General features: G+C 35.2%; 1 protein-coding gene across 1 annotated transcript; it reads left to right on the forward strand.

Annotated features, from left to right (window-relative positions):
- The first annotated feature begins 4,771 nt into the window (after positions 1-4,771).
- Positions 4,772-46,125, forward strand: AHR (aryl hydrocarbon receptor). Its single transcript, XM_036894489.2, has 11 exons — positions 4,772-5,487; positions 16,224-16,411; positions 30,946-31,049; positions 35,187-35,276; positions 36,504-36,627; positions 37,305-37,435; positions 38,628-38,830; positions 39,484-39,593; positions 39,970-40,111; positions 40,786-41,986; positions 43,840-46,125. The coding sequence occupies exons 1-11, from the start codon at positions 5,423-5,425 to the stop codon at positions 43,984-43,986; spliced, it is 2,505 nt and encodes an 834-aa protein (XP_036750384.2). The 5' UTR covers positions 4,772-5,422; the 3' UTR covers positions 43,987-46,125.
- Positions 46,126-72,089: the final 25,964 nt, after the last annotated feature.

Raw genomic sequence — 72,089 nt, forward strand, 5'->3', positions numbered from 1 at the left:
CCTTGAAAATTTCAAGTATCCCATGATGGCACCCCTTTGAGCTTGTTGTGGTGCCCTTGGGGCACCTCACACAGTTTGTGAAGCATGGATTCTGCCCTCTGAAGTGTTTGATATAACTACAATGTGTCTTCTAAAATGCAGAAGCTCAGTTTGAGTGAAATGGATTTATTCTTCAGGCCTGGGGTAAGAGGCTGCAGGATGGAGGAAGTGGCAAAAGTTGTGATAAATGTTCTGTGTGGATTTCACTTTCCTCCAGACCTCATCTACAAAATGCCTACCTATGCCTTAAAATTCAGCTCAGGCTTCTTCAGGGCAACACCCCCTAACCAAGTCAAATTCACCTTGTATTATACGTTCTCAGAGTATTCCTTTCATAGCACTTTTCACAGATGTAATTATACATTTATTTGTATACCTACTTGATTCATTCTTGTCTCTCATTAGAATGTGAGCTCTAAGAGGGTAGGAATATATTTGCTATCACCACTGCATCCAGCAGTTCTGGTATATTATAGTAGCTAAAACCTTGCTAAATAAAATGAATGAATGCATGTACTGTGACAGAATAGGGTCAGCATTCATTTTAATTATTTTCCTTTATTCTAAAACTGTTACTATTTACCATAGAATTCCTAGAACTTATTTTTTTTCTCATAATAAGTAGCTAGAAAAAGGAATCCCTATACATATAGCTTCTTCTGAAACCTCAGAAAGTAATGTCACCTAAACTAAATAAAAGGATAATGTTGTTTTGGACAAGACAGTCAAGTGTTTTTGAACTCTTATAGGCAAATTGTTATAAGAAAAAATAATGTTATTACAGAGAAATTGTTCATAGAAAATTTCAAAATCTTAGCAACAGCCACAAACTACATTTTAAGAACCATGTTCTACAGTGGTGATATTAGATATAGAATGATAGTTTCTAGTTTCTAGAAAGTGGTGACTTTTTTTTAATGCCATTATACTAAAAAGAGTGATTTTATTGACATACTAAGCAAAAATTTTAAGGGAAGTGCATGGTGTCACCACTGAAATGAATTCTACAAATCTTACTGATATTATATTTTAATGTTGGTATACAAAGATCAATTACTAAATTATGACTGTAACATAGTATAGTATGTAATGTAACATAGCACGGTATGATTTCTGGATAATGAAAATAGTTTTGAAGTCCAACAGAAAATAAAGGTTGGACAAAGTAAAACAGAAAATGATTCTACTAAATAACTAACAATCTTAAAGAGAATGGACAATTTTTAAAAACACTAAATTAAGAGTGATTAATGGGATTTAATACATTTAGTATATCCCTTTTCTGAAAAGGAGCTTTAAATTACAGAATCAATAAATTATGTTTTGATATGCATTTTTCACCCTTAAAGTTCCCTTGCTAGAAGGAAATTATTTGTTTACACTTTTTTACACATTTTAGAAAGAATGGCTATGGATAAGAATACAGAGATGAAGACGTTAAAGAGAAGGCAAGATAAAGATGGTGGATTCTGTGTCTTTAGGATTGCTAATCTGCAAACAGCAAATTCCCCTATATGCAGTCTTCTTTGGGAGTTTGCTTCATCTTTTTGCCGTAAACTGAAAGCTGGCCCTCTCTGAAGCTGTCATCTCCCCAGAAGTGCCAACTTATTTTCTCTCACAGGTTTGATATGTCTCTAGTTCCCTGTTCTACTTCCCAGATCACTTTTACTTTATAAGCCTATAAAATAAAAATAAAACAAAAACCATCAATCACAAAAGATACCTGTTCTTTGGTAGGTGATGTTAGAATACCTTCTTCATCACATCTCTTTCATCTTTCTGATCCAAAATCACCAGCCTACTGCATCTTACCTACCATCCTCCTTTCCTCCAGTTTCTGTACTACTCCTCAAACTTCGTATGTTTGAGTCACCTGGGAGAGCTTATTAAATTCAGATTCTGACTCAGTAAGGACATCCAGAGGTTTTGCATTGCTTGTAACTCCCATGAGAAGGTGTATGAGAAGGATATTTTTGAAACACTTTTGAAGAGCAAAGCGCTACAGAAGCAGTTTCTGCTATTATCTTTTATAATAACCCTAATTCCCTCTTTCTGCTTTAGCACCCAGTCCCCCGTCTACTTTTTGTATCTATTTTGATATCTATTATTCCTTTACTGCTCTTTGTCTTTCTTACACAATCTCAATCTTTCATCTCTCTCTCAACTGCTTAACTATCACCCACTAAAAAAAACAAAAAACAAAAAAAACCCAAATCTTAATTTAACCCTTTATTCCCCTAGCTACCAGTCGAGGTCTCTCCCTTTCAGAGGCAAACTTTTTTAAAAAAGAATTGTGTGTGTTTGCCAATGTCATTTCTTCATCTCCAGTTCAGTTCTGTACCCACTTCAATATGACTTGTAGGTCCAGTAGCCCACTAACACAGTGTTCACTAAAGTCACCAACAATCCATGTTGAGAAGCCAAAAGACATTTTCAGTTCTCATTTTATTTGAACCTTTCAACAGTATTCAATACCGTGAACCACTCCTGACATCTTCCCACTTTCTCCTCCATGACATGATAGTTCTTTATTTTCCTGTTACTGTTTCTAGCAACTCTTTTTCAATTGGTTTTACAGGACCATCATCTTCTATCCAGCTATTAGGTTTACATACTGAATTCTTTTGAGCCCACTCCTTTTCTACACACATCCACACCCTATAACCTCCATGCTCTCCTTTTTCACCTAAATGCAAATGACTTCTGAATTTATGTCTCCAGCTTACCCATCTTCTTTCAGTTATAAACCTGAATATCTTATGGTCTACATTGGACATCTTTTCTTAGAATTCTCAAAGGTACCTCAAACAGAAGATCCAATAGAACACATAGCCAGCCAGATACATAGTCCAGAAAACTAGTATTATGTTTTTGACACATACTCTCCCTCACTGTCATATATCCCTTCCATCTTCTAAGACCTCCCAAATATCTATGGAATCTATTAATTTTTATCCATCTCCACTATCACCTCCACCCTAGTATCAGTAATTGTCATCTCTTGATTGAGCTACCACAAATGGTTTCGTAAGGAGTATTACTTCCATGCATTCTGCTCTGCTCCTCTCTTTTTAACCTCTTTTACGCATTCCAGATATGGTGATATTTTGAAGCACAAATTTGATCATTTGTGCCCTTCTCCACTGCTCATAGTGAACTTGTTTTAGTCCCTTATAATTGCCATGCTCTAAAGGAATTTTGCTTGTACTGTATCATTAGCTTGAAGTGCTCTTCTTTATTCTAGGTAACCCTGCCTTTTCCTTCAGACTTCAGCTCAATCATCATTTTTATTGGAAAGCCTGTCTTTGCCTCAATTACTTGGTCAAATAATATACTAGAGGATCATACTGAGCCAGGTACTTCTCCATACTCTGAGAGCATGGTGAATTTCTGGTTTTGCCCACCATTGTTTACCCAGTACTAGCATGATTCTTGGCACATAGGTGTTACCCCCAAAATATCTCTTGATTGAATTAATGTGTGGAAAGGATAATATCAGTTTTGGAATTCTGAATGGTATAGAATTGGGACTGGGCATTCTCATTTTGTTATTGTTAAAGAATAAAGTGAAGGGAGATGAATTAAATTTGTCTTTCAAAGAAGACAATTTTTGTTTTGCTGGAATAATTAGATATAAGTGATAGGGGAGTTGAAAATATTTCATAGGTTGATCTGGAGAATGGTAAAGCCAATGATAGCAAAATTTCTGCTAAAAAAAAAAGATGAGTTCAGTTTATTGATGCAATGAATTTAAGGTAACAAACTCACAGGGTAGAAATTGCTAGAGAACATCTTAGTCTGGAAGGCCTTCTGTTCCTGAGAAGCAAATATAGTCCTTTGTGTTCACAGTCCTCTGTAACAGTACAGAAATACTCAGAAATCTTGGAGTCATCTGAGATTGCTGCCTCTCTTCCCCTATTTCCTTATCCTTTTCTATCATTTCTTTAATTTCTCCATTTCACTGCCACTTCCCTGGACTTTGACCTGGACTATTTCAACAACTCCCTAACTACTACTCTCCCTGCATTCAGTTTTGTTCTCCTGTAATCCTGTTTGCATTTTTCTCCCCGCCTGACTTTTCCAAGACACTAGTATGCTAATTTCCTGCTAAGCATCTTTAAAAGGCTTCCACTGACTATAGAATAATATCTAGACTCTTCTCACTTCCAGCTCCTTTCTAATCATACCAGACTATTATCCCCAAATGCCTTGTCCTTCCCTTCTTAGTTCCATTCCATCCTATTGAAATCTGACTATAGGTTAACAGAGTTATTCTGGATGGGGAAAATATATTGTCTAGTATGGAGACAATTAAAGAGAAAAAAAAAAAAAGGCAAGGAAACTCCGAGCCTTCAAGTTCAATTCAGATGTGACCTCCCGAAGCTCGCCTCCTCTAGGAAGCTTCAGAGCCCCACTGGTTATCTGCCAGCTCACTGTAAATCTTAGTCCAAGTTAGCTGAGTCACTGTTTCTCATACAGGTGAAGTTAAACTCACTATTTGGCATGTCTGTCCTTGAGATAATCTAGTTACAAAGAGTTTGGCTACATGTAATTTGGGGTCACACCTCTCATGGTTTGGAAATGTGTCCACATAATCCTCCTCTTGACCTCAAGAAGATGGCTACTGAGGGGCGCCGTTACGCCTTACGTCACCACGTGCCAGGAGGTGGCGCCCCCAGGGGAGATGGTGCGTGGGCGTGGCTAAGCAGGACCGGGCGGGGCTACAAGGAGATGGGCGGGGCCGGAGTGGGTCCGGGGCGCTTCTGCTATTCAGCTGGTCCTCGCCTCGGTGGGAGGTAACGCCGGGGGAGTCCACTCGACGCTCGGTCCCGCGAGCTTGACCAGGACCACCGGCTCAGACCAGAGACATCCGCGTTGCTGAGCGGAAGCTGGTGGCACCGGAGAGGCAGCTGGAGCCCAAGCTCCGCAGACGGGAAGCACCCAGGACCGGGGAAGCCCAGGGAGCTGCGCGGCGGTGCCTCTCTTACCCAACGGGCTGCTGCGACGGTCACGGGGCGCGGCGCCAAAGCGCGCGACCCAGGCCAGGATTCCAAACAGGCGGTGCAGGCTCCTCCTCCGCCCGGGCCGCCTCACCTGCGGGTACGCTGCACCGCCTCCCCGGGTGTAGACGGCACCTGCGCCGCCTGGTTCGCCGGTCCCCGCCCCTCGTTCTCGGGAGCCAGGCCCGGGCGGCGCACCTGAACGCTCGGGGCTGCGGGAGCCGAGGCTCGGGGGGCGAGCGTCTTCGCCACCGCCCGGGGAGAACGCAGGTGGAGCGGCGCGGCTTCGTGGAGTCCGGCGTCGGCTACTGCCGTCGCCCAGTTGCTGCCTGGTCCCGGGGACCGCGCCCGCACCCGGTGAGGAGCCGCCGCCAGCCGTCACCATGAATAGCAGCGGCGCCAACGTAGCCTATGCCAGTCGCAAGCGGCGAAAGCCGGTGCAGAAAACGTGAGTGCCCGGAGCGCGTCCTCGGCGCTGGGGTGGACGCCCACCCCGCACCCAGGTCCCCGCAGGCTGGGTTAGGTCGTTTCCTCACACGATCCATGGACTCGAGATTTGGAGGCCGGTCGGGAGACCCAGGCCTTGGATTTTTCTGTTTTTGATGATTGTATTTTAAAAATTGCCTTCCCGTCCCCAGCGCACATTCACCCTCTAATGCCCCCAGCCATTTGCAGCTCTGTTCTAATATGGTCTAATTTGTTGACAGCCAGGTCAGCCCTGTGGGCTGGTGGATGAGTTAACATAAACCTATCTTGAAATCCCATTCCACTTTTAATATCCTCATAGGTTAAAGGAGTGTTATAATTCCCAATTCTGGCAGGACGAGATGTTTTTAAAGAGCTCAACACTTGCCGTCTGCTAGAAAGGGGCTGAGTGCCCCTGAAGGTATTTCTTAGGTCCGGTGCAACTGGCTTTCTGTTGCGTTCTTTCTTACTACTTCGGCAGTAATTTTGTATCCTTCAATGTGACTATGTCGGTAAAATGTACAGAGATGAGCAGACACGAGTGAGTGTAGGGGTATTTGTATTTTCAGCTTCCTTTTTGGGAAGCTTTCTTGTCACTTTTGGGGTGATTTTGTGTCTATAAAGCAAAGGATTTAGACCTGGAATTACTAAACAGGCAGGCGCTTTCATTCTTAGCATCTTTCTCTAATTTCCTTTTTCCCCTTCTTCAAAGTTTTGTCAATTCTAATAGATTGATTATAAACTTAGACTTGTTTGTTTTGGTGGGGTGTTTGTGTGAGCTAGCAAATACTTAAATTTTTTTTTATGAAAAAAAATCTGTGCCTGAGACTGATTTACTTTTGTTAGTTGGCTGTTTTCATTGTCTATTCCTAATTATTATCTCTGAGTTACCTTACTTCAAATCTTTCAAATTTTCATAGACACTTTTAAGAGCACATCAGACTTTTACTCGGAGCAAATAAGTGTGTGTTTTTCTTAAAACCTAACTTTGGTCATTGATCTCAACAGAAAAATAACAGTTTAAGATTTATACTTAAAACCAGTAACTGGTTTAAAAGTTTTATTATATGATCATAATTCTTTTAGAATTTAAGTGATCATAATTCTTCAGGTCTAGACTTGGCATTAATAGGATATTCATCTATAAATAGACTAATTAAAACTGAAATCTTTTCCTTGCTGTATGGCTGACATTAGGAATACTGCCAAGTCAGCGGTTTTCTGTCTTTGATGTTATGTGACATTGACTTAAAACACTTTTATTTTGTAGAGTGGTTTCTTATTTAAAAATGTATTTGTCTAATTTGACTTTGTCCTTGATGGTTATTTAATATCGAGAAGCATCCAAATGACTGTTCTATGTATTGATTAAAACATAGCATAATAAGTAAAAGAGGTATCGTAGGTTTTATGCATATGGTCAGAAAACTTGAAGATCCCCCTGATGGATTTTTAAGTTACATACTTTCAGTTAGTATGTTACAAGTGGACCTAGATGCCTTTAGAGGAAAAAAACAAAATGCCTTAATTTTGTATTCATTGTAAAGTTTATCATCTTTGGCTTCTAGTTAACATTAAAGATCTTCCCTTTAAACATATTACATTTTCTCTTATTTTTGTAAGATGTACCTTTTTTTTAATCTTAGATTTTAATATACTTTCTAAGGCTTTAATGTATTTATATTTAATAGTTTCTTTTAATACAGTATAACCAAAACAGTTTCCATATTCACCCTTACTTTACTTAGTTAGTAATAGATGTTTATCAGATCTTTGAGCATTATGCATTACTTCTAATCATATAAATGACTTAACATGTCACTACATAGCTCCATAAGAAAAGCCTAATACTGGCATTTGCAGAATCATGTGAAATTGTTAATAAATTGTTTTTACCTGAGTGAAAAATGGTTAACTTCATAATGCAGTTAGTTGAAGTTTTAGGAATGTGGCCATTAAACTTAATATTAAGTTTAATATGAATTTTTTAGTTAAATTAGTCTGTGGCTAATGGGGTCTAAACTACACCAATATTGTCAGAAAAATATATCTTGTTTGAGCTGAAAATGCTATTGAAATCAATTTTACTTTGACCCCCTTAAGTGAAAGCCATTTTATTTTAAAGAAAAAATATATTGTAGCATAATTATAGGACTTTTAGAATGATCATTTAAATAATGCAATTCCATAAAATTTAGGGACCAAGTAGGTGACATCATTTAACCTGAAGCTCTTCCACACAGTCTTCGATTGAATTTACTAAACAAGATAAACTCCCCCTAGTGGAAAGTCCGGCATTGAAAATTATCTAGTTAGGAAATCATTTTAAATGTGTTAAATTAATGCCACTAAAGTATCTTGCACATAGTAGACATTCAGTAAATGTTTCTGTTTTGAGTAATGAAAGTTAGGAAATTAAAGGAGCAGAAGGAAACTTGCATCTGATCCACGTTCTTAAAGAAATTTTCAGGTACTTAAAAAATAGATTCTACTGTAACTTTCCTTAAAATGTTCTATACTTAATAAATTGTAAAAAAAAAGAAAAGAACAACCCAATTTTTAATTAAATCCTGTTCTTGTTTTATTTTCTTGGGAGGTGAAAGCATTTTGTTCATTTGTTTACTCATGAAAAATAGGTGAAAGGCGCAGTTGAATTAAATAGAATTTTTTTCTAGTGATAATAACTTTTGATGTATTAAAAATTTTTTTATTAACACAGAAGAAGTTTTAGTGGTACTTCAGTGTGCCATATTTCTAGAAAGTTAGCACGGAATGTTGGCAAATAAGTGTTGAGTAAATGACATCTACACTTAAAAATGATATATCAGTGGTAGTTGTAGTTTAGCCAGTCATCTTGAAGTGTATAAACTGGAAATAATTTCTCAGCTTTAGCTTTGTTAACATAGCAATAATGTTATAATAGAAAAGCACTGTCTTCCTTGATATATTCGCTAAATTGCCATTCATTCTATTTAAACCTCATTGACCTCACTTATATAATACCTACTTAGTAAAATAAAATTATATAGTATTTTACTGAAAATGTTTCCTGTAAATGTACTATGATACCATTTTCTAAACAGTTTCTAAAATAAAGGATAGGTCGTTTTAGTTACATAATTATGTGTCCATCATCATATTTCTCTCAAAAAGCTTTATTTAGATAGTTCATACACAGAGGCTATAGAGGCTCTTACATATTGGAACTATGAAATGAGTAAGTGAAAGTTTTTAGTATCCAGTAACATTTATAAAACAATAAATGGCAAAATGAGGAAACAGTGATAAATAAATTGAAAGAGCTCTAGGTCTAAACTAAAAGATGAGGTTTAATTTCCGTGGTTTTGTAGATCTGGGAAGTGATTGACTTCCTAATAAAGCAAAACAGTTAACACCTACACTGCCACTTTCACAACTAAAATTAGCAGAACAAAAACATTCTATAAGCTGTAAAGTCTGCTAATGATGTAAATGAAACAAACATAAATTCTGTTCTTTAATTTTAGCTTACATTATTATAGAATAGTCAATTCTCCTATGAAACAGTAAGAGGCAGTATATGATTATGTTCTTGATTGTGGGTATGGCTGAAATGTGCCACTCCACTGACAAACTTACACAGCACATGCTTATCAAATTATAAGTATATAATTAAGACAGTTACATAGAAATGAGTACCATGCAAATCTTTCACAATAGTACATTTGTACTTCCACACGTCTTTTAAAAATGATTTTTTTTCATAGTTATATAATGTAACAAATATCTACCACTTATTAGTACTTAACTGTGATACAATGTGCACAGTGCTTTGCATACACCATTTTATTTCATCTTTATAACAGAAGGATGAGGAGATATTATGTTAGTTTTATAGCTAGGCCACCTGAGGTTCAGATTCAAAACTGTCAGGAAGTAAATGAAAAAGCTGTTTGAATATTGGATTCCATATCTTTTGTCTCCAAAACTTAGGTTCTTATAAACTTGACAGCTGCCCAGGTAAATAAATTTAGCAGTGCATTTGGTATACCTTTTAATAAAGTAGGGATTTCCTTAATGTTTCTTCTCAAATAGTGTCTGAAATGGCTTACCATTTCCCATACATGATTTATTCTTGTCTCCATAATGGCCTTCGTGCTCTTTCCTTTCAGTCTTTTCCTCCTGTCATACTGGTTGCTGCCCACCTCCCCTCTAAAGCCCTCTAAAGGAAACAGTTCCAGGAGCTGTGTAGTACTCCATCCTGTGGATGTTCTGTAATTTATTTGACTATTTTTCTTTTGGGGGGAAATTCTCTTCTCTCCAGCCTTTAAATATTTTAACTAGTATTTCAGAGAATAAATAACCTTGAGGTATGTGAACTTCTATGCAAATTTTTAGTGACTTCCTAAGGAAAAATTATTGTTATGTTGAACTGTGGAGAACAAAGGTATGTGTACCTTGAAGGTTGAGCCAAGTATTGTGCTTCCATACAGTGTCCAATTACTCTACCTAAAATTTACATTCCTTTCAGTAGGCTGTAGGAGTGCCCATGTCCTTGCACTTTCGCTTTAAAAATGTCAATTTCATATGCAAAGAAGGTGGGCTAGGTAAATTAACTTGTGTGTTGGGATTGTGTATGTGTGTAGTAGTAATAGTGTATGATAGTAACAGTGGTTGGAGATTCTTCCACTTGAGGTGTCTTTTACATATTTGTCTATATTTTTCAGTCATTTTTTTGGTTTGCTTTTTTCCCTTTTTTGAGTGAAATACTGTTTTGAAAAGTATTCCTATTAAATAACACCTGTACATTAAAGAAGTCAATCATATGTGTATAGTGCTATCTTAAGTTTAGCATATTAGGCATTATCTGTTGATGCTTTATTGTAATAGTTAAGGTTCTTAGTGCTGTTGCATCTCTGTTTTACCTTTCTTCATCCTCATAATTTTAGCACAATTTTGGATTAAATGCACTTTCAGAGTTTCATTATTTTTTAACTGTAAATATTGTTTACTGCTGAACTAAGTAATACACTGTGATCATATTTTTCTTCCTGTTCTATGTTGCCATTGATTTCTTTTCTGCCTATTTTTCATCTTCATATCTGGGTTTAGCTGTCAGGTTATTGCAGACAGTCTTTGTGTTTCTGTCTCTTGCTTTCCATGTTTGGCATGATTTTCTGGAAGAAGAAGGTGGTAGCAGAGAGCTATGTACTCTGCCATCATGTAACTGGCAGTGACTTACTGTTTTTAAGTCCTCATTGAGATGCCACAGGTCCGTGAAACCTTCCCCCATCACACTACCTGTACACAAGCTCTTACTTTCCTGAACTCTTGAGCATCACTTTAATGGCACCTATATTATTGAGCAATACATGATGCTTGATTTTGCCTTGTTATAAAATGTGTCTCCTCCAAGTAAGAAAGATAAGCTCTTTAAAGATAAGTCTGTCTTTTATTTGTCTTTGTAGCAACCAAAGCTGCTTGGTATATATAGTAAGTATTTGAGAATTATTTACTAATTAAACAATTGGCCACCACTTAACATTTTAATGTTTTTGTGATTTTGGTATAGTAGACACATTTTATGTGGGTTCCAAGGAGAATTCCCTTCAAAAAAGTATATATTCATAGAAGAAAAAAAAGGAAACATTCTTAATGATTTTTTTTTTCAGGATTTTGAAAGTAGCAGTGAATTCTAGGGCATATTTCATGTTCCAGGGTTTCATTGTTAAAGTGTGTGCTGGAGACTATCTGCTACTTATTCTTCATTGCGTCTGAAATGTACATTTGCTAAAATCTACTTTTGCTACTGAAATGTAGCAGAAAGAGGAAAAGGGAAAGACCCTTTACAGCTGTAGAGTGGCAGCAGGAAGAGTGATCAAAGAATTCTGACTCATTAAAAGTGACTTCCAGCCAGAATTCTCTGTTTTTGTAAATGTGGTTTTTTTTTGCCTCATTCAGAGAAGTAAAATATCCAGCTATATTCAGCCTAACAGTGAATTTTTACAGATCAGTATTACATTAAGTGTATAACTTACAATTATAAACATTCAGCATTTGTATTCAGAGATAAATAAATGATGCATTGAAGCCATGGGAACAAAATGAGAATGAATGGGTTTATAAGTTGGGAATATTTGGGTGCATTCGGTATGATAGAGATTTATTGAGAAATACTTCAGTTTCCTAGCTGTTGTATGTAGAGTAACACCATTGTAGATGCAGAGAAGGGGGTGCCCAAATTCTGGAAAATATGAATGAGAGGACATCCAGGTACAGGGGCTGGAAATAAAGATAAACAATTTACTGGTAAGTAGACTGAAGCAGTGGGGAGTCGATTAAATCACTAAGAGGAAAAAGCTGATAGAGCAAACTCAGTACTGTGGTAGGTAATCTCTATTAGAAAATGTCACATTAATCTCAGAGGAGTCCCGAAACTGTATCTTTGCATGCCATTTTGAGGTTTTGTGATAAATGTCATAGAAACATATAAACATTTTTAATTATAGTAATTTGTAATTAAACTGGGTAGTTAAATGTTTCAACTTTTTTAAACACTGGGCAGAAGTGATGAGCCTAGCAGCCATTTTAGCCTGGATAATAAAAAAGCTTTTCAGGTAGCCTTCAGACTGGCATTGGACATGTTGTCGGGCCTGTTACCACCAGTACTTACAGCATGCAAGGCTTCTAAAACAGAAGCATGGCATGCAGTCAGCTAGAGTCTTGATTTCACAACAATTTTGATTTACAGGTTGGGACAAGATTTTTGAGGTTAAGGTTTAAAAAAATTAGAAATGGCTCCTTTGCCTGATTAACATCTACAGTCTCCTACTCCAGACCTCCGAAATCCAGTCTTACAGGGATATTTATCAGTATTTCAAATGTAGACTTTTATTTAAATGGATGATTGGCAGTATATTTTGGCATAGCTTTAAAGACGGTAGAAAAGTAAAAGTACTAGGCCACCCCAAGTCAAGTGTAGCTAATGTAGGATTACTGTTTTGAATCTGTGCATTTTCAATATGGGTAGATAAGCATGGGATATTTTCACAAAATGATTCTAAATATTTCTCACAAAATCAGTGGAAAAAGTATGTTTAGCTTTAATAACAATGGATTTCAAATGCCAAGTCCAGTGGGTATTTCTCAGCCTGACCTTTCTTAATTTCTCTGCGCTTTTGACTTTGTTCTATGTCCTCCAAAGTGTTCTACCCTGGGTTGTTCTCTGTCTCTTCATTCCTCCTCTGTCATCTTTTCCTGCACTTCTTCCTCAAACTTAGACCTAAACGTTGGTATCCTTAAGGTCTGTTCATCAAGTCTCTTTTCTCTTTGTTTGTTATGTCTTCCACTGGGAAATACGGTTTTACCCTAAGCTGCAAACCCATCATTTGCAACCTCTCCTCACCCAAAGTTTTCCTGTCCCTTACTTTCTATACCTAGTCAGTCAGCAAGTCAGTTTGGTTTGGTGAACATTTGAGTCTGGCTGTATACCAAGCTTTGTGATAGGCTCAAGTGTGTTTAAATATCTCTCAAGCCAGACTTACTAACCCTACTATCACTGCCTTTGGTAAGGCTCCAGTCATTTCTTTTTCTGGACACTTCTGATCACAAACATTAATGGAGAGTCCACTCTGTGTCAAGTACTATGCTGAGCACTGGGGATACCAAAATGATTAAGTTTACATAATAAGATCAAACAAGTATATACAATAGTGATTACCTAACACTTAGAAAATTAGGTCTCATGCTAAATATTCCATAATGTGTATAATAATACATTAAAGCTGTGGACAATTTTGCATTGTGTAAAGGAATAGTAGCCTCCTTTAGTGCACAGTCAAATACTGCAAAGAGCCCGCATGAGAGAGGCAGCAATACCATATGGAGGAATACCTGAAGCCTCTTTCTTGTGCTATTGTTATTTCTTTCTGTTATATCAGCTTGTCTTGCTTCAAAATTTGTGTTACTCTCTTCTCCACACTGTTGTATAATTATTACTGGATAGCTACCAAGAGTGAGAGACTGGATATCATTTTCAAGTTATGGGAAATGCTGTCTGCACAGAATATTCCTTAATGGAATGGTTGTGTAAGACATTTACATCAGACACGTAAGGTACAGAAGTAGTGCAGGAGTGATCTGTTTTGAGTAGGCCAGGGAAGACTTTATAAAACTGATCTAATTGAGCAGGGCTTTGAAACTGGTGAGACAGAAGAGGGAGATTCTGAGGAGTAACATGTATGAAAGTACCAAAGTACATATAGGTAACTGTAAGTAATTTCTTTGCTCTGGAGTATAATGGACAAGGAAGGCTGGGGCTGGAAGAAATGAGCCCAGAGGAATAGTTAGGGGCTATAGAAGGATCAAGAAGGGTTGTGTTTGCTAGGCTAAGGAATGTGGACTCTGCTACTGAAAAGTTCAAATCAGAGTGGACATAGATTTACAGTTTAGAAAGAAGTGCTAGCTTGGGTGAGATCCACCCTGTATTCTATCTCTCCATCTCCAGAGTTAGCTGAGTAAAACACAAGACTGAGTAAAAAACAAGCAAATCCCAACTGAGAGCTTAAGATGACTCCCAGATATCAAAGTCTAATTTTATACCATTTCTGTGAGGAAACTTGCTGTTTCCTGTCCATCTTGAACATTTTTTCATGAGCCGTCCTTATGGCTCACTCCATTGCATTCATGTCTGTGCAGAAAATGATATCAAAGAGACTGTCCCTGGCTGTCAAAAGCAGCACCCCCATCACTTCTTAGTTTCTTATCTTGATTTGTTTTTCTTCTTAACACTTACCAGCCCCAAAAGTTATAAATTTGTTTATTCATTTATTTTTTATGTATCTTTCCACTGGAATGTAAGCTTCATGAGAACAGGAGTTTTAGTAAGTTTTGTTCACTGCTGAGTGTTCATATACTTGGCACACAGTAGGTGGTCAATAATTGTTGAGGGAATGTGGCCCCAACCAGCTTCCACCTTCTCCTCTTCCCTGTGCTTCATACTTCAGACAGGGGACTTGTCACAGTTCACCATGCCTCAGTCATGCCTCCTCCTAAAGTCCCTTTTGTCTTTAAAGATCCATCTCAGATACCACCTTTGCTATGAAAAATCTTTTTCAAGCAGTTCTCACTGCACTTAGCTCTCATGACACTTTTTGAATATCTAGAAGAAGAGTGTTTTTCTGGACTGCCCAGGACACGATAGGTGCAAATAAATATTTGTGGTAACCAGTGGTTCATCAGTAGGAAGTTATTCAATGAGGAATACATGCATTATAGGTAAAAGTTGAAGTTCGGTTGATTAATTGGCGAAACACAGTAATTTGGGTGACTTGAATTTGATTATAAATACAGTATGATTAGGGGAAATATCTAGAGAAGCAGGCACCAATTTTTATTAAGTTTGCAATTATACAGTCTGGAGAAAGTATCTACTAATTTATTTTGTATATATGCTACTTTATCAATTTGTTAATGTTATTTTTTGTAGAAATAAAATGAACTCTAATAGAAAAATAAACAAGTCCTGAAGAAATTACTTGTTAGGGACAATGTAAAACACGTTAAAATTTCATACTTTCTATTTGCATAAAGTATTATTTCTTCACATATAACATTGAAAACAAACCATAAATGTTTTGATTGCATCAGATTAATAGCAATATATTCTAGCTTATTTCTACTTCTCAAGATACTATAATTTGAATTGTCAAAAGTGTCTTTGTCTTCTCAATAAAACTGGAAAAAAGTCTTAGTCTTAAGAATACTCTAGATAATACTTTATTTTTCTGGAAAATGGAAAGGTGCAGAAACACGATCTAAAAATTACTTTTGTTTTTGAATATCTTTTCTATTTATATTTCAGCATGGGTGTCTGATCTGTAAATTCACTTTTTAAATAATGATTTCTGCTATAAATCCTGGCTCAGGCCTTTGTGTAAAGTTGTCCAGTTTCTCATTTCTGAACTCAAATTCTACACCTATTCCTAAGTATCTTTTTTCTCAGGTGAAAATGTTGGGGTTTCACTGACTTTTCTAATTGAGACACATTATAAAAGCTAATAATTAAGTAGAATTACTGACCAGTCATGAAAGCAAAATTTGCCAGTAATTACAGTTAACCTCTAATGTTTATCAACCCACAAATAATAAATGAAGTCAAGCTTTTTCTTGTTTTAATGTTGGAGGATCCCATTAGATGGCTGGTCGACCATCTGGAGGTGTCAGAGGTCTTTGAGAAGTTGTCCCTGACAGGATGGAAGTGTTAAATACGGGAAGCTGGGGACGATGAAGATCAGCTTTTTATTTAGGGTTGTTCTTATTTATCTATGGCATAAATGATGCTAAGATGCTTCTTGTGGAGGGTTACAAAAATAATATTATTTTCACATAATTTTTTGCAGATTTCTTGTTTTGTTTTTCTTCTAACAATGGTTGTGTTTGAAGGGAAGAAAAAAAATCCTAGTAGATTTGTTAATTGGGAATCACTTTACCAAAAATATATTAGGTATGTAAGATGTACTCAGCATTTTCCTATGATGGATTCATAAATTTTTAATTCAGCGTGAAGAATTCTACACATTCCCCTGTTTTTCTTAAGATATGAAAGCATTTTGAAAGGATTTATGTATACTTGAAGTAGATTTTAGATATTTATTTTTTTAGAGAAATATTTGAGGAGATGTTACAATGAAATTGAAATTTTTGCATTTTGTACTTAATGGTATTTTGTTTGTTTTTCAGCGTCAAGCCAGTGCCGGCTGAAGGAATCAAGTCAAATCCTTCCAAGCGGCATAGAGATCGACTTAATACAGAATTGGATCGTTTGGCTAGCCTGCTGCCTTTTCCGCAAGATGTTATTAATAAACTGGACAAACTTTCAGTTCTTAGGCTCAGTGTCAGTTACCTGAGAGCCAAGAGCTTCTTTGATGGTAAGACAGAAGGGATTAATGTTTCTATAATTGCTTACAAATACTTAAGTCGAATACGGCTGTTTCTGCTTCTGTGTTGAAACTGCAAAAGTTAGCCTTACATGAAAAGGTTTTTGTTTATTTGCTGCAGAGTAAAACTTAAGTAGAAAAGCCAAATTTTCAATGTTTCCAAAAATCAGGTTTCCAGATTTATTCATCAGGCAGATGGTGTCACTTAAATGACATGTGGTGTTACTCTTTGAAAATCATGTATTTAGAAGTGATTCTCATATTAAGTATGCTAGTTTCCAGTTCTACTTCTTTTAATTCAATTCTTTAAAAGTCCCTCTCTCTCTATTTTTTGTATGAAAAGAATTAAACACATTAAGTACTACATATTTTTGCTAGATTTCCTTCAATATCTTTTACTTCATTTATCCTTTCAAGATTATGTATACTTCTACTTTGTATTAACTGTATGTTTATCCAGGAAAATTAAAAAAAATTTTTCCAGCAGAAAAAGGCATTTCATTATAGAAGTCAGTAGAATTGGATTCAGGCTCCATTGTGCCACTGACAAGCTTTTTGACTTTAACCAAGCCAATTTGCTTCCCTGTACCTGTACCTTCATTTATTCAGCTGCTAACGGGAGTGATTTGAGCTAGGTGATATTTGTTACCTTCAATCATACAGTACTTTATAGCCAGGAAGTATTTTAAATGGAAATAATGTTTCAGTGTGTCTCTGCATGTAAAACAATTCTTTGATGTCTTTTTTTTTAAATCTTGTATCAGAAATAGATTTTTTCAGGAAATGTTCAGTCTTTTAAACATATCATGTTCTTTTACAAACAGTAGTGAAGAATTGATGATAAAATCTCGTGGCCTGTGTCAGTGCTTCTCAAACTTTAATATGCTTACAGATCACATAGGGACTTTGTCGAGATGAAGGTTCTTAGTCAGTAGGTTTAAGTGTAGCCAGAAATTGTGCATTTCGAATAGATGATGCTGATCAGAAATTGTGCATTTCGAATAGATGATGCTGATCCTGCTGTCCTAGGCATGTTTGCAGATACTTGAATTTTTGTAGTTTTGAGTTTAGAATATTGCAAAATTGTTATTTCCCTTTAGGTTTATATTTAGATGGTTTGATGCATTTAGTTTGAGCTTTTTATTTGTTTACTTGCTGTATGTTCTTCATTTTGGATAAAAGCTGTATAGTTGGACAGTTGTGATCTGGGCAGTATATACTGATTTGAAGATAATTTCAGGGAAGATTATATGTTTAAAGTTTCATAATAGACACTTAATTTTCCCTAAAATATATAAAAATATTTGGATCTTCCATCTATACCAAACCCTTCATCTTTGAGTTGTTATGTGATATTCAGTGGTATGTGCATGTGTTTGATTATCAGCTACGTGGTCATTTTGTAATAGAGCTGGAAGTAGTACCCAGGTCACCAGCTTCTTTATATTGTTTTCCCTGACCATGTTTCAATTACTTCTCTTTTTTGGAAACTTTACGTAGCACAACCATGAAGACCTTTCCCTAGATCCCTGGTTCTCAAAGTGTAGTCCCCAGACAAGCAACATTAACATCACCTGGGAACTTGTTAGAAATGCCAGCTCACCCTAGACCTACAGAATCTTAAGTTCTGCTGGTGGGGTTAGATGGCTGTTGAAGTTTGGAAGCCCCTGTCATAGACTGTAACCTCGAGGCCACTCCTAACTTCATGGACTGCTGTTCTAATCCTCAGCATTTATTCATATATTGTGCTTATTGCTTGATCATGACATGAGATGTGGTCTCTGCCCTGAGGGAGTTTACAGTCTAGAAGCCAGGGAGGCATTATTCCTTGACTCTTGTAAAGATTTAATGACATGAGTCATTTTGCCTTTATATTTCCTGATCCTCTACAATGGGAAATCAAACTATATATGGTAAAAATAAAAAAAATAAGTATAAGTTTGTTCCCAGTTTAGAAGTAGTAGAGCAGAACTGAAGCTCCTTAGGGAGTAGCTAGTGTGCCATTCGAGTACTAACATAATTACTGCTTTCTAGGCAGTGTGAATGTGTGTACATATGTATGTGTGAGTATGTAGGTATACATTTGTGTATTAATACATTAAAAAATGCTATATATTATAATTTAATATATCAATATAATGTGTATTTAACGTATAAATTTATTATATATATATATATATATATATATATACATTTCATTATTAGACATGTGTGTCCTGTTCAATACCTCAAGAAAAGGAGATTCCGAAGTCTGCCTTACAAAGAATGTCATAGTTGCAAAGGCTTATTAATGGAGTTCTTGTTAGTCTTGTCTAATAAGTCCTGGGGATGTAATGTACAGCATAGGGAATATTGTCAATAATATTGTGAAAACTATGGTGAAAGATGGTAATTAGGCTTATCATAGTGATCATTTCATAGTGTATATAAGCATCAAATAACTATGTCATATGCCTTAAACTAATATTGTATATCAAGTATACATCAATGAAAAACAACTTGTGATTGTAAATAAAAGACATTCAGCCTTAAGAAAAATATTTTCTTAGCTCTTCATTAATGAGTTTATTTTTAAATTCTGGTTCAGTGTATTTAACAATAGGATCTTATTACCCTGTTTGTGTCATTCCTTCATCAGTTATATTATTTTAATTTTAGGCCCTTTGCACCACTGATTTTTAAACTTCAGCGAGCAGCAGAATATCCTGGAAAGCCTGTTAAAAAGCACATTCTGATATGCTGATTTTGTGTAGGTTCTATGTAGGACCTAGGAATCTGTATTTTAATAAGCATCCTGGATGAGTCTAAGAGTGATTTAACCTGGCCTTGATTATGCCCTGAATTTTTGTTTTTTAATGTTTTCTTTGCCTTCAGAAAGACAAATCCAAACATACACAATTTTAGGGAGACCATAAAAGCGTTTGCTTGCATTTCAGTGGAGCACGTACCCTAAGCAGTTTCTTAGGTTGTTCAATATGGAACAGAGTTAGGTGGAAGGTGGGGGAAATACCAGTAAAAAAGTTCCCCAAGTCTTCTGCAGACTACCACTGGTCTTGGGAGGCAATGCAGTATTTTGAGAGAACACAGCAAATAAACTTTTCAGAGTAATCCTTGTGACCTGACAAACATTAAAGGTAAACGAGGAGACCTGGAGCATGCCAACAGTGAGTAGGATTTTTGTGTGCAGTTAAAACCACTCTCCCACTACTAGGGAACCAGTATAGTGAAGTGAAGGGAAGCACTAAGTGAATAACAGGATGCAAACAGGGGGTGTGTGAATTCCTGCGGAAAGAACAATATAAACGAGTAATCATACAATCTTGTTAGAAAGGAAACTCAAGGTTTACTGTAACAATAGATATTTTTCCAAGAAAATACATCTATTTATTGCAAGTTTAAATAATCCTACTTGGGTGGATCTTCTTAAATTTTGGAGCCTTGGCTATACTGCTATGATCATCTGAAAAGCAACACTTAAGTACAATATTAATATTTAACCATTTCTAATCAAAGTACTCTAAAATAAAACTTTGAAGTACTTGAACAAGACTTAGTCATTTTTCAGTTATGGTAAATTTAGAAGCAGTTTCTTTTGACACTACTAAACTGAAATAATAAATTTTGTAGTTCAAGATTGTGCTTTATTCTGATAACTGTGCAGGCATTGAATTCACAAAGAAGAAAAAGAGGGAGAAAAAGATTTCTGCCCTCTAACAGCTCAAGGTCCAGTGTCTCAGTAACTGACATATATAGTATGTGAATCTTCTAAAAATATACATATTAAATACCCATAATGCAACATTTAGGGAGCATTTTCAAGGGCAGCAAAAATATGAGAAATTTTGTTTAGTTTTGGTTTCAACTGGAGAAATACATAATTGAAGGAATCTTGGAATATATAATCCTGAAAAACTCTTGAAGTATATATATTCTAGATAGTAAAGCTCAGAGAATTATCTTTCAGTTTGTTTATGCTGCAGATGAACTAATCATTATAAAAATTTTGTTTTCACAATATAGTGCTTTATTTATTTATATTTTTGGTGCAGTTAACTGTGTCACATATTGCCTCATTTCTCTGACTGGAATGGAAGCTCCTTGAGACTATTGTGTTTACTGCTGTATATTAAACACTTGAAACAATGCCTGTCCCATCATAGGCATTCAATAAATATTTATTAACCTAATTTCACTAACATATCTGAAAAACAAAAGTTCATGTTGAAATTCTAGATAATGTGTTTAGAAATATATGTCTAGGGCTGGGTTTAAGATGTTATTATCTTGCTCCAGCTAATCTTTCTGTTACTAGCTAATTATGGCAATTGGTTCTATCAATTATTTATTCTCTATAAATATACAGTCACAAGAAATAAATTTATAGCAGTAAGAAACTTTTTACATGGTCTCTGATTGGCTGAATCATCCAGTGAAATGTGTGCAAGTATTTAAGGATTCAAGTGTCAAAGCTGTGTATACTGTTTTTGTAGCAACTAGTATCAACTGTACCCTTTCTCAGTGCTGGCAGGACTGCCCTTTGCATTCTGTAGCCCTACTCTTTGCTCCTTTGCCTTCATTTGACGTTTATTATCTTGTTCCTGGGTCACTGGTCATTTTCTCCTTTGCTGGATATTCCTTTTGTACTTCTCAGCAGTCTGGCAATCTTGGTAGTTTTTTTTTTTTTTTTTCATCAGTGTAGATGGCCAGTGCAAGCAAGTAGGACTCTGTATTAAACAGAAAGTCACTCCCCTTGTAGATTTGCTAGATGAAAAAACTTCCAGAATAAAGTGATACTTTAATTTTGATTTTGACACAACAAACACATTTAGACATGCTTTTAGGATTAATAACAATCTATTAATAGATTAATGACGATAGTAAAAGCTGTTTAAGTTCTGTTCAATTTCCTCAGTAACATTGCTCTTCTGTGTTAACTTTTCTTCTCTGCTTGTTTTTATTTTTTAAAGACTTCTCCAAATTGTGTATCTTTGAAGTATTTCTGTAGAGTCTTTTTGGTTTTTAGTAAATGAATAACAAAAATCCAAAATCGCTGTTTTTGAATACTGACAATTAAACATGGTAAAGTGCAGTTTTCGCCTCTCAAGATAGATTGAATCAAACTAGAGGGGAACCCAAGAAAAGCTAAGTGATCAAGTGGAGCTATGACTTAACACATCAGTGTGGACTTATGTCCTGGAAATACAGACCGAAAACCTAAAATCTTTACTACTATGTTCAACTTTTTTTACCAAATTCCAGAATGTTAAGATCAAGCTGTACATTTTTAATTTAAAAAAAAATTAGAACTGGAGAAAGGAGACCAAAGTCACAAAATGAGTTTTAAACCAAAGATTGTTACCTCTGAGAAAGAAAATATGTAAGTTTAAATAACTTAATGACGATGATCAGTAATACATGATTAAGGGAGACTAGGATCTGGGTGGTTACTAGTCTCTGGGTGGTTACCCAGCCCTTAAAATTGGTTGATGTTAATCAAAAGAATTGTTTCCTCCTATTATGTGTCTCTTAATGCCAGAATCAAACATTGGGCAGTGGGCTTGCTGACCAATCTGAATCAGTACAGTAATATTTTATTCTTAATTTCAGCATATAAAAATTTTTAAATTAGATTTCACTATCACTTTTTAAAATACTCATCATGTAAGCAACTTCCAAAATTAAAAATTTGGGAATGACTAATCCATGTTCTCTGTTGAGACATAAATATCTAATGAGGTAAAAACAGAAAAATTTTCTTTCTATGAGATAATCATAGAGATCAATAGCATGTAGTATTTGTTAATTCAAATAAACCACTAAAATATCATATTTTACATATTGCACACATTAAAATATACATCATTAACTGAGAAATCTTGTACATCCTTCATTATATCTGAATCATGGATTATTCTTTAGGTCATCTTTATAATTGAGATGTACAAGTTTAATTTGTGGGTAAAAAACTTAGTAATAAGAAAAAGATGATTTTGTGTAGGTTACATTAAGCCTGACAGAAGCAGGTTTGGGAATCTGACTTTCTAATTCCAAAGTCCTGTATTTGTAACTGTCATAGAAGGGAATCATTTTCTGGTTATTTTAAAAGCTAGGTAATATAGGGGAAAATCTGAGTCTTGAATCATTATCCATGCTTAAAATAATCACCTTTTTATAAACTCTAGGAGTACTTAAACATCGGCCTATTTTAAATTAATGAAGTCTAAAAAATGCTATGAAAGGGAAGGATGACAACAGTTAAATTATGTGATGATGTAACATTTATTCAATCTCATTGTTTACCATGAATCTTTGTTGACTTTATTTTAAATTAAAAATTACGTGTGCTTTTTTCATGGTTTTCTTTCTGTAGCTACTTTAACAGTTCATTTCCAGTTCATTAGATTTTCAAAAAAGAGCTATTGTGTTTCTTCATCTTCAGTTTGTGCTTCTCTGGATTTCAATTCTGTTTTGGTATCTCTGTAACCAGAACATTATCTTGAAAATCAAATATATATGCATGTATATATGCCAAGAATGAACTTGAAGAAGCAGTAAAAATTAGTTAAGTAAAATCTCTTTGAAGGGTTGATGTTTTAGAAAGCAAAATGGGTTTGTCTGTGTGCTTTTTCATTCATGGGATTTACATACTAATTTCATCAGATTTGCTATAATTTTAAAGTTACTGTGTGCCACATAATTTACAAAAGTTTCAGTAGCACAGTATCACAGCAAATATGATCTCTTAATTCTAGAAATGCCCAAAGATCAGCATATTTAAAATCATCAAATAATGTTTCATTTACCCATTTTAGATTGTACTTCAGCTATGTTTTCTATAATTCATATTCTAAAACATGAAACTAATTATAACATTCATGATTTCTATAACTATAGCTATTGAATTTAAAGATTCTTTCAAGTTTTAATTTATGGACTTAAATCAATGTAAATTGAAACATTGATGAATAAAAAATAGTAGAATATTCTTAGTCAAGTTGAAATGGTATTCAAATTCTAGCTCTCACGTTTAATAATTTGACCACTTTGGATCAGGAATCTAATGTCTCTTCAGATATTCTAACTTACAGTATAAAAATCATTGGATTCTCTGAATAAATTTAATATTTTATATAGATACATCTGAGTGTTTTTGTTTGCTTCAACAAGTATTAACCCACAATGACAAATATATAGCAGAAATTCATATATAAACTCATTACATCCTGTATTCTATGCTTTGCTCCTTTCCTATCTCTTAAATTTACTATTGTAATAGATTTTCTTTCAGATCATTGTGTAGTGTTACATGACTCTAGGATCTTTAATTGCTTGGCCATGAACGGTCCAGTTGGTCATGAATTTATGCCTCCATCTTTTTTTTTTTTTAAGGAAGATTACCAGTTGAGTAATAACAAAGAAGTCAGCTTTCAGCAGTTCTTCCCTTTTTTCCCCCAAATAGAGATTTTAAATGTCTAGAGTAAAACTGTTTGGTTTTTTTGGTGAGGCTTTGTAATCTGGTTAGTGAAAATATTTATCATCTTCATTTTATGGTTTTTTAGAAACTTTACTCACATATAATATAAAATTACTTCAAGGTCTGTAAAGAAACACAGTTACATTACTACTAATCATTTTTATTTAGTAATTATGTGTTATTTTAAAATCCTATTCTTACAGCCTTTTGGCTTTTTGATCAACCATTTTTAATGAGTAACTCAAATTCATTTATTTGTTCATAGCTGGAGAGTTGGATCTTGGAGACATTGTAGTATTGTTGGAGTAATATTTTAAACCATGAACGTGTATAAAGTATCTCAGTGGGGAGCATATGGAGTAAGAGGAAAAATACCAAACTTGAGATACTTTAGGATGGACAGAGGTGGAGGAAAGCAAATCTGTGTGTGTGTGGGATATGAAACTGCATTAAGGTGATAATGAGTTTGCATAAGGATGCCTTCATTTGGTGTTTCAAGTTCTTAAATTAGAGGATCAGATAGAAAATCACACATAAAGTGAAATTCAAGTCCATAAGAAAAATTGTAATACTAGTGGTAATGTCTGGCCCTTGGTTGTCGATAGAAACCATAAAGCCATTCAGGTGTCAGCAGTAGGAAGGTGAGAAAAGAGACATGCAGTTAAATTGAATAAGCTTAAAATCGTCTGTATTGAATTATTTGGTTTCTCCAGCCTAGAATTTGCCCACCCGATGTTGGGGTGCCTAATATGGTCATTTTTGCAGAATATTCTGTTGTCATCTGGATTCTTGATAGTGTCTAGTTTCCAGTATTTAGTCTCTGTTATGGAGGCAGCATTCTCTGTTTAGCTTTGCGTGGTGAAGGGAGGTTGTGTCATGTAATGAAAGCACTCACTGGCAGGCAGGAGACATGGAAGCTAGTTCAGTTAACTACTATTGTGGCCTAGACAAGATCGTTAACCTCCCTCTTCCACAGTCTTCATCTTGTGTATGCATAGAGGCCTTTAAAAGAGTCTGGTTTTAAAATCATCTCAGAATTCCTGTGTTTAATTAATTTTTTATTTTAATTTACAGATGGGAATTTGCTAATAAACTTTTTTTATCCTTTGGTATAATATCTAATGATTTATTTCTCCATACTGTTTTCTTTTTAGAAGTGGTACACACTCAAATCTAGACATTTTGTTCAGGGAAAAGTGGCATGCATTGCTTTGGTGAGAATGTAAAATGTGGATAGTGTGCTTCATGACACAATCTTCCTCTCCCATGCTAAGCTAAATATATTGTATATATATTTATTTGTACACATAAATAATTTTTCATTATTGCTCTGTGTTTCACTCTTAAATTAGGTGCTTCTGTTTTCATCTTTATAAAATTGGCATGAGAGTTATTTCCTGAAAACATTCATAGTATTAAGTGTACACTTTAAGCAGAAGAATGATAATTTTAGAAAATATGAGGGAATAAGATCCAGAACATTCTAAGTTATTTTCTAAATCCTGATTTTCTAAGTCACTAGTTCTCAAAATGGGGCACCTGGTCTTCAGCATCACTTGGAAACTTGTTAGCAGTGTGAACTGTGGGGCCCCATCCTAGAACTACTGAATCAAAAATTCTAGAGGGTAGTGTCCAACAGTGTTTTTATATAGCCCTCCGGGTGATTTTCTGATCATGAAAGTTTGAGAATAACTGCTCTGATTAAATTCTTAGAATGCAATTGAGTCCCACCCTGATCTATATGGAAGCTAAGTACAAATCATTTCCCTCTGAAAAGGTAAATTAACTGCTCTTTGTCCCATTAATTAAGAGAAGTAATATATAGGTACAGTAGAATTGCATAAAACTAAATGTAAAATTGGAAAAATGTTTTAGTAATATCTTTGGAAGTCATTTTCCACTTAATTGAGAGTAGTAGTAAGTCTGACTTTTAAGGACTTTTTCAGCTTTAAAATGATGCTTTTTAGATTTGCTAAAAAGATAGTAATCACCAGTTACACAACCTACCTTCATTCATAAAGATAGAAAGTTGAATTTACTTTTATTCTGCCTTGGTGATGAGAAATTTGTAAATAGAAAAAATAATCAGTCAATATCAGAAAAAACTGAACTGTGTAGACATAATCTTTGTCTCCTGGAAACTTAGAATATGCCATAGTTTTCTTTAATTTCAGTTTTCTTCTTTTACAAAAAGAATATTTCACTATCAAAAATATTTTTGAAGTGGTATCTATCTTGTACCCCAAAATATGTAGAAGAAACTTTCTTTAGGTATACTTAATATGTTATTTGGAAATTATTTGTAAATACTGATCCATACTAGACTAAATTGGGGATATCCATTTTTTATATTTAAGATATACTACATTACTTCACTCTTTCTAATTCATATACGTTTATTTAGTTGGTTGAATTTTATAGTAAGTGCTAGCTTTGCTCTCTTTTATTCTTATATCAATATGGGAATGGACTTTAACTTCTACCAGCAGTAATAAAGGGGATGACAAATATTAGAATAAAATTAATTGAACTTATATCAACAATTAGAGTTTAAAAAGACTAATGCTTTTTTCCTAGCAAGACATTGATCATATCATCTTTCTGTTTAAATGCAAACGATGGTAACAATATAACAAAATATAGTTTCTCTTGTGAACCATTCAGAGCATTCTTGTTTGAAGAGGAAATATTTAACTTGTGAGGAAAAATGGAAATCTGAGCTAGATGTATGAGGAAGAAAAGTGCCATATTAGGAAACATGGATGTGGTTAAAAGCATGTGGGAATAAGACTTCAATCAGTTGGTAATATGACAATCTAATAATCTATGATACATTTTCACTCTAGATTCCATCATCAAGTAGATTAAATTCTTACTTGTATGATTGCTTCACCAATCTCTCAATGAGGACATAGTTGAAATATTTTGACTATTTATTATTTTAATATTCCACTGAAAGCTCAAAGTTAGAACCTTAGACTTTGAAAGGTGTAGTGTTCCTGGAGATGAGAATTTTAACAAATGTCTGTTCAGTATAGCAAATGCTTCCCAAGTGACAGAATCAGCTCCATCACTTACTTTCAGATAATACATTTTGATTGTATGAACTGTTGTGTACTTAATTTCAGTGATGTAATGTTTAAGATGTCCTATGCATCTGATCATACATATAATTTTTATAACAATTTACAATTTTGAAGCACTTTCACAACTATGTTGGATAACCATCGCAGGAGTCCTGTTAGGTACTCATTGATGCTCTCTATTTAGAGATGAGAAAACACTCAGTTATCCCTGGTGTGCACTTTTAGTGTCAGCTTTCCACGGTGACTTGAGGGTGTGTAAATCAGCATATAGCCCATCATCACTGTCCTTGACTGTCAGTTTTACATCCCAGGAACTACTCAGGTACTCTTGTGTTACTTTAGCCCTTCAAGAATTTGTCTCCAGAGGTATCATTGTCTTCATTTAAAGGTAGGGAAACTAAAGGTTAAAGGTGGTTAACATAGGGGCTAAGTCTGGCAGGTGGTTATTAAGAGCTCCCACACTTAGTGTCAGGTGACCTGGGTTTATATCTAGTCTCTATCACTTATAGCTCTGTGACCTTGGGAAGGTTTCTTACCCTCGCTAAGCCTCCATTTTCTAATATATTGAAAGGACAATAATGCCAGGCTCATAGAACTGTTTTGAAGATTATAGAAGATATAGTACATGAAAACTAGTTGGTATGCAGTGTGTGCTAAGTATCACATACTATTACTAAGAAAATTAGTATGGTAGGAAGTAGCACTGGTGACAGTACCCTATGTCATCTTCCCTCTCTTGCTCTCTAATCAAGGCAAGAAAGTATGTGAAAGTGAGTAGCATTAATAATAGCCTCTAGTAATTTTAAGAAGGGAGAGGTAGGAATGAGGTCAAGAAATAGAGGACAAACTTCATGGAGGAGCAAAAATTACATAGTTTGGGTCAAAAGGCCAGGACATAAAATAAGTTTTCTTAAAAGTCATAAAATTTTTTTAGATGAGAATCGAAAGGGAATATACCCTTCCTGGACCAACTTTGCACAGTATTTACTTCCAAACTTTGCTGATTATTAACCTTAAACATGAGAGCTACAGAAATAGCTGTGTGTTTCTTTTAGAGAGAACCCTCCAGTGATCCTTCCCTGATACGCACTTGTCATTTTGCTACTTAAGCAGTAGTTATACATACTAGGTATTATCTTTCCAATGTTTAGAATTGCAAGTGTTGTTTAGAAAGAATTTGTTCTTTTGATTTTTTTCTCTTATTCAAGTTCCTATGTTAATTACATCCCATACTGGTACTAATATTTTTGACATTCTTCTCTAGTTCTTTATTTCCATAACCTATATTCCCAGCATAAAGGCAGAGTCTGTCTAACATCTAATTATATTGTTGCATATCCCTAATACAAGGCCAAATACAAACTGTAAATTACTCTGAGATGAATGGTTTATTTTATACCTTACTCAGTTTCTCAATGATCCAATAACTCTAGTTGGAATTGACATCATTTCCATTAATCAAAAATTAATTTTAAAACATTCCTAGTAAGATAATGTAGACATTTTATATTTGACACTGCTAATATCTATCCATTTTTAGGATTATTTTGCTTCTTTCATAATAAGGGTCTTGGTTTTGTTTTCTTTTTAATAGCAAAGCTAATTGATATTTTGTATAACTTTTAAACTGGGCTTAATGCTGGAGCTTTTGGAAAAGTGGCAGAGTGTAATTAATCCTGATATTGTGAGGTTTTAATTCATTCAAGCAGGTTTGGCTATTAGAAAGTGAGTGGTAACAACCCTATCTCATAGACACTGAGAAAAGGCTTTTCTCTCTCCTGTCAATGAGAAAAGTGTAAGCATTTCCTTTGGTCTGGATTAACTGTTAGATCAACTAATTTACCTCAAACTATTTTTTAGCCTAAGGAAATCTGTTCTCTGGCCTTTTGAAATTGTTATGTTCAGAGGCCAAGCTTTTGGCCTCTTCTTCCAAAGAGATATATTTCACATTGTGCAAAGGCAAGAACTTGGCATAAGATTTTACTGTGACAGATGCACTGGTGATTTATCAGAAAATATGCTTCAAACATGAAAAAAATGGTTTATATGTGATGCTTTACTCACACTGAGAGAAAGTCTGGTTATTAGTAATAAAGTCTCCAGTTTTTCACCAAGCCAGATTATCTTTCACACATGAAAGCCTAGTGAAATAAGTCTCAAAATGAATATCGAAGGTTTCATTTAATGATTTCTCTTATTTTAATATCACAGGTTAAAAAAGAAAGATGAAGAGCCATTGTAATTGTATCTGAAAGGTTATGCTTTATAACAAAACAGTCCATAAGCTCTGGGAAATATTGCTAATAATTATAACTACTGTTCACTGAGATACTATTGAGCTGCTGTATGCCAGGCACTTCACATATATTCTTATTCTTCACAACAACCCTGTGATATGGTCATTAGTTTGTTTCACTTATTAGGAGACAGGCTCAAAGAGCTCACACACTAAGTACATGGCACAAATAAGATTTGAACTCAGTTCTGTCACATACCAGTATTCACACACTTTTAGATGAGATAAATTTGAGAGGGCTTGGAAAAATTTTAAAGAAGTAAATGGTAGCTGTTACTATTTCTATTCAGCTGTGTTGCCTTCCAGACCACACACACACACACACACACACACAACAAGGAACAGAGGAGAGCATTATAGCATGCTACCTCTGAATATTAAGCAATGCACCTTGCCATTCCACTTTGCTTCATATATGTAACCCACAAGTAGTTAGAAGATAATAATAAAGGAGAAACCACTTTTACACATGAACTACCTAGGAATAAACATAAAAATTAGTGTGCAAAGCTTTTTTGTGGACAACTTTAAAGGACTCCTGGGACAATAGTGACAGATTTGAACAAATGGAAAAATGTACATATTCCTGGATAGAATGATTCAACGTCATAAAGATGTTAATTCTCCTTGTGTTGATTTATAAATTTAACATGAACCAGATAATTATATTAACAGTTTTTTTACCCTAAAACTAGATGGGAGGATTCTTTTTTTTTTCTTTTTCTTTTTTTTTTAATTAGTTTTATTTTGATATCATTAATCTACAATTACATGAAGGACATTATATTTACTAGGCTCCCCCCTTCACCAAGTCCCTCCCCCATCTCCGTTCACAGTCACTGTCCATCAACATAGTAAGATGCTGTAAAATCACTACTTGTCTTCTCTGTGTTGCACAGCCCTCCCCATGCCCCCCCCACTACACATGCTAATCGTAATGCCCCCTTTCTTTTTTCTCGCCCTTATCCCTCCCTTCCCACCTGTCCTCCCCAGTCCCTTTCCCTTTGGTAACTGTTAGTCCATTCTTGGGTTCTGTGCTTCTGCTGCTGTTTTGTTCCTTCAGTTTTCTTTTGTTCTTATACTCCACATATGAGTGAAATCATTTGGTATTTTTCTTTCTCCGCTTGGCTTATTTCACTGAGCATAATACCCTCTAGCTCCATCCATGTTGTTGCAAATGGTAGGATCTGTTTTTTTCTTATAGGTGAGTAATATTCCATTGTGTATATGTACCACATTAGATGGGAGGATTCTTAATGAAAATACAATAAATCTTAGTAAGTCACATGACTGATTCTCCTCACTACCACTCGTCCACTGGCATTTAGATGTATATATTAAAGTCATTTTTACCAGTTTTGCACTGAGGAACCTTATTCTCATACATAAGTGGATAGGAATGGGAGGAGTGTTTATAGAAACGCTGTGTAAATCTTTGAAACTCCTATGTTATATGCCAGAGATCATAGCTCGTCAAAAATTACTTTTAAGAATCTATCAGCTGACTTGGAAACCATCCACTGGCAAAAGATTATTAGTCATTATCATACTAAATGACACTGATGATTCAAATTGTCTTTGGTGTGTAGAGATTTTTCATTATAGTTCTTTGAAATTGCTTATTTTAAAAACTACCTACTAAATCATTGTTTTTCCTTTTTCTTCATAGTTGCATTAAAATGCTCTCCAGCTGACAGAAATGGAGTCCAGGATAACTGTAGAACAAAATTCAGAGAAGGTCTGAATTTACAAGAAGGAGAATCCTTATTACAGGTAAATTTTAGTAAATATAGATCCTTATGAAAAGACAATTATAAATGAAAAATTAATTATCAGTCTTTTAATTATTTCCAGTTTAATTAGCACCTGTCCAGTGTTTCCTGCCACTTTCATCTGAATTGCAATGGTATAATGCTAGTACATGAAAAAATGGAATTCTATAAAGTAGCAGATTAGGAGTTTTTCCCATTGTATTTCTTTAAATAGCAAGTACCCCTAGGTTATTTTAAAAGTTCTCATTTAAGTCATTGGATTTATATTCTTTTTTGGGAATGTAGCTGTATTAAAATAATTAATTGTATTAATAGGTCAAAATTGTTGTTAACCTGAGTTTTACTTTTTTTAATGTATTCTCATAACTATATTGTCTTTTAACTGCTGTGTGTGACTTATTAAAGAGCTATAGATTTTCTAAACAACTGCTAGCCCTATATGCTGTAGAACTTGGAGAATTTCTGGTATATTCATCTGTAAAAATCTTTTAAATCTTTTTTTTTTTTAATTCTAGTTCTCTTGGAACTGATATGATGCTTGATTCTCAGTTAACATTCTTAGGTATTTTGTTGAGGAAAGATAGAATGAAGATGTGTGCTATAATATGTGCTGTTACTATGTGTTAATTTTTTATTCTACCAGGTGAACTAGAGGGAAAGTAGCCATTAGTTTTAGTAATACCATTCATTCATTCAGTAAATGCTTTAGTGTAACCTAACAATTTGTAACATTATGATTATAATTTTGTAACTGTTTTCAGATCTCAATGTTGAAAATGAACTTGTGCTTCCATTATATTAAATTAAACATGTTCCAGCATGAGTCCTCCTCTTGCCCCTGGCTGAGGATTGTTATATACACATTAGCTGAAACAGAAGGCTCCTTATTCAGATCATAGGAAAACATTCCAATACTTGCTGCTTACTATGGGTAAACACACATCTTGGGTTATATGGTAAAGTGGCAAAGTGAAAATAGACAAATATGGAATGCCTAATTTTTGATAAACTGGTTTAAGTTATGGGTCAGTGATTTGTATTTTTCTCTTGGAATATTTAGACAGATTGTAAACATATGTCAAAGACACACAATAAGACTAATACTAATACAAAACTAGTGTCATTTTTTAATTATTTGAAAATTAGAAGCATTTAAGTATTTAAAATAAATGTGTCTATTATGAATTATATTGGATACGGTTTGTAGGACACTCTATTAAAAAGCATCACATAGTGTATGATTCGTATATAGGACCGCACTTGCCTGTTATCCCTTATAAAGCAGAAGACTGAAAACATAGTAGACGTGAAAATGGTACATGTCATTATATAAAGTTTCCATATGGCATCTAACTTTATATTTCCAACATTTGATTACCAACCAATTATCCTTAAGATATAGAGGATGTTTCCAGAGATACAATATTCCATTTGGCTTGAAACTTTTGGTGAGATATCTTTTCCTTTGATCTTAACAAAGAAGACACATAAAGAAAATGTTACAAAATTTTTTAATTAAAAAACATTGAAAATATTTACTTTCTGGATGAGCTTAAGTTTATTAATATTTTATAAGGAATAACAGTGAAACTAAAAATAACTTTCTGTATCTTTTCAGTACCTGTTACTTATTTCAGATCTTTATTTTCATATACTTAAACATGTTCTATCTGGTGCTATTTAATACTGTGCTTATTAAAATCTGCAGCTTTATTTTTTAATTAGCAGTTGAAATTATAAATAAGAGCATCAATTTCAATGTTCTCATATTAAATACTAAATGAATCACATGAGTTTCACATAGGTAGGTCAGATCTTTGTGACTAAGACTAAGGAATGATAATCTGTTATTAATATGTAATTATCATATTAATTCTTTCTGTTTATTTACTAAGATAGTAATTCAGTACACATAATAACCTTATTCCATATGGTATTTAAAATCATTGGGATGTACTTAAAATTGGTATACATATATATTTTTTTAAGGCTTTTATTTTACTTCTGACAATTAACTTGTCTAACAGGGTTTGGTGATATTCTTTGTGTCTGTGGCCATAATGAGCTTATTGGGAAGTACTAAGTTCATTTCACTGTTTGGAAAATCATGATACTCTACACAACAATATGCATATAATCAGTGGATACTATTCTCTAGAAAGAAGATATTTTCAGGATGAAAAAATGCAAAAATGGGTGTATACTGCCAACTAAAATTTAAGAATATTCCATTTTGAAGATGTTAATCATTAAATATTTAAGTTCCCTGTGGATGCCTTTAGCATTCATAAGCCTAGGGAATTGCCAGGTATTATAAGGTATAATCGGTGAAATCAAGGACCTTACAGCCCAGTTGTAATGAAAAGAGTTACAGTCATACAGCCGTGGTGAGCAGCGCACATAAACGTGGCAGGTCACCATAGTTCAGGGGAGAGGCTACAGAGCCAGACTGAGATTACCACTTAGCGCAGCGTTTTCCTAGCTGTGTAAGCTTGGGAAAGTTACTATACGTTCTTTAATTCAGTCTCCTTGATTGTTAAACTGGAATATGGCTCCTACCTCTATGGATTGTTGAGGGAATTAAACCACTTGAATATATCGAAATATTTAGAAAAGTGGCTGTTAAATAGTAGGTGCCATTTTTGTCTTTGTGATCAGTTTCTCAGGAGTACAATACAGATTAAGGATTTTGAAGGTGAAAAGAACTTTAGTGAAAAGGAGTCACTGTGTTTCATGTACCTTGTCTGATAAAAAGGTAGCTACCACACTGTGTGAGCATCGAAGCACAGCCGTGGTATCTTGTTAATTTTTGAATCCCAGTACTTAGCAGGTGTCCTGTTTGGTTTGTAAGTTTATTAAGTGTTGAGTAAACTAATAACTGTCATTTAGATACCTATTTATAACTTACAAAGGATGATCATATGAATCTTCATTTGCTCACTTCCACAACCTTATAGTAACAGTGTCTTACATTAATTGTCAGTTCCATGCCAGGCACTGAGTTAGATGAGATAAAGTCATCATATCCACTTGATAAAATGACTGTTTTTCAAGTGATGGCTCTAAAGCTTGAAGGAGGAAATAATCAAAGTCACATAGCTAGTAAGAGACTGAGACAGGAACCAGTCCAAATCTATCTGACTCCAAAGTGCATGTTTTTACACTAAATCCTACCATATCCCCTTTTGCATGAGGAAGAATCTCAGAAGCATTCAGACATGATCACATAGCAAAGAATATATCAAATACTGAGTGGAAATAGTGGGGGGTTATAGAATTAAAATATGTAATAACAATAAATGTTTAAAGTTATCTAAATACTTTTGATACCTAAGAGTATAGCGACATTAACAATGGACTTGAATAATCTCTAAAAGAATAGACAAGAGAGTATAGCTTCCAGACTAAAACAAGGGAAGAAAAAGGAATGATAAAAATAGTTGGCCAAAAGCAGGCAAAATGGAAAGAAAAAGCAGCATAGTACAGATGGAATAAATAGAAATAGCATATATAAAATGATAGCTTTAAACCTAAAATATATTAGTAATTATGTTAAATGGACATTTTCTATTTATTTTTTTACATGTGTATTTTGTATTACATATGCCTTATGTTTTATATATAATCCATTTATATGTATTTTCCAATAAAAAGTACTTTGAGACTATCCAAATTACAAATTATGTCAGTGCTTGAACTGTCTTTACACAAAGATTTACTCCTATCAGATTTGTCTTAAGGATCTAGTCAGCATCTTTACAAACTATCCTCCTCTAAAAAACAGAGTGATGAGTTATAGTAAATGATCTTTATACAGTTTATTTTCAAAGACATGTATAGTGTATTTAAAACACATTCTGAAGCATGAGGAGGAAGAAGATGAAAGCACTTTTCTATTAAAGTTATTGTGATTGAGCATTAAGTTTAGCTCTGAGCTTTTCTTAGCCAAATCAAAAGGCATTAAATAGATTCCTCTCCATGGGCATGTGGTGTGTCTGTGAGGTGTAATAATTTTAACCATTTTAAAGAGAAGATTTTTCATCAATAAAAGGAACAGCCTTTACTGCAGTCAATATTTATGAGTGACAATACTTTTATTTAGTCACATGACTTAATTTCATTACTTTTTTCTTTGTAGGCTCTGAATGGGTTTGTGCTGGTTGTCACTACAGATGCTTTGGTCTTTTATGCTTCTTCAACTATACAAGATTATCTAGGGTTTCAGCAGGTAAATCGAATCTATTTTTCTTAAAAATTTCTACACATAAAATACCAAAATCTATGCTGTAGAACAAAAATCTACTTACAGCTAATATATTTTCATACTATTAGTAATTTATTATATAATAATTTCCTTAAATGTTTATGAGATCCATGGATATTATGTTTCTTCTTTCACTTATTAAGGAATGTTTCTGTATAAGAAATGTATAAGAAATGTAAGGAACAGATGGGGTTTGGATGGGGGCAGATGAGAATATTGCTGTCAAATTAGTTTTGGATACCTGAGGGCATATGAACTATGAAGTGCATGAGATACATAAAGTTACAAAGAAAATACTATGTCATGTATCTTTAATTCTGATTTTAGGTGGATTATGGAAGCTTTCCTGAAGGAAATGGTATTTAAGCTAACCTAGAGAAAGTGTGGGCTATTGCCACAAAGCCTAACTTCCAGTCTTTTTGAATTTTAAAGAAAATATACTAATGTTTGTGCAAAATCCTGTTTGAAACTTAATAACTTTTCTTACTTGTTATTCAATAATGTGCTTCATAAGTTAAGAAATCAAAGGATTAGCTAATCAATTTAGTTCCTTAGAATAGAAAATAGACTACATAAGAGTTTTTTGAAACTTTTTTCTTGTGTATATGTATGTATACACACACAATAGATGGAAAATATATTTCTTACCATTAATTGCTGTGAAAAAAAGTTAGAAAAACTGGTTTAAGTGCTGAGAGGTGAGACGGAAGAAGGATTTTGACCTAGTAAAGGTATAATCCCTCACTCTTATGAAGCCTAACTAGAAGTAAAATTTGAATGTAAAGAAAATTATTAAGGAACAATGAAGGAGATACATGATACTTAATAGATATTAAAGATGACTAGATGTTGAGATAGGGTTTCATGAATGAAGTAGGATTTCTAAGATTAATGAATGGATAAATAAGCAGAACTTAAGTTATTGCAATTAAGGGATGAGGAGGTGACCTACTTGACTGAAAAGTGTTGAGGAGGGGAGTAATGGTGAATAATTTTTGGCTTATCAGTTACAGTTCTGGTCTCTTTCCAGATTTTCCTTTATTGGATTATTAGAGAGCTCTGTGATCATTTACTTTGCATTCATTATCATTAACAAGCACCCACTAATAAGGCTGGGTTTTGAATTGACTCTAGTAGCAACATTTTTTAATCAATACTTTAAAAATATTCTCTTGTGTCTTTTTTCTTCAGTCTGATGTCATACATCAGAGTGTGTATGAACTTATCCATACTGAAGACCGAGCTGAATTTCAGCGTCAGCTACATTGGGCATTAAACCCTTTGCAATGTATAGACTCTGGACAAAGAATTGATGGTAAGAATGCTTACCAAAAGACAACATCAGTGATTTTTTAATATAATTCTGTGAAGGGAACCAAAGAACCTTCAGGGGCATTGCACTCTATGGTAAAGGCTGGGAAGAAGTAAGAAGACCTGAGTCTGCAGCTGTAGATAAGAATCAGGTCACAAGAAGCCTGAAGGCCCAAGGAACATTTTCACAGATGATAGTCACTGATGAATTTTAAGTATGGAAGTGTTGCCATACTCAGTAATATATTTTGTAAAAACAACTGTCATACTTTTGTGAAAGATGGGAAGGAATTTACAAGGTTGATACTAGACTGTGGAGAGTTCTGTGTTTAAAATGCACTAGATTGAAAATCAAACCAGCACATACAGGTATAAAAAAAATTTCTCAAAGAAGCAGTGTTTTCAGATGTCTGTGAAAATGTTAAAAAGAAAAAAAAATTAGAAAACATGGAAATTGTTGACAGTGATAGCTCAATAGAAATAAAAATAAAACCGAGGCAAGTTCTATGTAATAGAAGTGAGTTTCAATGAGTTTGTTTCTTTTCATTAGTTCTTCTTCTGAAAAAATTTTTTTTGTATTCAGAATACAGACTCCAGTTTAGAAATTCACAATGATTTCAGCTACTCAGGCAATTTTACAGCAAAATGGCAAGTAAATTTGTATTGCTATTATTTCCACAGAAGCTAATGGCCTCCCACAGCCAGCAGTCTATTATAACACAGACCAGCTTCCCTCAGAAAACTCTTCTTTTATGGAGAGGTGCTTCGTATGCCGACTAAGGTGTCTGCTAGATAATTCATCAGGTTTTCTGGTAAGGTGCAAATCTTATACTGGCATTTACTATTAAGTTTTAGAATATAAAAAGGTGAAACCAACTTTCTTTGGTTAAATTTGAGTTTGGTCTTAAAAATCTACTTTATCAAATAATTGGATAAAGCAAAAGTAACTTTCTAATATCATTATTTTGGATTTTTTAGTGTCTTCCATTACTCAAATTCTCTACTCTTTAGGATGCGGTTACAAATACTGAGTGAAATAACATGGAACCTTGTACTTTGCCTACTTTTAGGATTTTTTAGTTAAAGAGAACCAGGTAGCCCCTCTCTAGCAGTAACATGTTTACCCCGTTTGGATTTAATCCCCAACAGATTTAAAATAAAAAAATTATCATGGTCTTTTCCACTTGGTTAGAATAACTGCCTAAAAATGGTTGTATATTCATGATCTGGTATGAGATGTTGCTGTGAAGTCTGAATATCTGAGTAGGATAACCAGGGAGCAGCTTAGCAAGGATATTCAGAGTAAAGATGGTCTTTCCTCTCAAATGTCTGTATCCTCACTCTGCTGGGCCCAGGAGAAGAGAATACAAAGCATGTTGCCTATTACCTTTGTGAGTTATTAGGAGTTTGAAACAATCAAATCTTAAACATTAGCAAACAGTGATTTTTGTTGGTTTATTCCTGAAGATAATTTTGCTGACATAGAATTAGAATTGTGCTGAGATGGTTTTCCTACTACTGATGATCAATTATTATGTACTTCTGAGTTGGACTTTGTTTCATTGAGTCTCTTCTTCCTTGTGCTGCTATCATATTGATGTCAGAATCATCCTTGGCATGGTTAATACTGTTTTAAGCAACTAACCATGTTCATGTTTAAATTGTCTTTGTTTCCTCATCTTCCAAAATTATTCTGTATTTTTAGTAGAGTTCTGCATTCCTTATGTCATTTCATAGTTCATTTTAGTGTTTTGTTACAATTATGTTTTGTTTCTGTATAAAAAATTGCCATGAGTTATGAAATACACTATGAGCTATATAGCTCATAAAATATTTGCAAATTAATTGAGGACTTCATCTGTACTCAATTCTAGAAACACATCTCGAGTGCCTGGTGCTACGTTAGGTGTGAATGATAGGGCACTGGCAAGCTCAGAAAATGATACCAGTGTTCTTGTTGTGACCACTAAAAAACAAAGATGAACTGTTGTTTTTTTTTTTCAGGCTATGAATTTCCAAGGGAGGTTAAAGTATCTTCATGGACAGAACAAGAAAGGGCAAGATGGGTCAATACTTCCACCTCAGTTGGCCTTGTTTGCAGTAGCTACTCCACTTCAAACACCATCCATACTTGAAATTCGAACCAAAAATTTCATCTTTAGAACCAAACACAAACTAGACTTCACACCTACTGGTTGTGATGCCAAGTAAGTAAACATTTTTCAGTTTTATTTTATCAAATTTAAATTATGTTACAGTAAGTCTCTCTTAGCATGTAAAACATATAGCATAGAATATTGTTAGATTTGCTATTATTTCATACTCTTTTGATCATAGCCTTTAAAATAATTCAGTCAGGCCCACAAGTCACCTTATTTTATCATAAAGTACTTGCCAGAATTTCTGTAGCATAAAGATGATGTGTTTTTATTAATTAGTAAGATTCAGTATCTGTCATATGATTATGAAGTAGACTGATATTAGTATTCACATCATATCAAAACATATAATTGCTTTTCTCCTAACATGGGAATTCAGACAGCTTGAAAGATTGCCCCTCAAAATGGACTTTAAACATTGTAGATTTTCATTGAAGATTTTGTTTTACCTGTATAATCTACTCTGTTAGATTCATCTTTAGCCATACTATTTTCCATAGTCTTTATTCAGAAGAAAATCATATAAAATTGCAATTTGCAGCCATAAGCAAAATAGAGTAGTTAACATAAATGTGGTTGTTTCTACTTGCTAATGTGAAATTATGTCATGTAAAACATAGCACAGTAGACTGTAACCAATAAACTTAACAGTGGTTACTTCATTTATGCTGAATTTTAATTTTACTTTTTTTTTTAAACAGAGGAAAAATTGTTTTAGGCTACACTGAAGCAGAACTGTGCATGAGAGGATCAGGGTATCAATTTATTCATGCTGCTGATATGCTTTATTGTGCTGAGTATCATATCCGGAGTAAGTTGTTCCTCAGGACCTTATATTATACTCTAGTACAAGTTTTACTTAGGAAATTTTCAATGGCAGATTTATCAATTCAGATGTCTGTGGTAATAAATATACTTTAAGGAAAGGTTCCCATATTGAAAATGAAAATAATTATTTTTCCTGCATAGTTTCATGTGTTACTTAATGTTTCCTGTAACCTTTTCTATAATAGATTTAGTCTTAATAGAAAAAATAACTCTGAAGAACTATTTCAATGCATTTTATTATGCTGTGTTTAAAAGTTGTCAAGGCATTTGTCATCCTTGGTGATAAATGAAATATATCCAGAAATATCTTTGCTTCAATGATTTTCTGTAATATTTTGATTTTGGTAATTTTATTTCAGTGATTAAGACTGGGGAGAGTGGCATGATAGTGTTCAGGCTTCTTACCAAAGACAATCGATGGGCCTGGGTCCAGTCTAATGCACGCTTAGTTTACAAAAATGGAAGACCAGATTATATCATTGCAACTCAAAGACCTCTAACGTAAGCACAAAGACTAATATTGTTTTCTTTTTTATTTTAGTAACACTTTGGTTTATACATCCCCTCACATAACTTAGAATTTACTCTAGACATAAAAATTGGAAAGATAATATGTATAGAAAGGAGGCAACATAGATGAAGCACATTGAGAAGTTAGAATTGACAAACTTTATTGAATTAAATATGTAGAGCTACAGAAAGAATAACCGAGGAATGATGAAAAGCTAGTGCCATTTGTAAAATAAAAATATAGGAATGTTTTGTTTTAGCATGATTGTTAAGCAAGCAGTAATTTTGTTATTTATTCTGGAAATGAGTATTTTTGTCAAATATTTGTATTGCAAATGTGTTCTCTACTTAGAGTATTGATTTTTGTATGGGGCTTAAATTACTAAGTTAATCTTTGAAATGCAGTGGGGAAAGTCAGGGGATTGTGTCTGTGGTTCCACTAGCCTACTATACTTTTGCACCGATTTCTCATTGCCTTAATTATTCTGCCTTTATAATCTTGATATCTAAGTATAAATGCACCTTTTCTTAGGATTTTTTTGTGGTGGTCTCCTTGAGGATTGTCTTGGCCCTTTACCCTTTATATTTCTGAATATATTTTAGAAATCAGTTTAAATGTTTGATACAATTCTTCCTGATACATACTTTCTTGTATACCATTTTAGAGATGAAGAAGGAACAGAGCATTTACGAAAGCGAACTGTGAAGTTGCCTTTTATGTTTACCACTGGAGAAGCTGTGTTGTATGAGATAACCAGCCCTTCTCCTCCTGTGATGGACCCAGTAAGAACCAAAAATGGTGCTAGTGGGAGTGACTCTGCTACCAAATCAACTCTAAATAAGGACACACTCAATCCCAGTTCCCTCCTAGCTGCCATGATGCAGCAAGATGAGTCTGTCTATCTCTGTCCTGCTTCAAGTAGCAGCACACCTTTTGAAAGAAATTTTTTTAATGAATCTGTGAGTGACTGCACTGCAATGGGAAGTGATAATATCCTGAAACATGAGCAAATTGGTCAGTCTCAGGAAATGAACCCAGCGCTCACTGGAGCTCATACAGAGCTCTCTCCAGATAAAAACAGTGACCTGTACAGAATTATGAAACACCTAGGCATTGATTTTGAAGATATCAGACACATGCAACAGAATGAGGACTTTTTTAGAACTGACTTTTCTGGTGAGGATGACTTTAGAGATATTGACATAACAGATGAAATCCTGTCATTTGTCCAAGATTCTTTAAGTAAGTCTACTTTTGGGTGTTCAAGTTACCAACAGCAGGAGACCGTGGCTCTGATGTCCAGCTGCCTGGTGCAGGAACAGCAGCTCCTGCGCCATCAGGAGCACACAGCAGGGGAGCAGCAGCAGCAACTGTGTCAGAAAATGAAGCATATGCAAGTTAACGGCATGTTTGCCAATTGGAACACTAACCAGTCTGTGCCTTTCAGTTGTCCTCAGCAAGACCCAGAACAGTATAATGTGTTTTCCGACTTACCTGGGACCAATCAGGTGTTTCCCTACAAAGCTGAGATTGATACTCTGCCTTATGCACAGAACTTTATTCCCTATAATCAATCTGTGTTACCACAACAACATTCCAAGGATACACAGTTAGACTTTCCCATAGGGAATTTTGAACCAGTCCCATACCCTACGACTTCGAATTTAGAAGATTTTGTCACATGTTTACAAGTTCCTGAAAACCACAACCATGGACTAAATGCACAGTCAGCCACAGTAACTCCTCAGACATGTTATGCCGGGGCTGTGTCGATGTACCAGTGCCAGCCAGAAGTTCAGCACAGCCATGTGGCCCAGATGCAGTATAGCCCAGCAATGCCAGGCCCACAGGCATTTTTAAGCAAGGTAAAGGTTTTATCAACTGAATAAACCCTTTCAGTATAGACATGAGTTATACATGTTTTATATCTGTATGCCAGTACCTTTCCAGTATGTTACTAATACATTTACCCGAATCATAAAGTAGAAAGAAATCCAGGGCTAAAGCAACTTGAATATATCCTTAAGTTACCAGGTGAAATTAGTTAAAAGTATATTGTTTAAAATACTTTGTCTTTCTTGACTGTGTGACCTTTTAAAAGTACAGGTTTCACAGCTCAAATATATGTTGAAATTGGGTTAAAATCAGTATAGGGATGCTTTCTTCAAATGCCTTTGTCCTAGATGATCCCTGGAATTCATTCCGAAGCTCCTCCTTGTTACCTGCATTGTTAAAGAAAAAGGGTAACTCAGCTGGCTTTATCATGGGACTTCAGGGTGATACCATGTTTTTATTGTTTTAAGTGTGTCAGCAGCAGCCTTTTAGCGACAAGCACACTTGAAAAATACTTAATGATAGCTGCTGTCAATGGTAACCCAGGAATATATTTGCATTTATGCTTTTCCTTTAGAAAATAGTATATTTAAATTTAGTATTGAAGAAAATCCTGATTAAAATTAATTTTTTGAGTATAATAGTTTACAAATGTTACTTGAACCTTTTTTGCTAATTGTTTTTTCTGACTTTTGGTTTGTCATATGTGTGCATTATTAAAAAATAGTGGTAAATGTTTCTCCTATCCTCATCCCTAGACATCCTTTAATTATATTAAAATTTAACATTAAGTACAGTCTGTCTCATAACATTGCTGTGAAATAAGCATGGGAAGCTTAACTTGAGTAAATTATAGATATAAAATATATTTTGAACAGGACTTGCATTAGCCCATGAGTTCTTTACAGTGTTTGCAATACTGCTTTATGAACAAGAATTCCATAGACCTACATATTCTTCTAAGGAATTATTTAAAAAATATGTCTCACATTATACTGTTTAGAGCATTGCTGATGTGTGTGATGACTGAGAATAATTTATTCAAACCACTGTTTTCTGGGACAAATGATACTACGTTCTATTTGAAAACTTGACAAAATTGCCATTCATTATTGATCTAGATTATGTGATTCTTACTGTTACATAGGCTTTAGAAAGGTAAATTTTATTTGAAGCAATTAAGAGTATGATTTTAATCTGTTTGACAGTTTCCACAACTTTCATTTACTATATGCTAAAATACAAAGGATTTAAAATCTATAAAACTATCTCTATGTACTTCCTTCCTATCTTAAGTACCATTTATAGCAATCTAATTTCATTGTACGACAGCAGGCATTTTATTCGGTAACTTAATTCTGTAATTATAATGGTACTAATTAAAAGACATAGTACAAATAAAAAATTGGTTTAGGAAATCCTACCCATGGTAAAATATTTTTGGAGTATTATGAAACCTCTAGCAAATATGGCCTCTTGGAGAAGTCTTAGGTCATCTGCAGTCCTGTTAGTAATCTTGAAGGTACCAGATCTTAAAACTGGTCAAAGCAAATTTATTTGTGATAGAGAATATATAACTGCAGTTCATGAGAACTCTGATCCAAACCAAAGGCAATTCGTTCATGAAATGCCAGATTTGGGAGTGAGACAGTTGTATCACTCATCTGTACCATCTAATGGAGAAACCACAAGGTCATAAGTGCAACTAATACATAATATGTGGTCAGTCTATTTTCACTGAATGATTTAAAATTTACCAACAGCAGTAAAGGAAGTTGAAGTTAATATGTACGATGAAGATTTTAAGCTATTACGTGATAAAATGTATTTTTAAGATATTTGAAAGATGGATTCTAATAAGTTGCATTGTTATTTTTGTTCTCAGTTTCAGAATGGAGAAGTTTTAAATGCAACCTATCGAGCTGAATTAAATAACATAAGTAACACTCAGCCTGCCACACAACTTCAGCCCCTTCATCATCCATCAGAAGCCACACGTTTTCCTGATTTGACATCCAGTGGATTCCTGTAATTCCAATTCTAGTTTTCACCTTGGTGTTTGGATTAGTTTAAGATTGTAGCATAACAAAACTGTCCGTGTCGGACATCAGCAAGTAGACATGGAGGCATTGTTGTTTGCACTTAAGAGTTATTAAAGAGTATGAAAATTACAGATACTACAGTCATTAAAATAGTGTGCAGCTGAGAGGAGTAAGGTACCCTCTATTTCACACTATTCTAAAACTTATTCAGGGGAACTTCAGGACACTTTTAAAAAAGTTTTCTTTATTGAAATGATTTCTGTCAGAATAACATGAAATGCTTTGAATTGCTTATCAGTACACCAAATATAAAAGGATTTCCTTTTATTTTTCTCTGGTGCTTTTATAAAAAGAATCTCAGTGCTTTCCTCCTCCATTGTTAATGTAAGTGCCTCACGATTTTTTCTACCTATAACAAACACTGTATTTTATATGAAATAGGCTTTTTAAAATTAATATTATTTGTATTTCTTAAATTCAGTCCTTTTTATTCATCCAGGCATGTTTTAACTGCACTACTCAACCGCTTTCTTTAGGTAGAGGGCAAATCATGATTGCACGTTATTTATTACGTGATCTAGTTGCTTCCAGGCTTTAAATATGCTGTGTGCCTTATGTTGAAAATTTTGAAAGTAAATGCTACTTACATAATAATAATTTGAAAATAATAAGGACAGTAGTACTAAAATTTTAAGTGTCTTCAGAAGAGATTCTCCACCATGGTAGTTGAATGTTGCGATGTGAAATATCTGCTCTTAACTACAATCATGTTTATTATTTCTAGCTCTTCAGTTAAAGCACCCATTTCAGTGTGTATATAAATTCTTTAATGCTTCAACATATAGTATGTTGACTTTATAAATTTCACTCAATACAGTGGAGACTATTTGTTTTTCTCACATTTGAGGAGTGTTAAAATTGGTGCAAAGTCATTATGAAAGAACGGTGCATTGTGTAATGAACAAACTATTTGTAAAACATTTTCAATCTTTCATTTGAAAATAGTCCATACCTTATACATGCACATAAATAATTTGTTGAGGCTGTACATATTCACTGTGTCTTTTTAAGAAATCAAATAATGCATCCAACTGCTTTTAAGTTGGTGTCAAAAAGACGACCATGCAGTTCTCATAACTTTAGGTTGTTTCTATATAATGACCTTTCTTAGCAGTAAGACAAATTAATCACCCTAGTTAACTTTTCTGTCTTCAGGTGATTTAAAGGAAAAGTGCCACCATTTGTCCTTTCATTTAAATATGACACCTATGGGCATAGAGATGTTTTGCAATGTATTATAGAAAAGCATGTATATAAACATGATGGAATCCTGAGATGTAGTGTTAAAATGCATTTTTTTTCAATTAATGTATATGAAAGTGGCTTTAGATAATCTGCCAGTTCTGTGCATTTTCAGTCAAAATATTGAATCAAACTGTAGAATTTAAGTGTTGGAAAAATAAATAAATTTGTCTAAAACATTTCATAATTTGTTTCCAGCATGAGGTATCACTGACTTAGACCAGTGTCCTGGATTAACTTCCATTTTTACATTCACACCTTTCATTAAAAGTCTTCATATAAACCTTTTTTGTTAGTCTCTTCTACATGTTATTGACTGAATTGTTCCATGAAAAAATAGGCATTTTTAATTGTGAATATGACAGTTATACACTTAAAAATTTATTGTATATTTTTATCTATATAACTAAAATTTATCTGAATAATAAAATCACATTAAACCAAATACACCTTTGTCTGTATTGCTAAGTGCCAAAGAAAGAATGCTTTGTGTATTGTTCTGTCGAGGATTTATAGATGATATGTACTTCAAAGGAGGTGGACATGTCTAATTTGAACTTTTCCTGTACTGGGTTGTTTTCACAGTACCTGAAGAATTACCAGTGTTCCCATATATTGTCAATCTTTTCAGTCGTTACTATGCACAAACTAGTGGCTTTCAGTTATCACTAACTTTTAGGTAAATGTTTTCATGGCTTTTCCCTTTCCTTCAGAATGTTACTGCTTACATATGCCATGCATACATTTTTTGTTTAAAGTATGATTTATACTCTCAAACAGAATTGTATACAATAATATATATGGTAATAAAAATCAAGTATGAATAATATGTTTTAATGTAAATTCTTTCTGGTCCATATAAAGAGTATGTATAGTAGTAGTATTAGGTAGGTGAAAGCAGTCTGCAATATTTAAGGATACACTAAGGCAGTAACTCATAAACTTCTTACGAAGTTTTGCTCCTCGACATTTTGTCCTTTACCTGAATGTTAAAAAAACACACTCCAAGTAACTTCATAGGTTAAAATGGTCCTGAAATACTGTTCTCTTAAACCTTCTATTATCAGTGTTACAGATATAGTGATATTAGTATTTCACATTAAACAACAGTCTAAAATTCCATAAAACAACTCATGTTAATTTTTCTAATCCAAGCACAAATTATAACAAACATAAATTGTTGTTTTAGCCTTTGGTGTTAAAACACTCACCAAGAATTCTGCAATTAGACTTATTTGAAGGAAATTCCTGAGAAAAATAGTTTCCATTCTAGTAACAATTCTTTTTTTACATTAGTTTTATCCTTTACAGTCATTAGGTATTTTTCTCAACAACTTAATAAAAACATAGCAAGTTAACATCATACTTAATTTTGAACATTTTAGAAAGACGGAGTCTTTAAGAATTACATAAGTTATCGTTTTAACTATTTGATCTAAAAATATCAAAACAAAAATCAAGATAATTGTATTTCTGATCTCCGCTTTCACTCAGTCAAATGGCATGAATGACTTCAACTTACTCCCTTTTCACCAAGGCTGCCAACCAAACACACCCAGAGATGTTAGCTACTCAAGATACCTGATAATACCTCTCGATATTTCTCCCAATGTCTGCAGATGTCCTTGCATCCAGTTTTACTAATAAAATTGAGACCATCAAACACTCATACACATCCCATGTGTCTGTACCTTCACTTCAGCAATACCATCGTCTTTAGTCTCCTAGGCTCATCTCCAATGAGGAGAGGTTCTCCTAACCCCACCATTACCACACTTCCTTTCCAATTTCCTGCACTTAGTTCCTCCATTTCCCTTCTCCAGAGTCCTTTCTCTCCTCTATAGGCTTCCCTGTGTACAGGTCTCCTTCAGTTCTGGAAGAAAATTACTTAATCCTGAGTGCCTTTTCTTATTAAACTACATCTCCTCTTCTAAAATAATTTTTGATCTCCTGAAATATGGTTTTGTTTTCTGCCCTTCTATTACACTGCTCTGATGAAGTTCATGTAACTTCCTTCTTACCATTGGCAGATTCTCTATGGCCTGGCAGCCAAATTGATTGCACCCCCAGTGAACTTTCTTCCCTTAGCTTCCATATTAGTTGTTCTGAAACTATTATTTCTTCACTTTTCTTTGTTAGCTACCCTTCCCTCCTCCCACTTGGCAACAGGCTTAGTTCTGACCATTTATGATTTTTTCCTCTACAGACTCTCCTTCTGGAAGCTCATTCATTCTGAAACTACTATCTTTTTGATGAATCCCTTCAAAATCTGTTATCTCTAAAAAGGGGGGAGATACAAAGACATTATCTCAGATTGTCACTGTGGAGCATCCTTTCCTCTTGAGAGGAACAAAGCAAAGCTAAGCACACCCAGCCTAGAGGCAGACTCCTGGCTCAGCACATAGGTGATATGAACATTGGGAAAGTCTCTTTCTCTCTGACCCTGAGTTTTCTTCTCTATAAAATAAGGATAACAGTTGTACCTGCCACACTGGATTATGGAAGGACTCAAATAATTTACGTAAAAACAGTTCCCTGTGGCCAAAACTGGAATAATCTGAGCAACAAATTGTATGATAGCATTAGATTACAACCCAAAGAATAAAGTAAAATATCCATCGTGATATAAAGAAATTATTGCATACATAAATAAGTGATGAAGAAGTTGGAGTGGGGGGACAAATCTTTCATACAGAAGAATCCCAAATATTTGTAGATATTATATCCTCCAATAGGTGGAGCTTAATACCCCTTCCCTTTGAGAGTGGGCTAAACTTAGCAACTTGCTGCCACAGAGTACAAGGGGGGGGAAAAACCCCAGTAAGTTTATATTTTAGAAATTTGGCAAACATTACCCTTACCAAGTGATCAAGGTTGACATCACCAATGATAAATCATGAGCATGTTCTGCCTGATACGGTGCTATGACAAGTACACCTCAGTTCTGTGGTTTTCTCAGAAACACAACCCCAGCCTAATGAGAAAATGTCAGCCAAACCCAAATAGAAACAATCCACAAGATTCCAAGAGTATGCTTTAAAGCATTAAGGTCAACAAAACCAGAGACTGAGACACTGTCACTGGTAAAAGACTAAAGAGGCATGTTAACGAAATACAACATGGTACACAGGACTGCATCCTGCAATAGTTAAGGGGCTTTAGTGAAAAACTTTAGAATCCAAATAAAGATTTTACTTAATACATTGTACCAACGTTAATTTTCTGGTTTAATCAATGTATCATGGTTATGGAAGACATTACCATTAGAGGACCCTGGGTGGAGAGAATGAAGGAACTCTGTCTTCTCAACTTTTATGTACATCTGAAGTAATTCCAAAATACTATAGAAACATTTGTATATTATTTTAAAAAGTGTGTTCATTGCCACATAGCAAGTACTCAGTAATTCTACCATGACTGTTTCCCTGTGATATCTAAACAGCCTCGTCTCAGCTGCAGGTGAACACCAATCCTCCTCACTCTGTTCACTGTTAACTTGATGAGTATCTTGGTTTTTGAGTGTCAGTGCGGTGTTCCTTTCAACTTTGATCTCAACAGTGATTTTTCTAGCTTGTTTCTGTAACTCCTACACATCATCAACTGCAATACCTGTTTTTCCATTCTAGCTAAGTACAGCCACATCTCAGACTGTGAACACTTGTAACTGCTTTATTTCTGTCAACTTGAAATTTCCTCTTCCCTTGACAACATCTTTACGCTTTCCTAATCCTTTCTTCCTCTCACTGTGATCTCTAGTCCCTTGAGAACACATTGTTCTTTTTCAGTCCATTAGCCCTGAACCTCCAAATCAGGATTTCAGGAATATTTTGCTTGTGTTCTAGAACTGCTCACTTTATTAGTAACTGCCTCCCTGATCCATATGCCCAAAGCACTTTTTTCCCTGATTAGCAGTCTTGCTAGAAAAAGTGCCAAAACTGAAATAGTTGACCTCACCACAAATTTTTACCATGTCTATGGCAGAGAATTACCTGCACCGCTGTCATCTTGTCATCTTCCCTTCCTTCTCAGTAAGAGAACCCTGACTTTTCTCTGGTCACACTGAGAGAAAAAAGGCTACATTTCCCAGCTTCCTTCATGAATAGGGTAGCTGATAAAAATTCTGGCTAAATTTACACGAAAGCAAAACTTGTGTGCAATACTTCTTGGAAGGCTGCTTAAAGAGATTCAGTGCAGCTCCAAGGAGCCTTTGTCCTTCTGATTTTCTTCTTCCTAGCCAGCACATGCGGATGTGATAAAGGGAGATCCAGTAGCTATCTTAAACCATGAAGACAGAAGCCACAAACTGGGACAGTGAAGCAAAAACAGAATAAGCTAAGGTCCCTCATGACTCAGAGCCACAAGTATTGAGCCAGCAGACAAGCTTTTGTCTGCCTATTCCTGGACTTCTTTTATATAAGAGATAACTTTCTGCCTTGGTTAACCCATCTTGCTAATATCTACCCCACCCCTAAATCCTCATCTTCTCAAATACAATGGTATTATCTTCCACTTGACTGAAAATAGTCTGATACAATCAATTCTATAGTAATTCAATGAATGCACTAATTTCTTCAGCATACAAGCATAATCTATTCACTTTTAAGGAAAATAAATCAAACTACCACTTCATTCTTTTTCCCTTTTTAAAAATGTTTATTGTTTTACATCTGAAAAGAGTAGCTAAGGCTTGCTTTCTTTAATTCATTACCAACCTCTTATTATTTGAATCTTCAGTCTGAATTTAACTATACCAGTTTTATGTGTACAAATGTTCTGTTAAGAAACTTTCCTTCCTTGATGCCTACCTTAGCTTCTGTAATATTGTACTCTAATTATTTTCCTGATTTCTGATTAATCTGGGTCTCCCCTCTTCTATAACTCTACAGATAGACATTTTTATAAGGTTCAGGCCATGTCCTTCCTCTTTCTCTATCCCTCTTATCATCTCACCTAATCACTTCACTGGGTGTGACTCAATGTGTAGCTTAGATCTCTTTCTAACTTCCTGGCCCAGATTTTCAATGGTATAATTTGTACAGTATGTAGTATAATTTAATTTTTAAGTATCCCATCAGGACCTTGAATTGTCTTTGAACATAAAAATGAGTCATTTTCCCTAAGTCTAATGATTCTCTCATTTTGTTAACATCTCCATCACCATGCTTCCAGTATAGCCCAAATGCAAATCCACCTCTGTCCCTCTGCTCCGCCACAGTAGCTAGATCCCCTGCACAATGGAGTCATTTGCTTCTGTGCCTATAACCGGAGACTCTTTAAATTATACTTAGAAACTCAGCTAAAGTGGCCTGCCAACTTCCAGTAAGAAAATAAAGAGTAGGAAAGAAAAAAAGCTACTGTAGATAGGACAGGAACCTGCAGGAGAGACTAGCTGTAAGAATTCAGAGAAGTTTCAGAGTTAAAAACAAACATGGTTGCAACAAGCAAGGATTTGGGCTGGTTAGAGGCAAGGGGCAGGGAGTCATTTGTTCATCATTTAGCTAACTGTCCTAGAGGGAGCAGCTCCATGTAAAGTTAAAGCGTCTGACTAAATGATCTCTATTTCATTCCTTCCTGGTGGGACCAGTCTGTGTTCCTGGCTTTGAGTCCAGGAATTTGATGTCTCTAATCTGAAAAGAACCAGAAAAAGTGTATTCTACTGAGTGTCCACGGGCCATCTGAATTTGTGTCATGGGGAGGGCTATTAAAAATTAGATTTCTGAAGACACCTCATATGCACTGAATCAAAATTTGTAGGCTTGAGAATCCTGTTTTTAACATTGACCTCTGATGATCTGTATGTACATTAAAATGTAAAACCATCCACATATAAAAAAAAAGACTATTCTTGTCACTTATGGTTTAGAAGTTAATACAGAATCAATGGTAAAAGTTACAAGTTAACAGATTTTGCCTTACATATATGATGATCTAAGTGAAAATTATCACTTAGAATTTATGCTGAGAAAGTAATTAAAAATTCTGATGTGTTACACTTTTTCACTACTAAGTTTCCTTCTCCACTTCTTAGAGTTTCTGCTTCTGGTAATTTTTCATGTTAGATGATGTATTTCATGGCCTCTAGATGTATTTCATGCCTGAAGAAAACAAAGGTGCAGAACCATCCTGTGCACGTCTCTTAGTGATAAAATGATCTCACATATCTTGAGTGCTGGGCCAGTTTTTTGTCCCCAGACCAAGAAGTTGGATTTATTCTCCACTTAGGGGAATGAAAATATTCAGATAACTTTTTTTTTAACCCTTGATATATGAAATTTTTAAATTCAGAATTATATTTTTATTCATTTTATATTTTTATTTTATTCAGAATTACAGGTTCACCCTCCTTTCACATAAAGCTGGGCTTCCTGCTGCTTGTGGAATATCTACCCTCCACTGCTTTCAACTACATTATTTGTTGACATTTTAGGGTGTGGGAACCTAATTTAGGGACTTGGACATAAAGATTTAGAACCGAGACTAAAATACGTATTTCAGAATTAGGTTAAATGAATTCTCACTAAATGAATATCTATTTCCACAAGTACTAATTTCCATTGCTTTTAAGATACTTCCCTTCCTCCTTATTAAATCAACTGACATGTAGAAAATCTAAACTATCTCTGACGATCAAGTGAGTCACTGCACTTAGAATAGGAAAATTTACCTTCTTGCCAAGAACCGTGTATGGTTTGAGATTTTACCCTATATTCAAGCTCACAAGTTAGCTAGTCAATTTCATGGATTACCAGAGGACATATGATTCCTAGGTCAGAGGCAAAGGGCAGTTTCTTACTTAGAAGAGCAACAGCATTTATCTCAGTTCCCCACAAGGCAAGACAAACATCTTCAGTTTCCTGCAGTTCCAGGAAAGAAACCCTGAAGCTGGGGACCCCAAATCTAATGGTGGCACACATACTTTGCCCTGAAGAGAGACACTGTCTCTATCTGCTAAGACTGTTCACGGTACAAACACCCTTTGAAAGATTGCTTAGAACAAAGCAGTCGGAGCCTCTGCTTGCAAAATGTGCAGAAACACAAGAGACCCACAGAGAATTGTCTCCAGCACTTACCATGACTGGTTTGCCTGCTCTTTCAAGTAAAATTTTCATTTCTTCTCTTGACAGCCTGCCTGTTCTTGACTGCAGATACAACGGGTACTTGAAAGGGATAGTGTGGCAATCAGAACAATTTTCTATCCCCAAATTACATTATTCTGACTCTCCTTGGAAATAACTCTGAAACCCTGACTTTAATACTCTGCTCCAAACCCTTTTAAAAGGCAGTGTACCATGATGTTCAAGATTCAGGGCAGGGTCCTGAGTTTGAGTTCTGACTGGTTCCTTGCTGGATGTGATAGGAGCTAATTTAAATTTTCTGTGCCTTAATTCCCTCCTCTGTGAAAAGACAATATAATGACTTGACTTTACAGGATCTTTATGAGAACCAAATGTCAGAATAGATGCAAAATGCTCAGCACTGGCACATGATAATAAGTGTTAAAGAATTGTTAGCTCTTATTGTTTTGGAAGTCCGTATTAGTTAGGCTGAAGGCCAGGCTGGTATAATGAAGAGATAAAAAAATGCATTGTTTCAAGGTGGACATTTGTCTTATGTAATGGGTTCTGCTCCATAAAGCCACTCAGGCTGGTGAGGCAACTCTTCTCTCTTTTCCATCTGAATTTTGAAGCCATCAAGAGATGAGAAAAAAGTGTAAGCTGAGAAGAAATGTCATCATTATTAGAAACTATAACTTCAGACAAGAGTCAAAAGGAGATTTTCCACTCTATTTCCCCAGTCTCTAATCAGGACCTTGGAACCGACTATTCTGGAATATTTTGAGTGGGCAGAGCCAGTGTCAGAGAAGGAGATGTGATGACAGAAGCAGAGATGAGAGAGAAGGAGACTGATTTTAAGACACTCTGCTTTGACCTTGAAGACAGAGGGCCACAGACCAAGGAATGCAAACAGCTTCTAGAAGCCAGAAAAGGCAGGGAAACCAATTCTCTCCTAGTGCCTCCAGAAAGACTGCAGCCCTCCCAACACCTTGATTTTAGGACTTCTAATCTCCAACACTATAAGATACCAAATTTATGTCATTTTAAGCTACTCGGTTGGTGGTAATTTGTTATAGCTTCGATAGGAAATGAACACAGTGATTATAGACTTTTAAGAAGGTAGGAGAGGCATTTGGGAAAGAGACATTTACTCTTCTATTATAATCATTTCTAGAGAAGAATAAAGAGCTGTTCTTTGCACCTCTCCATGGCCATTCTGCCAGGAAGGACCAGGATGGTCTGGGGATATTCCTCATTCCTCTTTTCCAACCTCAGATACATCTGGTTCTACAAAAGAGCCTCCACTTTATGAGTATGATAGTGGGGCCTGATGGGATCCAGCCTTGCTTTGGCATTGTAAAGAAATGTGGAAGAACACAGCCAACTCAGTTTCATTACAGCTTTGCCTTTTCCAGATGTTAGGTCATATCAGAAGCCAGGAAATACATTGCTTACAGCCCTGCATGTGTTTCTGAAGAAGGGTCCTGATAAATGGCCTGGTCTTTGCAAATAACCCTAAAAATTGGCCTGATTCCTAGAAGAAAAATGGCTTTACTGAAGTAAGTTGAACACAACACAGGTAGAGTCAGTTATACATCTTTGTTCTGCACTTAAAATTAACAAAACTACTTCAAGAATGCTTTTCACAGCTATGCACCTAAGGTGTTTGTGTAGGGGAGGAAAAAACAACTTTGTAATTAATCTCTATCATGGTGCTATCATGCAGTAGGGTCTAAAAAAAGACCATTAAAAGAATAGGTGACCCCAAACTGTCAGAGAACTCTTTTTTCCCGAACACAGTACAGCACACATCTGTTCAGTGCTTTATTTGCACAGTGATTTCACGTCAATTTCCACAGTTGATTCTGACTACTACTCTATAAGGTGAGCCTTTGTTGAAAAGGAAGAATCCAAGAGCAGTCAGTACCAAACGACTATAACTGGTGGCATCAAAGACGGTGCACAAGTCAAATGCCCTCCAAATCAAAATCTAAAAATATTTTGGGGGTGGTCTTTGATAGGCTACAAGAGTTGAACATTGGTTTAAATATGTGCATCAGGCAGTTACAATTTCCCTTCAAATTCAGATGCTAAACTGTGGGCTAATACTCAGATACTAAGGCAAGGTTCCTATTGTGGAGTCTATTGAGGAATTACTATTGAGGACTTATTATTCCTACAGTTGAGGAAATTGAGGTTGAATGAGAAATAATTAATGCTTGCTCTACCTAAAGTGCCCTCATTTTTCAAGTAAATTAATATAACCAGACTTAACAATGATTTGGCTATTTGACCGGAAAATCTTTCAGGAGGTTTCACTCCTTGATTCAAGTGATATATTCAATTCATTGTCTCCCACTGAACATTCATGTCAGCTAAGACATTCAAGATATATGCCAGTGACTGTGAACGGGGATGTGGGGGGGACTTGGTGAAGGGGAGAGCCTAGTAAACATAGTTTCCTTCATGTAATTGTAGAATAATGATACCAAAATTAAAAATTAAAAGAAAAAAAGATATATGCTTTCTTCTTGACAGAACTTCATCTTTCCTGGAAAATTGTTTGCCTCTGCACAAAGGTCATTAACAAAATTTACTCTTACATTTGTGTATGTATCAAAGAAAAGTCCTTAACTGCAAAAGGGACATTTATAAAAGTTATAAAAACATCACAATTTAAAGCAAAAGCATGACCATACTTAAATAATAGACTCCCATGTTTTCTTTCAGTCACAAACTGCAAATCAATTGCCAAATATACTCTAAATCAGTTTAGAGTACAGAAAGAAAATTTGATTTCTGATTACCTTCCATGTTCTAGACATTCAATATGTACATTTCACTAGCCCTTTGGGGTTTTGGGGTTTGCTCTTAGTTTCAAAGTAGCATCATTTGTTGAAGAGTACTAGGAAAAACAGTCTTATGAGATATATTATGGCATTTACTGTAGGGATTGTATTTAAGTCCCTTGGAAAAGATCCATTTGCTTTTTTTAGTATTAAAACTGGAAAACAGCATGCTTTCTCCTCTAACTGTAATTGACTCTCTGTTTTGAACACCAGGAAGTATAAAACCAAATCAGGGCACAACTAGAGCAACGATTTATGTCCTTAACAGACTACATATTTGTGCTATATTTTCACCTCTCCCTAATGTGCACTAAACTTCTACTCAATTTATACTTTCTCTGCATTTATTTTTCTGTTCATACTATGCCGTTTTATTTAATGTGTTCTTTTAATCCAAAACATTTTACTTTTCGGAGTGTTTTGAAAAAAGAACAAAATAAAGAATGTAAAAATGGAAGAAAAATAATTCTGGTTCCAGCTCTGATTACTAGAAGCTGTGGTACCAGATATAACCGAATATGAATGTTAAAGGCTCTTCCAGCATCAGTTTGGAATACATGTCAGCAAAGTTTACAGTAGCTGATTTTTTTTTCATTTTATAATGGTGCCAGTGCACACATTAGAGGATCTATGTTCTTCAATCATCCTTAATTGCTTCAATTAAAAATTCATGAGTATCTAAAGGTTTGACATAACCTTAAAGATAGTTATGAATGGGGAAGTTGACCAAGATGGCAACATAAGAGACTCCTGAATTACCCTCCTGCCATGGACACACCTAATCTATAGCTACACACAGAGAAACTACCTCCGAAAGAAATCTAGAAACTAGCGAACTCCTACATGTCAGGTGAATGAGATAATAGCCACATTAAAATGGGCAAGAAAGGCTGAGATACTCTTGCCATGAGCCCCACCCTCAGCACAGCATCACACAACTGGGAAGGAACTCTCAACTTCCAACTTCTTCCTGATGAGCAAGAGGTTTGGATTCTATATCTAGTACCACAACTTTTAAGACTCCCAACTAAGGGATGGACCCCTCCTAAAGCCAATGAGGCTTGTATCTGCAAGACTACAGCAAATGAGGGAGCAGTTGTTAAATGGCATGAACACACTCTTCTAAGGCTATTCCCCCCAGGGATCAGGGTAGAGAGCAGGAAGAATCATGCATCTCCTAGCCTTGCTCTGAAAGGGTTCATCTGCATACTTTGAAAGCTGCTGCCTGAGGGTCAGGTTTCTAATTTAGCACAAATATAGGGGCTGGCTGTGATCCTCCTTGGAGACCAAGAATATCACAGGCAGCTCACAGACTCTCTGAATCCTGTTTCAAGTCACCAGTATCTCCCTGGAAGGAGCTTGTACACGTGTCTGTGTTCCAGCTTTTGCAGCTGCTGCCCCAGTAGTAAGTCTGTGGTTACTTGGTGCTCATAGATAATGGACTTCCATTCACAAGTCCAACAAGACTAGCAATTAGGAATGCCTCCCTGTGACTATAGACCTAGGCCCAGTACAGATAACAGGATAAAATAATCATCTCCCAGTTTTTCCCTGAAAGGGTATTGACCACATTCTTAGCTGCTGCCTCAGGGTTTAGCTTCTCTTCAGCCTGAATCTAGGCACTGAATGCAATCCTCCCCTGTAGGACATTAACAGGTCTCAACTCCTGTCAATAACTAAGAATAAAGAAAGATGTATGGACAATAATAAAGACTTGAGAGAAAACCAGAAGATCAGGTTAACTGATGAAGCTCATCTCATATATAAGACTACTCTGTCAAGACTAGAAAAGGTGGCTCTCTTATCTAAGGCACAGAAATCAACAAGAGAGACAAGAAAAATGAAGAAATAGGAATATATTTCAAACAAAAGAACAAGATAACTTTCCAGAAACAGATGGTCATGAAATGGCTATAAGTAATTTACCTGGTAAAGAGTTCAAAATTATGAAGATACTCACCAACATCAGACCAATGCATGAACAAAATGAGAATTTCAACAAAAAGAGAGAAAATATTTAAAAAGTACCAAACAGAAGTCATAGAAGTAAAGAAAATAACTGAACTGAAAAAATTCAATAGAGGGGTTCAATAGCAGCCTAGATCAAGCAGAAGAAAGGACCAGCCAACTCAATGATAGGGCAGTTGAATTCGTCCAGTCAGAGAAGTAAAAATAAATAAATAAATAAATAAACGAAAAAGAGTACCGATAGCTTAAGGAATTTATGGAATACTCTCAGTAGACACATTATAGGGATTTGGGGAGAAGGAGAGAGAAAAAGGGTGGAAATTTCATGCAAAATGAGATTAGTAAACAAGAATGATCTCAAATAAACAACCAGAACCAGGAAGCCTGTGGAGCTCCAAATAAGAAGACTCCAAAGAGACCCACACTGAGACACATTATAATTGAGTTGTCAAAAATTAAAGACAGAGAAAGAATCTCAAAATTGGAAAGAGAAAAGTAACTTTTTATATACAAGGGAACCCTTGTAAGACTATAGAAGCAGATAGTTCAACAGAAACTTTGCAGGCCAGAAGGCAATAGCATGATATATTCAAAATGCTGAGATTATAAAAACTACCAACAAGAATACTCTATCCTGCAAAGTTGTCCTTTAGAATGCAAAGAGAAATAAAAAGAGTTGTCAAAGTAAACAAAAGACAGAAGTTTATCATCACTAGACTGGCCTTATAAGAAGATTTAATTAAAGATTAAAATTCTTCAAGCTGAAATGAAAAGATGCCCATTAGTAACAGGAAAACAGATTATTGTATAACATCACTGGTAAAAGTAAATATATAAACTCAGAATACTCTATTGTTGTAAAGGTGGTGGGTAAATCTGTTATAACTCTAGTAAGATAATTAAAAGACAAACATATTAAAAATAACTAACTACAATAATTTCTTAATGGATATACATGGTAAAAACATGGAATTTGTGACATCAGAACATAAAATATGGGTGGGAGAGTTAAAATCTGGAGCTTTAATATGCAATGTTAAGTTGTTATCAGATTAAAATAGACTGCTATAAATGTATGATGTTTTATGTAAGCTTTATGGAAATCACAAAGCAAAAATCAGATATACAGAAGATAAAGGAATATAAGATAAATTTCCTCAAATCACAGAGGAAGAGAGCAAGAAAGAAAGCAACAAAGGATTTACATAACAACCTGAAACAATGAACAAAATGGCAATAGTAAGAACATATCTGTCAATAACTACTTTAAATATAAATGAATTAAATTCTCCAATCAAAAGACAGTGGCTGAATGGATACAAAAACAAGACCCAATGATATGTTATCTACAAGAGACTCACTAGCTTTAAGGACACACATAGGCTGAAATTAATGGGATGGGAAAGATATCCCATACAAATAAAAGACCAAAGAAAGCAGGGGTAATTATACTTCTATCAGGCAAAACAGATTTTAAGCCAAAGGCTGTAACAAGAGACAAAGGTCATTATATAATGAAAATGGAGTCAATTCATCTGGGGGATATATATAACATTAGTAAATAATATGCACCCAACATAGGAGCACCTATATATAGCAAATATTAACAGATGTAAAGGGAGAAATAAATAGCAATACAATAGTAGTAGTGGACTTCAATATCCCACTTGCAACAATGGATAGATGTCTAGACAGAAATCAATAAGGAAAAAAATCCTACACATTAGGAAAAAATGGATTTAACATTTACAGAACATTCCATTCAAAAGCAACAGAATACATTCTTCTCAAGTGAACACAGAACATTTCCAGGATAGATCATATGTGAAACCATAAGTCTTAATAAATTAAGGAGATTAAAATCATATCAAGCATCTTTTCCAACTACAGTGGTAAGAAACTAGAAATCAATTACAAGAACAACTCTGGAAAATTCACGAATATGTGGAAATTAAACATTATACTCCTGAACAACCAATGGATCAAAGAAGAAATCAAAGTGCAATATAAAAAAAAAATCTTGAGACAAATGAAAATGGAGACACAAAATACCAAACTTAAGCAATGCAGCAAAATCAGTTCTAAAAAGAAAACTCATAGTGATAAGCATCTACATTAAGAAACAATAAAGATCTCAGATAAACAACCTAACTTTATGACTCAAGGCACTGGAAGTAGAAGAACAAACTAAACACAAAGTTAGTAGAGGGAAGGAAATAACAAAGATAAGAGTGGAAACAAATGAAATATAGACTAAAAAGACAATAGAAAAGATCAATGAAACTAAGAGCTGGGTTTTTGAAAAGATAAAATAGACAAACCTTTAGCCAGATTCACCAAGAAAAAGAGAGGGCTCAGTTAAATAAAGTTAGAAATTAAAGAGGAGATATTACAACTGATATCATAGAAATTCAAAGGATCAGACTACTATGAACAATTATATGCCAAGAAGTTGGACAATCGAGAAGAAATAAATTCTTAAAACATACAATCTACCAAGACTGAATCACCAAGAAAGAAAATCTGAACTGACCAATTACTAGTAAGAAGATAAATCAGTAATCAAAAACCTTCCAGCAAAGGCCAGGACCTGATGGCTTCACTGGTGAGTTATACCAAACATTCCAAGAATTAAAACCAGTCCTCAAAATCTGCCCAAAAAATCAGGAGAGAAGAGAATGTTTCTAAACTCATTTTATGGGTACCATAAGCCAGACAAGGACATTTACAAAAAAAGAAAATTACAAGTCAGTATCCATGATGAACATAGATGAAAAAATCCTCAACAAAATAATAGCAAACAAATTCAACAATACATTAAAAGGATCATATACCATAATCAAGTGGGATTTATTCCAGAGATGCAGAATGATTAAACATCTACAGATCAGTGTCATATACCACACTGACAAAAACGAAGGACAAAAATCATGTGATCACCTCACCAGATGCAAACAAGCAGTTGACAATAAAAGCATTCAACATATTTTCATGATAAAACTCTCACCAAATTCATTGTAGAAGGAATGTACCTCAACATAATAAAGGCTATATATGACAAGCCCACAGTTAACACCACACTCAACAGTGAAATGCTGAAAATTTTCCTCTCAGATCAAGAACAAAACAAGGTTGCCCACTCTCCCTACTTTTATTCAAACCTAGTACTGGAATTCCTAGTCAGAGCAGTCAGGCAAGAAAAATAAGTAACAGTCATCCAAATAAGAAAGGATGAGGTAAAATTTTCTCTATCTGCAGATGACATATTACATATAAATACCCTAAAACTCCACCAAAAAATACTGGACCTAGTAAATGAATTCAGTAAAGTTGCAGGATACAAAATCAAAACCAATTGCATTTCTATATATTAACAATTCTCAGAGAAGTTAATCTCATCATTAAAATCTCATCAAAAAGAAAAAAATACCTAGGAATAAATTTTACCAAGGAGGTGAAAGAATTCATATACTGAAAACTATGACATTGATGAAAAAAATTGAAGATGACACAAATAAGTGGAAAGGTATTCTGTGCTCATGGACTGGAAGAGTTAATAATGTTAAAATGTCCATTCCACCCAACACAGTCTATAGATTCAATGCAATCCCTATCAAAATTTCGATGGCATCTTTCACAGAAACAAAAAAAAAAAGCCAACCTAAAATCTGTATGGAACCACAAAAGACCTTGAATAGCCAAAGCAATCCTGAGAAAAAGTACAGATCTGGAGGTATCATACTCTGATTTCAAACTATATTACAAAGCTATAGTAATCAAAATGGTATGATATTGGTAAGGAAACAAACATAAATCAACAGAGCCCAGAAATAAACCCACATATATATATGGTCAATTAATATTTGACAAGAGGGCTAAGACTACTCAATGGGGAAATGATAGTCTCTTCAATAAATGGTTTTGGGGAAACGATAGCCCCATGCAAAAGAACAAAACTAGATTCTTATTTTACACCATACACAAAAATCAACTATGAGTGGATTAAAGATTCAAAGTAAGACCTAAAACCTTAAAAGTTATAAAGAAAACATAGCGAGTAAGATCCTTGACTTTGGTCTTGGCAATAATTTTTCAGATTTAACTCCCAAAGCAAAGGCTGCTAAAGCAAAAATTAAGAGGTAGGACTACATCAAACTAAAAAGGTTCTTCTCAGCAAAAGAAACAATCAGCAAAATGAAAAGGCAACCTAAGAAATGGAAGAAAATGCTTGTGAACCCCATATCTGATAAGGTGTTAAATATCCAAAATATATAAGGAACCTTCAAAACTCAATAGCAAAAAAAAAGAGTAAGAAAATCAAATTTAAAAATGCAGAAAGGACCTGAATAAGCATTTCTCCAAAGACATGCAAATGGCCAGCAGGTACATGAAAAGATGCTCAACATCACTAATCATCAGGGAAATGCAAATCAAAACCATAACAAGATATCACCTTATACTGGTTAGGATGGTTATTATAAAAAAGACAAGAGATAAAAAATGCTGGCAAGGATGTAGAGAAAGGAAACCCTTGTACACTTTTGGTGGCATATAAACTGGTACAGCCACTAAGGAAAGAGTATGGAGGTTCCTCAAGAAATTAAAAATGCAACTACCATATGACCCAGCAATCCCACTTCTGGGTATATAATCAAAGGATAGAAACCTTTATTTTGAAGAGATATCTGTATGCTTCTGTTCATTGCAGAACTGATCACAATAGCTAAGGGATGGAAACACCCAGGTGTTTGAACCAGCTGGGCAGAGGAGGTAGCCCTGGACGTTTTGCTCATCTAGGGATTGGCAGCTGGGCCCAGTTCTAACACTTCATACTGGCTATCTATGCAATAATAAACAATTATATTTTTTTCTATGCTTTTGCTTACAGTAAAAACAAGTTTCACTCTTCTTTATTAATTGTTCCGTCTTTTCCAGAGGAAAAATAATCTCCCTTTAGTGCTTCACAGAAACAGAGGTGTGGTGGTCTCATTTGGCTTGCAGTTGTGATCTTGAAGTCAGTTGAACTATCCCAATGAAAAAAAAGAGAAGTACCACCTCCCTAGATAACTCTGAAGAGGTAGCTCTTGAAAGAAGCTTAATTGCAGACACTTCCATCTTTGTGAGTTGTGCTGACAGATCTTTCTATACCCAGTCTTTCTGTTTTTGAATGGCACTGGCTAGGAGAAGGTCAGTGGGCTGCTCTGAGGCTCAAGCAGGGTGACCAGGAGCAAGCAGGCATTGCACAGGAACCCTCCTTGGCACACCCACACAGAGCCTGCTTGAACAGACAAGACTAGTGCTTGCTAAAGGGTTAATTTATACACAATATTCAAGCAACCAAGGAGGCAAAGAACATGGCTGCAAAACGCCTATTGAGAGACATACCCCCGACTTCAGTAAGCTCAGTTTCAAGGCTGGAGACGAAATCTTCTCCATAGGAATTCAATGACAGGTAACATGGGTGTGTGTACCTACCATATGCACTGGCCAAAACTCCTCTTCTTCTTAAGTTGACACTCACCAGGACAACTCAGTTATAAATTTTGTGTACAATGGAGGAAGAATTATATTTCCTACAATGTTAGAAGTGGAAAAAAAGAGATCCTCTCATCTTTACTCCCTCTTTTTGCAAAGGAGAATACTGAAGCCCAAAAGGTGAACTGACATGCCCAATACAACATAACTCATCATAAAAAAATTTCCACATATTTTGGTAAGAGCAAAATTCTTTTAATTTAGTCTCAAAAATTTGGGCTTTATTACCATAGAATGGAGCTCATTTATCTGTGCTTCTTGATCTACAATGCACATAGCAATCTGCCACTTCCAGCCCTGATCTTTGTACAATGCAGATTCTGGTTCAGTAGGTTGGGCTGGGCCTGAGATTCTGCCTTTTTAATAAGCTCCCAGGTGGTGCCCAAGCTGCTGGCTTATGCTTTTGAATACCAAGTGTTTGTAGGCAAACCCTGGCCTGGTGTGTGAGGACTTTTGCACAACAATAAAGTATGCAGGATTTTCCAGTGAGAATTAATTCTTTCCTGGTAGGGTAAGGAGCTCCCATCAGAGAATTCTTTTGCTGAGCCTAAGGCAAAAGGAATTTCTTGTGAGTTCTTCTTTTGGTAAAAAAGGAAAACTAAGAAGACAGATCATTTAAACGTCTTTGACTTGTGTAAATGCACAATTTGTATTCCTGAGTGTCCTTGGCAGAGGAACCTTCTCATTATGAAGAAAGTTCACATTGTGTCTCCCACTCAGTCTGAGCATGCTTTGCTCCCTCTTAAGTAACAATCAACATTGCAAAATTGCAACTAGCAAAAAACTTTCTCAGGATATATAACTGTTAGCTTTCCCTCCTAAGCTCCCTTCCCTAGGCCACATCCTTCTCTCCTGCATGTATTCATTCCTGGGTTTCTCAACCTCAGCATTATTGACATTGAGGGACTGGTCATTTGTTGTGGGGAGCTGTCCTGTGTACTGTAGAATGTGTAGCTGTATCCCTGGGCTCTAGTCATGTCTTGGTGCACGGTGCTATTACAGAATACCATAGACTGGGTGGCCTAAACACCATGCATTTGTTTCTCACAGTTCTGGAGGCTGGAAGACCATGACTTGACCAGAGTGGCAGCATGGTTAGAGTTCTTGGTAAGGACCCTCTTTCCAGTTTAGAGGTGGCTGTCTTTTCATTGTATCCTCATATGGCAAAGAAAGAGCCAGAGCTAGCTCTCTTCCTCTTTTTATAAGGCCCTAATCTCATCATAGGGGTGCCTGACCTAGTTTCCTCCCAAAGGTCTTATCTCCAAAGTCTACCACATCAGGCATGTGAATGAAAGAGGTGTGTGAACATATAGATTTTGGACTGACACGTTCAGTCCATAAAGTCCCACTAGATCCCAGTGACACTATAATACCAATTGTGACAACCATAAATGTTTCCAGATATTGCCAACTGTCCCCTAGGAGGCAAAATAAGCCCCCAGTTGGAAATCACTGCTTTAAAAAATACTACTACTATGTTGGGAAAGACAACTAGCTTAAACATAGTTATATAATTTTAGATTTGAAGGGAATCCTAGGAGTTCTTCTGTGTTTTGGGGTCCCACACTGAATTTAGAGTAGGAAGACCAGTTTTACTACTGGGCACAATTTGTTTTGCTCAAGTGGCAAATTCAACATACTATTAATATTCCATTTTTCAACAGCACAAACTTCAGTTAAGCAAAATCTCAGATTCCACGTCTAGATTGAGTCTTTGCTGATGGGGTGGAAGTGGGAAGGAATCAATACTTTTCTCTATTACCGTAACTACAAACTTAGAAAAGATGAGACTAAACTATATGGAGGCTCCAATACATTCCCACATCAGGGACTGTGCAAGTCTATAAACATCACTTCAAGATAAATTCCCTTCCTTCTACTCAAAGCTTCTCTACCATCTAGCTAGCTAGCTAAATTCTGGAGGGTCTTGTGTTTAACATTCAAGGGCAGTAGGTCAGCTTACAATATGCTCCACAGATTTGGGGAGAGACTTTCTCACTGCAGTATTAGTGGAAAATGTTTTACTAATAATATTGACAATGGGGGGCAGAGCAGGCAGGGAGAGAGAGCGAGTGTGTGCAATTAATCAGGTATTTGCCTTCCAGCAAATGTTAAGCAACAATGATCTACTAAAGCAACCACTTAGTAGAGTTGTTACCTCACTGTTAAGAGAACTCTGAAGCAAAACGCATATATTAAGTACTTAAAAACTCATTTCGTGTTCATAGAGCCTCTAGCATTATTAGAACATGATGGCCTAGAAGCATCTCAGTGTCAACACCAGTTATTTATGGTAGCTGATATTAATAGCCTGAGGCCCTGGCACAGGGCCAGTGAAAGGGCCATCTTTTCCCCCTCTACAGGCAAAAAGGGAAAGCCAGTCTCTCTCACTTCTAAGGGGAATGACATCCATCGCCTTCCGCTAAACATGGTCTGCTGCCCTACAGCTGCCACCACCACCTCTCTTCACACACAGGCTAATATTTCTTCTACACCTACCATGTGCCAGACACTACCTCCACATAATTTATCTTAGTTAATTTTTACAACTCAATATGTTTAGGCACTATTGGGGAATATAAGGAAAAGCATTATGATGCCAAGTCTATTTAGAGTTCCTTGTGCTCAAAAAAAATTGCTTTCATTTTTTTAAAAAATTCTGATTTTTACTTTATCAACTACTTTCTTAATTGATTTTTTAAAATGTAACAGATGTGCTCCCAAAATTTGGAAGCAAATTGCAATTTTCTAAAACTACTCACTTTTGAAATGTTTTAGTGCAGCTCAATATTTAAGACCCATGACGTACATTTGCCTTTGATAAAGAAAATATCCTTTTTAGCCACCCTTTGATTTTTAACTCTGAATTTTTATTTAGGAATTTCCTCACAGATGGACATATATGCTCTCAAGCCATCAGTGAAATCTAAACCAGCAACATATTGTATTTTTACAGCGATATAGTAAACTTAGGTACTTGGTATAAGAATCAAATACTAACACTAATATTCAGATCAATCTAGTGGAAGGTATAGCTGTATGTCTTCAATGTTATCAGTTTCCCTTTGCTACTATAATATAAATTTCCATCAAAAGAATGGGTTGAAACAACACAAATTTATTATCTTACAGTTTTAGAGGTCAAAGATCCAAAACCAGTCTCACTGGGCTAACTAAAATCAAGGTGTTGGCATGGCCGGTTCCTTCTGGAGCAGGAAGACAATCTACTTCCCTGCCTTTGTCAGTTTCTAGGGGCTGCCTGCAGTCTTTGGCTCAGGACTCCTTCACATCACTCCATTCTCTGGCTTCTGTTTGTGACTGCTCCTCGTATCTCCTGCCTGCCTCTTGTAAGGACTCCTGGGATTACATTGGGCCCAAACTAATAATTCACGCCAGTCTCCCCATCTCAAGATCCTTAACTTAACCACATCTGCAAACTCTTCTTTTATCCTGTAGGGCAATATATTCACAAGCTCTGGAGAAAAAGACTTGGGCATCTTTGATGGTCAGGGGGAGGGATTATTCATCTTGGTGCAATGCTGAAATAAACCTTAAACCAAACTTAGTAAAGAATGGTAGACAGCTAACTCATTGCCTAAGCCAGTGTAAGTAAATAGATAGATCTGGAAAAAATTCACTTAGTGATGAATTTTAATCCAATATACTAATACAAACCTGGGACTTTCCATTGTTATATTAAACCCAGGAGAAAGACTTCCTGAAAAGATTATTGAGACACCTTGTAACTTGTTCCATGGAAATGAAATGAAAGCTAAAATGTTATCCAGAAAACCCAGAACTTTGCTGTATTTAGCAGATATTGGTAAGTAACAATACAGGAGGACATGGTCTTTGGGTTCTTTCTTAGATGGATTAGCTTGATTTGAACCATTACTTCTACCCATACCCTATTATTAACCAATGCTGTGCATTTATGCAAAACTGATTTGGGATTAGAGTATCGCACAGATATCTTAAGTATTCTGCTTTCACCACCCTGAGTGAACGTGCTTAGACGTTTTTCTTGGTAAGCAAAGTGTACTTTAAAGAATACAGTTCTATTATCTTCCCAGAGGTGTAAAGATAATTATAAACTATATAGAGTATTGGCTGTGCTTGTTCATTTAACAAATATTTAAATAGTTCCTGTTAAGATAGGCACTACATACTGTCTTAGAGACATAAAGGTAAGTTTTATGCTTTACTCTAAAAGTTAAGTGTAGGCTTTTATCTCCTCATGATTCCAAGCAGGCTTGTGTCTGCTTCAATCAAGAGAGTTCAATGGAAGTGATGCATAGGGACCGTCCAAGGCTAGGTCAGAAAAAACCAAGAAGCCAGAAAGGCCACTGAATGTTAGGTAGAATATTTACTCTTAGCATCTTGAGCTGCCATATAAGGCAAAGGTATGAGGAAGCCCAGGTCACATGGAGAGACCAGTCCCAGTTGTAGCCAGCCTCAAAGTCATTCTAGCCTGGGCACCAGATATGAGTGCAGAAGTCTCAAGATATTCCCACCCCTGCCATTCAAGTCACCTGAAGCTGCCTGTCTGGGTATTCTCAGCTGAGGCTCCCTACACCACAGAGCAGAGAAGACAACCCTGTCAAAAGCCCTGACCCATGGGCTCTGAGTACAATGACATGCAGGTGTTTTATGACACTAAGTTTTGGGGTGGTTTGTTACACAGTAACAGATAACCAGAAAAGTCTTCAAGGTTGACTAAAGATTAATATAATGAGGTGGTAAATGAAACTTTTTGTGTTAACCAGGAATTACAACTAAAGCTGGAAAAGTGGTGTGTGGGAAGCATATCAGTTATAATGAGAGCTGTCTAAAACTGGGGCACTTAAGCAGCAGCAGAATAGGTCAGTCTACAATCACTCCAATCCTTGGTGTATTTATGGACAGGATTGGGTATAGGGTGGGGAGGAGGGAGAGGATAAGTAACTATGATGGATGCTTTGTGGCTCAAAACAAGACGATCCCCCCCACAAACCACCCACTTCCCTTAGGTCTTATCCAGTGAATACAAGCCAGTGAAAGCTGAAAGGTTCTAAGAAAATTATTCTAGATATTGTCAATGCCTATCAAAAAGGAAGATATAAGACTGAAGCAGCTTCAGTTATCTTAGCTCAGTCATCTGGGTTTGAGTGGGAGAAAGGAAGAGGGAGGGGGGAAGATTATGAAAACTTATTTCTCAAAGCATCATTTATCCCTAAGCATAAAGAAGTGCTTGCCTCAGCTCCATAGTTCTTCAACCTCTGGGGATTTTTAAAAAAAATACTGATGGCTCTGCAGAATTTGGGTATGAAGCTCAAGAGTATTTTTTAAAACTACCCAGGTGATTCTAATGTGCTGGTAGGTTTGATTATAAATGTAAAAATCAGCTCAGAAAAGCTGCCTAAGGACTAGGCTCAGTGGTATGGACTAAAAACACTTGAGAGGGTAAATGTTAGACTTACGCTGGAAGTATGACATCTTAGCCCTGGTCTTTTGCTTGCTAGCCTTACAAACTTGGCCTCTTGGTCTTAGATTCTTGTCTTTAGAATGCACTAGTGATAAAACACCTAGTCTCTGTGACTGCAGTGAGGAATGAGATAATCCACATAAACCATGAAATGTTTCTGATAATGTTTAAGTGCTCAAAAATGAGCTGCTATTAATGTAAGGGTATCTTGGAAATTCATGCTGAAATAAGGCCATGTAATAAAGTCCTTTTAGGTTTTTCAAGAACTTTATAAATGTATTTTATTCAACTATATTTTAGTATCCAAACTATCATGCCAGGTTGATCTGTTTATCAGATTTTTCTGAATATCAGGAAAAGCTGTGTTTTGCCTGAGCAACTAGACTGTTTTCATTTTTCCCTTATTTTAATTTGGCTGCTATGAATCTTGTGGTCAATTTCTCTCTCTGCTTTGGCTGTTACAAAACTAATGTGTCCCAAATCTCAAAACTAAATAAAACCAGCTTTATTATTTTCTCTCCTTTTCTTTTCCCTTTCTTCCTTAAAAATCTCAGCTTTGACTTTATACTATTAGATAACATCTCTATACACTTTACATAACATTTTACATACTTTTGTAAAAGTATCTATATTTTTGCATATTGACAAGTACTTTGTGGAATGGGACTAGCATCAGTTAATAACATTAGAAGTACTTTTCTATGATGAGATCCAGACGAATAGGTAATTGGTTAATTAAAAAATGCAGTTAAATGTGGGGAGCTGTGAAAACATGTATAATACACCTTATTTTTATTTTAAAACCTATAAATGTCCATCTTTTAATTTCTCTTTTGATATAAAGCCAAACCCTTGTCTTTAAAATAAATCTACTGAAGGAACTTGTCACTCTCTTTCTTGTATCCATCGTATGTGTAATTAACTACTAGACCCATCTTTTTAAAATAGAATGAGAACTCATAGATGCTCATAAAGCAGAGTACAGAGTCTCTCTAGGATTTTAATATTTTGTTCCCTAATCATTAAAAACTTTCTTGTCCACACATAATTCAAAAGCATTTTTTAGTAACTCCCTTTCTGAAAATGTTTTAAAACTTTTAACCAAAATTTTCATAGGCACAGCAAATTTTTTTCTTGTTGCACTTATTTCATTACAGGTTTGAGATGAAGAAAAATGAATCTCAGTCAAGGCACAACTTAACTGGTAGAAACAAATCTACACGAGACCTATTAATTGTGAATGGTCTGTGTTCTAGAGCTATATTTTAGACAGAATAGAGAGTTCTGTAAAGATTGTTGACATAGAAAAATGAACAGACCTATAAAATGTGTAGTTCTATATAGACCTATAAAATATACATAGCAATGAGAACAGAGGTATCCACATATATACACATATGGAGGAACATGAGTGGTTTATCATGGGTTAGTATGTGTGTGGATGTCTGTGTGTGTAGACATGCATGTGTCTTCCCCCAAAGACTATTTCTCTTCTCTTCCTCTCAAGGTCCTGGTCTTGCAAGGACCTGGCAATACCCTTCAAAAGCTGGCAAAACCCAAATGGTTGCCATACCCCAGAATTAATGCAACTTTAGTTTTTATATTGGTATCAGATAGTTCAAAGGGAGTTTCCTAAGTTGACACTTGCTGTTCTTTAATATGTCTGGAAATATTTTAGATGTTTTTCCCCAAAGTGATAAAGAGAAAAGTTCCAATAGGGCAAGCTTGGCAGGGCGCCTTCCTCTTCATGGCTCTCTCTATAAATTCCTGGATCATTGTGCCCTCAAATTATAAAGTAAATAATTCTCCATGTAGGGGATTAACTTCATGAAATAATGGGTCTCCTAAGGCTGGCAGGTAGATTTAACTATGGCTGAGTAATGAAAAGTACTCAATATTAAGGGAAGAGTTTGAAGTGCTGCCCTCTCTGCAGCCAAGCATGTCACACAGCAGCATGTCCCCTGAGACTTCCTATGAGACTCATGGAAAAGGAAAGTCGTGGGAGGGTGGGAGGAAGGGCCCTGCTGATGGCGTGAGGTTCTTCAAAGTGTACACACAATGAAAATCACACACGAAATGAAAAACATTTAAGGCAAAAGATTTTATCTAATGGCCCGTCAATTGATCAGGTTACATCTGTAGAAATGCATAATGTTTTAAGTTTAAAATATCGTGGAGTTTGGACCAAGAATATGTACCCACAGAACGCTGGAGAACAAACAGCCAAGGGTAAAAAGGTAATTTAAAAGAAAGTTGCCCAAGGTTTCCAAATAATAAAGCACTCTTGCCTTTTCTCTCCTAAACATTAATAAATTAAGGTACATATAATCTCTAGATCCCTGTAATCCACTGCCTACCTTAATGATCAGCATGATGAACTGAAAAAGACATTTATAGAAATATGATTTATTGAACCCTATTAAGTTGAATCACAAAGTTCAACTGGATGAGCACCAGTCTCAGCTCTGACATGACAGTGTGATCACATTGATTATTACAGGATTCTGAAAACTATGGGGCTGCATGTCTAAGAGACTGTGTTTTACTAGTTTTAATCACAAAGTTCTCAGGATTTGTCATAAAAGCTCTAACCTAAGATTTATCCAAAGCTCTATCTTCTATTGCAGTTCTCAGTGTGTTAAGATTTTACGGGTGGTACATCCCCATTAATATGTCTTTCTATTAATTATAAGTTAGCATAAATATCCCAAAACACTTTAAACAAGGGGAGAAATGTGAAGTGTTTAGACAAATTACATACAAAATAGTCAAACATCTTTTTTTTTCTTTCCCTGTGACCAGAGGATTAATGGCTAATGTTAAGTATTCATATAAGTCAGAGTTGAACATTATTTACAGAAGGAATGTTAACCAGATGAATAATTCATCTTATTTGGATTAGAGCATAATGAATTAGTCATGGACTGGAGACTGAGAGTGACCTGATCTTAGCTCTCAGAAGTTTAAAGCATGAAAATACCTAAGAGCATCAGTCTGCAAAGCCTGTTCTTGCCTCCCGGAAAACTCACCAAAGGATCCAATGGGATACAGGGGATTAATATCAGAACTCAGATTCAAATTTACTTTTTATATGAATAGGGAACAAGCTATGCTTTACTGATATTAGGTCCACTCTTTGAGTCTGATGCCACGGTTCTTAGCGTATTTCAAAAGTCACAAGTCAAGGACTGCATTGGAGTGTCCAAAGGGCTGGGAGGGCCCGGCAGAACCCAGTGGCATCCTTAGAATTTAGAGATGCACTGCAGTTTCCCTATGTAATTTTCTTTTTAGAATATTCTTCTAGATGTCAGAATAATTTATCTTGATTTTACTAATAGACTTTATTGCTTTTGTTTATATTCTAATATTTTATCTATGTTTTCCCTTAACTCCTTAATAAATAAATCTGAGGATGACAAATTAAGACAGTTCAACAAAGGAGTCTTTAATTTCCCATCTGTTCTAATAAAGTGCTCCAAAATATCTTTACAACTTGCAGTTTAAAATGCTATACTTGAGCTTTATCACCTTTTTGAATAAATGTTATACTTTGTTTGAGCTTGAGGTTCTCTTGTGTCTTAAAAAATGTTCTTAGAAGTTCTCATAACAAGAAAAAAACTATCTATGGATGGTGATGGATGTTAACTAAGATGTATGGTGGTGATCATTTGGCAGTATATGAAAATATCAAATCATTATGTCATACACCTGAAACTAATGTTATATGTCAATCATATCTCAACTTATAAAAAAGAAAATATATATATCATTGTACCATCTTCTGAGGCCTGAACAATTTTGCAATTGGCAGACCATCTCATTATATTTAGATTCTTCAAAGGAAGATCCAATTTGGCATGTGTGTTTAAAATACTTCATTTTTAAGACAAACCAGAAAACAAGATATAAATATGTAACTT

The sequence above is a fragment of the Manis pentadactyla genome, chromosome 7, assembly GCF_030020395.1.
Source record: "Manis pentadactyla isolate mManPen7 chromosome 7, mManPen7.hap1, whole genome shotgun sequence".
Classification (NCBI taxonomy): Eukaryota; Metazoa; Chordata; class Mammalia; order Pholidota; family Manidae; genus Manis; species Manis pentadactyla.

Coding starts and splice junctions, on each gene's coding strand:
- AHR (XM_036894489.2), top strand. CDS start 5,423: ATGAATAGCAGCGGCGCCAACGTAGCCTATGCCAGTCGCAAGCGGCGA. Junction 35,277..36,503: donor ATTATCTAGGGTTTCAGCAG/GTAAATCGAATC, acceptor TTTTTTCTTCAG/TCTGATGTCATACATCAGAG. Junction 41,987..43,839: donor CACAGGCATTTTTAAGCAAG/GTAAAGGTTTTA, acceptor TTTTGTTCTCAG/TTTCAGAATGGAGAAGTTTT.